The following is a 72,089-nucleotide window of genomic DNA, read 5'->3' as shown; positions in this document are numbered from 1 at the left end:
ATTTGAGACTCTTCGCCAAAGATTATGCAAGGCACCGGTGCTAGCCCTTCCGGAGGGAATGGAGGATTTTGTGATATATTGTGATGCGTCTATATCGGGATTGGATGCGATGCTTATATAGAGAGGGCATGTGATATATGCATCGAGGTAGCTAAAGCCTCATGAGACAAGGTATCCCACCCACGATTTGGAGTTGGGAGTAGTGGTGTTCGCCCTCAAGATATGGCGAAATTATTTGTATGGGGTGCAGTGCATCGTATACACGGACCACAAGAGCTTAAAGTATCTAATGGATCAGCCCAACTTGAATATGCGCTAGAGGAGATGATTGGATGTGGTAAAGGATTAAGACTGCGAGATCCTGTACCACCCGGGCAAGGCTAACGTGGAAACCGATGCTTTGAGCCGCAGGGCGGAGAGTACCCCGATTCGAGATATATGTATGACGATGACGATAATGATTCCAGTGTTGGATAACATTCGAGAATCCTAGGCGGAGCCTGTGAGACTGGAAAACCACAAGAGAGAGTGGGTGATTGGGCAGGTATCTGAGTTTGTTACTGATGGTCGAGGGATTATGACCTTTCATAGTCGGATCTGGGTGCCATTTATGGGCGGGACACGTAGCATACTGATGGAGGAGGCGCACAGGTCGAGATTCTCGATCCATCTCGGGGCCACTAAGATGTATTTGGACCTGAAGATAGATTATTGGTGGCCCTGTATGAAGAGGGATGTTGAGTGGGTAGTAGAGAGGTGCTTGACCTGTCGCCGGGTTTAGGCCGAGCACCAACATCCGTATGGCAAGTTGCAGCCACTAGAGGTTCCCCAGTGGAAGCGGGAACATATTTCTATGGACTTCATCACCAAATTGCCAAGGACCACGACGGGTGTTGATGCAATTTGGGTGATTGTGGATCGGTTGACGAAGAGCGCCCACTTCCTTGCTATCAGTGAGAGATCTTCTGCGGAGAGGCTGGCAGAGATATATCTTAGAGAGATGGTGTCGCGGCATGGAGTGTCGATCTCAATTGTGTCAGACCGAGAAGTACGTTTCACTTCCAAGTTCTGGAAGAAATTCCATGAGGAGTTGGGTACGAGATTGCACTTCAGTACTGCTTACTACCCACAAACGGATGGCCAGAGTGAGAGAACGATACAGATGTTTGAGGACATGCTTCGAGCATGTGTTTTGAACTTCGGGGGAAGTTGGAACACATACCTACCTCTGGCTGAGTTTTCTTACAACAATAGCCACCATTCGAGTATTGGTATGCCTCCCTTTGAGATTTTGTATGGGAAGAGATGTCGGACTCCCATCTATTGGGGAGAGGTAAGGAAACGAGTGATGGATATGTTGGATAAGGTGTCTAAGTCCATAACTATTTCTGGTATGTACTTGACCCGACCCGGCATGGTCCATTTGGGTTGCATGGCACCATGCAATTGGATAGACTAATTGAGAGTAATAACACTTGGAGATTATTAATATATTATAAGTTCTAATATATTAATAATATTATTTGATTAGTTTGATCAAGAATTAATTTAGAATTAATTAAGTGATCAAAAGATAACTAATTAAATATATGGGTTGATTATGTAAATCATCCATATCTTGTATAGTGGGCTAAAAGGCTCCATGGACTATCAAGTTGGGTTCCACCCATAGGATGCTCCATGGGAGTTACAAACCCATGGGTCATGGAAATGAAGAGTCATGACACATTAGGGTTTAACCCTAGATGTGTCAACACTATATAAGTAACATGTTCTCCACCTAAAATCGGCTACACTAAGAAACAAGAGGGCTTGGCCGATTTTGAAGAAGTGTGTGTTCTCTCATAAGTTCTTCCAAGAGCATTTGGTGTTGTGTGAAGCATTTGAGGCATCACACTTGGGGTGCTAGGCTCACAAGGTTTCAAGGAACACAAACAACAACAAGGTAAGTTATTCTATCTATACTTTATGTTAAAATTGTTCCCCATGTATGCTAGATAGGAATATAACCTTGGAATTCAACTTTGCATGACAATTAGACAAACATAGATCCAAGGTTATTAGGGTTGCATGTACACTTAGGAAGTGTTAGAATGCTCAAAACCCATCAGTGGTATCAGAGCCTAGGCTTGTTTGCTCTTATTTGTGCTTAAAAGTTGAAAACAGAATCGGAAATCTTGCTGTCTGCGAATGGACTCGTCGAGTCTATAGGGGGGACTCGTCGAGTTCATGAGTATCTTCACCCAACTCGGCGAGTCAGTTCATGCACTCGGCGAGTAGAGTCGACTGAGTGCAGAATTTCGATTCAGTTGCTGGAAATGAATTAGAAACATTACCCTAAACTGTTTTGGTAATTGAAAACTTATTTTTGGTGGTGTAATGTCTTTGCTGATTCATTTACAACAACTAGTTATCAAAATTACAAAGTTTTAAATGTAATTTTTGATTGTGTTCATATTCATGTTCTTGTTCTTATGATGTTTTAGATGATCATAGGAATTATTTGTAACCTATTTGGTAGATTAATTCTTGATCATAATGTGTTTTAATGGAGTCCATAACTTATCCTTAAGTTATGGAAAACCAAGAGTCACACTTGAGTTAAAACCATTAAAAGAACACAAGAGTTAGAAAAATGAAGAGTCTTCATTTTATTACTCTATTAAACTCATAAGTTACAAGAAATGAAAAGTTTTGAAAGTTACAAAACTTGCCCTCAAGTTTTGGAACAAGTAAAGTTAAGTTAAAACTTTAAGTTCCAACCCCTAGAATTTTAAAAGTTAAAATTCAACCCTTATACTTATATTATGATGATTTAATAATTATATATATATATATATATATATATATATATATATATATATATATATATATATATATGTATAAGAATAAAGTCGTCTTACCGCTAGTACGCCTCATTCACGAAGCCGGTCTATAAGGTGGGTATAAGGTTGTTGCCTATAAAATGGTGACTTAATGGGTGTCTATTCTCACCCACCGCTTGCTTGACTGGTGGAGGGTCGTTAGCCGAACGGGTAAGACAAGGACTTATAAATTCTCATTCAAAGTATGATGAATATAATAAAGTAACTAAATGTTTATTAAATTCCCAATCTTAGTTACTTTAGGAAAAATGTGAATAAGGTGCTAATCCATGAAATTACACTTTACACTTTGTCTAAGTCGTTGGTGGAGCGTGTGTGGTTAACCGGCACACTAACTTGGACTTAACAAGGTAGGTGAAGGGTGACTTAAGGTTTATTATAGTATCGGTGGAGCGTGTGTGGTTTACCGGCACATCGATTGAGTGATAAACTTTAAGGGTACCAAGTGATTTGCATGGTTACTTCACACCTCGTTTTGTGATCCTCGGCATCCCAGTCACAAAACTTGGAGGGCACTCTCGAGATTGAAACATGCCTTTGAAAAGTTCATTGAATCTCAAAGAATCTAGGAATTTCTAAAACCAATAAAAACTAAATATCTAATATTTCGGTTTTCATGGTGGAAATTGGTGAATCGTCATTCACCTACCTTTCAAATATGGTATAGCTTAGATTACGGCATACCTCTTCTAAGTTATATTATATTGTGATTGGATCCTAGCCTTAATATTACATTTGGGTGTTTTATTAAGGACTCTCTTAAATCTAAACTAAACTTGTTCTTCTCTTTCAGATGTCTTCAAATAATGCTTCTGGCTCGAATCCTAATGGCTCCTTTACTCTTATGAGTTTGTGTGGGAAAGTCACCTTTGATGGATCCAACTTCAATAAATGGATCAGAAACATCAGGATGATTACCCGCTACGAGGACAAAGAATATGTCCTTGACAAGGAGCTTAAGGAAATTGATGAGTCCACTGCAACTCCCCAGGAGATCGCTGACTTTCATACTCATGAAAGAGATGCAACCAAGGTGGCTTGCATCATGTTGGCCACCATGACAGCTGAACTCCAAAAGTCTTATGAAGATTTCTACCCTTATGAAATGCACCAAGATCTGATGGAAAGATACCATCAAAGTGCACGACAAGAGAGGTACGAAGTCATCTGCTCCATGATAACAACCATGATGAAGGACGGAGAGTCCGTCACGAGCCACATGCAGAAAATGCAAAGGTATGTGGATCGTTTGCTGAAGCTCAATGTGAACTTCCCTGAGGAGCTTGCAATAGATATCATTTTGCACTCCTTACCATCGTGCTATGATCAATTCCGCATGACATATCACATGAACAAGGAAGAGGTCACCCTCAGCAAACTTCAGGGACTTCTCAAGACCGTAGAAACAGGTCTTAAGGGGAAGTCGGTTGCTATCACTCCTACTCCAGACTCAACTCCGGTCTTGGCAATCGGGAAAAGTCGAGGGAGGAAGAGAAAGAGATCTTCGAAGGGTACCAAGGCTCGGACCCTTGATGGCTCTTCTTCAAGTGGAACCAAGAAAGGTTTCATTACTCCTTCTTTTGACCCAAAAGAGGCTGAATGCTCCTATTGCCATGAAAAAGCTCATTGGAAGCGGAACTGCCCAAAGTACCAGCAGGATGTGAAGGATGGGAAAGTCAAACCCAACCATGCAGGTATTTACACTATCATTTCCAATAACTCACCCCATTCGAAATCTTGGGTCCTTGATACCGGTTGCGGTATTCATATTTGTTGTGACTTGCAGGGACTAGGAAGAAGTGAGAATGTGGAGCAAGGAAGAATAAACTTAATCATGGGGAATAGGAAAGTTACACCTGTCACCAAGATTGGAGTTTATACTTTATCGCTAAGTAGTGGGTTAAATTTAGATTTGAATAAATGTTGTTATTCGCCAGAAATGGCAAGAAATATTATTTCCTTTCGTGCATTGTACAAACAAGGTTTCACCTTTTCGTTTGATAATGAAGTTGGTTCGATTAATGCTTTCTTTAATAATGTACTTTATTTTAAAGCATTACCTTGTGATGGTGTGTATGAAGCTGTATCTATTGTAGATAAGTTAGGAAATAATGTTTTGTGTATTGATTCTACTAATAATAATAACTTGGATAAAGCATCATTATGGCATTGTCGTCTTGGACATATAAGCAAGAAACGCATAGGCCAACTCCAAAAGGATGGAGTCTTGGAGTCGTTTGACCTAAAGTCAAATGATAGTTGCGAATCATGCTTACTTGGAAAAATGACAAAGTCACCCTTCACAGGCTCGTGTGAAAGGGGTGAAGGTTTGTTGGACCTTATACACACGGATGTGTGTGGGCCATTCAAACATGCCACAAGGGATGCTAATCGTTATTATTTGACTTTTACTGATGATTACAGTAGATATGGATATGTCTACTTAATCAAGCATAAGTTAGAGACTTTCGAGAAGTTTAAGGAATTTAAACAGGAAGTCGAGAATCAATTGGGCAGGAACATTAAGATGCTTCGATCCGATCGGGGTGGTGAGTATCTTAGTTCAGAGTTCCTCGACTATCTAAAGGAATGTGGGATTGTCTCACAATTGACACCTCCCAGGACACCGCAGTTGAATGGTGTGGCTGAGAGGCGTAATCGAACCTTGTTGGACATGGTTCGTTCCATGATGAGTCGAGCTTCGCTACCAATCTCATTCTGGGGGTATGCCTTAGAGACTACCGCCCATATCCTTAATCTAGTCCCTACAAAGAAAGTTGCCAAAACTCCTCACGAGATGTGGACTGGTAAAGTACCTAAACTAGACCACATCAAGATTTGGGGTTGCGAGGCTCTCGTGAGACGCGAGACTCATGATAAGCTCGAACCTCGAAGCGAGAGGTGTATTTTCATCGGCTACCCAGAGCAATCCTTTGGTTACCTCTTCTACAGACCTAGTGACAATGTGGTTTTTGTAGCAAGAAGAGGAGTCTTTCGAGAAAGAGAGTTTATAAGCCAAGGAGACAGTGGGAGGCAAGTTGATCTTGAAGAAATTCAAGAGTCAAGTGGTGAAGGAACTTCAAACTCTAGCCCTCAACTTGAGGAGGAAACTCCTGTTGAGCCAATTGACGAATCTGTACCTCTGAGGCGTTCCACGAGAGTTAGGAGTGCACCTGAGCATCATTATGGATTCCATATTACTGCAGAAGGTGAGACACTTATTAGTGATGAGACACTAGTAAGTCAAGATGACCCTAACAGCTACGAGGAAGCCATGGCAGGCCACGAGTCTGCTAAATGGAAAGAGGCTATGGATAGCGAGATACAATCCATGTATGACAATCAAGTTTGGAACTTGGTTGAGAATGTACTAGGTCGAAAGACTGTAGGGTGCAAATGGGTCTTCAAAAAGAAGACCGACATGGATGGTAAAGTACACACTTATAAGGCTAGATTGGTTGCAAAGGGCTTCTCTCAAATTCCAGGAGTGGATTATGATGAGACCTTTTCTCCGGTAGCCAAGATTAAGTCTATTCGGGTTCTGTTAGCCATAGCCGCATTTCATGACTATGAAATTTGGCAAATGGATGTCAAAACCGCTTTCCTTAATGGAAAGTTGGCTGAAGATGTTTACATGAGTCAGCCAGAGGGTTTTGTCAGCAACAAGTACCCTAATAGAGTGTGTAAGCTTGAGAAATCCATTTATGGATTAAAGCAAGCACCTCGCAGATGGAATCTTTGCTTTGATGAAAAGGTAAAGGAATTTGGCTTTTCTAGGAGTGAAGATGAATCTTGTGTATATGTCAAGGCTAGTGGGAGTATAGTTAGCTTTTTGGTATTGTATGTGGATGACATACTACTCATAGGAAATGACATTCCAACCCTGCAGGAAGTAAAGTCCTGGCTTGGAAAGTGTTTCGCTATGAAGGACCTTGGTGAAGCTGCCTATATTTTGGGGATAAGGATCTTGAGAGATCGGAGTAAAAGACTAATTGGACTTAGTCAAAGTACCTACTTGGAGAAGGTTCTGAAGAGATTCAGAATGCAAGACTCCAAGAAAGGAGAGTTACCCATCCAGAGTAACGCCAAATTGAGTAAGACACAAAGCCCTAGCACTGAGGCTGAGATAGCAGAAGTGAGTCGAGTACCTTATGCTTCGGCTGTAGGTTCGATCATGTATGCTATGACGTGTACTCGACCTGATGTAGCCTTTGCCTTGAGCATGGTTAGCAGGTTTCAGGGGAACCCTGGCAAGGCACACTGGACTGCGGTAAAGAATATTCTCAAGTACCTACGAAGGACTAAGGACTGGGTCCTTACCCTCGGTAGGAGTGATGACTTGAGAGTTGTAGGGTATAGTGATGCTAGCTTCCAGACTGATAGGGATAACTTCCGCTCTCAGTCGGGCTGGGTCTTTACCCTAAATGGAGGAGCAATTTCTTGGAAGAGTTCCAAGCAAGAGACAGTGGCAGATTCTACTTGTGAATCAGAGTATATTGCAGCTAGCGAGGCGGAAAAGGAGGCTTTATGGCTGAGGAACTTCATTGGAGACCTTGGAGTTGTACCAGCTATTAAAGAGCCAATGGAAATTTTCTGTGATAGTGAAAGTGTTGTTGCCTTAGCCAAGGAACCAAGGGATCATGGGAGATCCAGACACATCGACAGAAAATACCATTTCATCAGACATCGGATCGAAGAAGGACTCCTCGTGGCAAAGAGGGTATCATCAGATGAGAATCCGGCAGATCCCCTCACGAAGGGACTGACTCGGGTTAAGCATCTCCAGCATGCTCGGAGCATAGAGCTGAAGGATGATATTAGATTTAGTAGTTAGATAACCTCGAAATTTGTAAAGTGTAATTGACATTAGATGATGAATAAAAGTGTTTTATTTATGAGTAAAGTGTTACTATATCTTGTCGATCGTTTACTATATTTCTTTTGCATGTTTTGACTTCCAGAATAATTTTGTTTGGTATAACATATTATTCAAACCTCCACAGTCGGTCATATGTCGGAAGTAGGTATGAATCAAGACTGTCATGTTTGGTTGTAGAGGTCTGGGACAAGGCTACAACAATCATGAGTGCTCATAAGTTCTGAGCATTGGACTCAACCCACGCTCACTGGAATCACTTCATGGAATTCTATCTCGAGTGATCGTGAGACGGTAATATCATATAAGTCTTTAAACCTAGAGATATGATTTGTTACTTACAAGTTGGTTATGCATTGATTGTACGAAAAACGCATTGGTAACTCGATGTTATAAATCGCGCTCTTGTGTGTAATCCAATGAGTAGTAGAACAAACATATGAGTCGAAGTTTATCTGTTCCTTCTTGGATTAGAAGCTGATATCTGGGCCCCTCGATGATTTTGTTTTGACCTATGTACCGAGCCCGGTCAGAACTAAATTGATGTGTTCAATGAAGTTCTTTGTCAAACAAATCGGAAATCGGGAAACAAATTGTTGGACAATAAGTAAGACATTGTTCCATGTATTTGTCCGACTGATATCTAGAATAGAGGATTATATGATCACTTATCTTAAATGGCGTACCATCATTTTCTCAGTTTCGAGAAACCTTGAAAAGAGCTACGATTGCTGATCGGTTCCTGAAGTCATACTTGCAGTAATAGTTATTAGACTTATCCAAGTGGGAGACTGTTGGATAAGGTGTCTAAGTCCATAACTATTTCTGGTATGTACTTGACCCGACCCGGCATGGTCCATTTGGGTTGCATGGCACCATGCAATTGGATAGACTAATTGAGAGTAATAACACTTGGAGATTATTAATATATTATAAGTTCTAATATATTAATAATATTATTTGATTAGTTTGATCAAGAATTAATTTAGAATTAATTAAGTGATCAAAAGATAACTAATTAAATATATGGGTTGATTATGTAAATCATCCATATCTTGTATAGTGGGCTAAAAGGCTCCATGGACTATCAAGTTGGGTTCCACCCATAGGATGCTCCATGGGAGTTACAAACCCATGGGTCATGGAAATGAAGAGTCATGACACATTAGGGTTTAACCCTAGATGTGTCAACACTATATAAGTAACATGTTCTCCACCTAAAATCGGCTACACTAAGAAACAAGAGGGCTTGGCCGATTTTGAAGAAGTGTGTGTTCTCTCATAAGTTCTTCCAAGAGCATTTGGTGTTGTGTGAAGCATTTGAGGCATCACACTTGGGGTTCTAGGCTCACAAGGTTTCAAGGAACACAAACAACAACAAGGTAAGTTATTCTATCTATACTTTATGTTAAAATTGTTCCCCATGTATGCTAGATAGGAATATAACCTTGGAATTCAACTTTGCATGACAATTAGACAAACATAGATCCAAGGTTATTAGGGTTGCATGTACACTTAGGAAGTGTTAGAATGCTCAAAACCCATCAGGATAGCACTAAGAAAGTGCTTAAGAAGACTGAGCAGATACAACAGGTCAGACAGAGATTGCGGACAACCTAGAGCCGCTAGAAGAGTTATGCGGATAGGCGGCGATCCGAGCTCGAGTTCCAGATTGGATATTTCATACTCCTGATGGTATCTCCTTGGAAAGGAGTGATCCGATTCATGAAGAGGGGTAAGTTGAGGCCCCGATACATTGGTCTGTTCAGGGTGACCGCGAGAGTGGGTAAGGTAGCATACCATTTAGAGCTACCTGCGGAGTTGAGACAGATTCATGATACCTTCCATGTATCCCAGTTGAGGAAGTGTATAGCCGATGAGACGATAGTAGTGCCACTAGAGGATATTCAGGTGGATGCGAGCCTGAACTACATTGAGAGGCTGATCTCGATCTTGAATCAAAAGATCAAGGTTCTGAGGAACAAGGAGGTGCCCCTGGTTCAGGTCCAATGGCAACATCGGAGAGGGTCCAAGCTGACTTGGGAGCCGGAGGCAGGGATGCGGGAGCAGCATCCAGAGTTGTTTGCAGAATGAGACTTCAAGGGCGAAGTTTGATTCTAGTGGGGGAGAATTGTAACATCCAGATTTCCAGGTATCGTAATTTCAATATTTGTTTTGAGATGAGAAGAGGGACTCGACGAGTTGGCACCTAAACTCATCGAGTTGGATCGCGACAGATGACTCGAATTAATGAGTAAACTCAACGAGTCTGCGCTGTTAACAGAAACCCTAAATATGCGGGCATGAGCCCTATTTAAAGGAATTTATGGCCTTCATTTGTAGCCATACACACAATTGAGAAACCCTAACGAACCAGAGAGCATAAAGAGTGAGGGAAGGAGCTAATTCTTCACCATTTGTGCATTCTTACAAGAAGGAAGGACAGGATTCAAAGCTGGACTGATTGAGGAGCTCAGATCTACTATCACTTCATCAAAGGGTGTTGTTTGAGGTATGAATCCATGCCTATTTTTGTGTATATAGTAGATCCCATGAATTTAGGGTTTCTTTACCCCTTCTTTAGTTGGGATATTGAGCATATGGAGTCCCAGTGAGGAATAGACTTTGGATTTGGACCTTGAGAGGTCCAAAGAGTCCCAATCATATAGCTTTATGCAGTCCCATGAGAGCTTTGAGTCTAGGTTACCATTTTAAGAGTTATTTCATCAAATAGAGCTATATGTGCGATGCATGAACGTAAAGATGGGACCTTTACGTGACTTTTGGGTGTTAGAAGGTCAGATCTATAACATCAAACTCACCGTGAAATATTCGATTGATAAAATGTTAATTTGGGCAGTACTTCGTGTCTACAAATTACTTTCTTTGACGAAACTGGGGATTTTTGTTGAAAACCAGACCTTGCGCGGGCAGAGTTTCAACTTGAAAATATTATTTTTCAAGTCTTCGGTGCGTCGAGACTTCCTTCAGGGGTCGGGGTGATTTCCTAGGCTTCCGGGGGGGGGGGGTGTTATGGAAATTTAAGAGATGAAATAGGGTGTAAAAATGTTAATTTTGTAAACCTAAGTCAGCAGCCTTACACCCCTATTTATACTATGCGAACCCCCTGATTACGTTGGGCGTAAATTTGGAGTACGTGGGGCGTACTGTTTTGAGTGACTTCTATGTTGGGCGTACTAAAGGATCATCCCGGACACGTCAAGGCTACGAACACATGTGAGCCATGCGAAGGAGTAGCCGACGTGGCAAATCTTGGACCGTGTACACAAAACTACACATACATACCTCGTACGTTGGGCGTATATATATATATATATATATATATGCTAAGCGTACAACTTGGTACGCTGGACGTTCTTCCAACTTCGAAGTTTGTGCCTAAAACCTCAAAAATTCATATCTTTCGGATACGAGCTCCGTTTTGAGGTTGTTTATATCCACGCGTAGGAGAAATTATACTCTACAACTTTCGTTTAGACTCTGTCGGCTAATTTTGATTTTATATTTGAAGTTATATTTTAACAGGCCGGGACAGGAAAAGTCCGTTAAAAATTCATAACTTCTTCATCTGATGTCCGTTTTCTTCTGTCTTTTTACCGTTGAACTTGATGGGTTTTGGTCATAAGACATCCTATGTGCTCATACAAACCCTAATGCTTGGATCTAGGTTTCTCTATTGTACATGCTTTGAATCCAAGACTATAAACCCTAATTCTAGCATTCAAGTAATCATATTAATATGTAATTAGGTTTAAGATCATAACTTGATTGTTATGTAGCAATAACAATCCCAAATCTCCTTGTAATGACTTTGGAAGGCTTAGAGTCACAAGTGTCACTCCTCTAATGGTTTACAAACACCATAAGCAAATGGAGAAGGTATAAAGAGAGAGGTGAGAGGTTAGAATTCGTATCTAGGACCTCTTGGGAAGGGATACACGAATTCATGACCCTAGGGGTGTTTATATAGGTGTAGGGATAGGGTTTCAGTCATTATCCTTATCTAGTTGATTATCCATTAAGCAACCAATAAGATAATCCTTGAATCCTTATCATACTCGAATTCTAAGGCTTTCCAACCTTAAATTCGTCCACCATATAAATAAGATAATCCTTACCTTATTTTGTAACTATCACATAATTACAAATCAGCCCCTCTAGTTTAATTAATTACATTTGATCACAAAACTAATTCTTAATTAATTATTGACCAATATTAATTAAACAAATATGATTTCTCCTTTAATATATTATTCTTATAACATATTAATAAATCATATTATCCTCTCTCTCTTTATTCATTTCTCCAATCAAGTTGCTTTGGTGAAGGCAACCCAAAAGGACCATGCACCATCGGGTCAAGTACATACCAAAATAGTTATGGACTTAGACACTAATCCAACAGTCTCCCACTTGGATAAGTCTAACAACTATTCTGCGTATGACTTCAGATCCTGATCTGCAATCGTAGCTTTCCAAAGCCGCTGTCAACTCTGATCCTACAGATACGCGTGTCCTTAGATAAGGGATCATATATTCCTCCATTCTAGATATCGTATGAGATATGATTTCTAATCATTCTCTTTGTACTACTTCTCGATTTCTGATTTATGACGACAGACTAATTGAACAAATCAAATTAGCCCTAGCCCGGCCGAGCATTTACGTATGTCATCATTAAACCATCGAGGGGCCCAAAGATATCGCTTTTATCCTACTTTGGATAAAAGGAATGGATAAACTTTGATACAATGCTCGCTTGCACTCACTCACCGAATTACACACAACAATATGTTTTATAACACCAAGTTACTGGTGCGTTTACATATTATCAATGTGCAACCGATTCGCAAGATACAACTCACACATCTCGGTTTCAAGAATATAAGATGTTATCGTCTCACTAATCACTCGTAATACAATTCATGAAGTGATCCAAGTGAGCGTGGGTTTAATCCAATGCTCAAATCATATTCATAAGCACTCATGAACGTTGCAGCAAACATTTGCTTATGTCTAATACTCTTCTAGACAATCCACACACCAATTCACGACAGTCTTCATTCATATCTACTTCCAACATATGAACGACTGTGGCCCGTTTGAATAATTCGATTATTCTTAATAAACTCAATTATTCTGGAAGTCAAAACATGCAAAGTGAAACACAAGAATAATACTAATCCCATATGGCCTCAAACCTTTGAGTATAAACAAAACACGTTTTATTTATCACCATATCGATTACTCATTATTTGTCATTTCGGGTAATCAACTTCTTACTCGAATTATTACACTTGTCCCATGCTCCTAGCATGCACACAATGTTTACCTATGGTTCTTACCTTTGTGAAATAGACAAATTGAACACATTTCCAATCATTCTCATTTTACAACTCCAAATCCATTTTCTTAAGTGTAAGAATACCAAATTCTTGTTACTTATAGAATATACTAGATTCTAACACTTTATGCAACGATCCTTTTGTAATGTCACTGCACCAAAGTCTCAAAGACTATTGCCAATGATATTACAAATTCCTCTATCGGAGATTGTTACAAGACAATTTCTTAGATATGATGTCTCTCACTCAAAGTACATTCCTTTGAACATCCTTTTGCATAAAAGTTTCTAATCTAGACATAGATTTTCAATATTTACTTCCCAATATGGACACGCTTCCAAATTTTCCATATGACAACTAATTTCTTAATAGAATCTTATCTATTCGTAATGATGTCGATATTGTCCATCCAATATGGAAACATTTCCATAATTTCCAATACTATACTACCAACTACTCACAAGCGACCAATCCTCGTAGAACTTTGGATTGTCCTTTGATAGTTGTTTAATTATTTTAGTCAAAACCGATTCTAGTCCCTTTTCCCTCTAAATGCGCTAGACATTTGGAAAATTTTAGAATGCTTAAACATTAAAGCATTTGCAATCCATCCTATACCCGAAGCGTATGGGACACGATGCACAATGTTTTATTTGCTATGTTCTCAAAATTCGAATTGTGAAGAGGAATGCCGTAATCATAATCGAAATTTTAAGAACACACTATGTACCCTTGACTAAATTTATTAACATTCCACAACCTAATCCTTTAGATTTGAAATGAAGCATAATATTCTCTCCCTTAATTATAGCAAAACAACCTTTCAACTCTTACAACTTTGCAAAGTATGACTCTTGTTTTCTATAATTAATATTGCCAACTATGCAATACTTGCCTTAATAATCATACAATCATAACATTTATGCTCCCACTATCATGATGATTATTATAAAACATAACACTTATGCTCCCACTAGTTTCGACATGTATTCATAAACATCTTAACTTTCAGAAAAACAATACTTATTGAATTTCTTAAGTTCATGTTTCTAATACTTAGTGCTTTGATAATCTTTTATCAAGGCTTCTTGAACTTATAAACTTTTGCCTTAGATAGTTCATATGTGTGTCTTAACAATTAAGACTAATTGCCAAACCTCACAATTCAAATTATGGAAAGGGATGCCGTAACCATGATCGAATTTGAGAATGCAATTTTACAATCACTATCTTTTAAAATCTTTCTTAGTGAAAGCATTTTTCTCACAATCATTTTCATGAAGGAGGAAATCTTATGACACTTAGATTTAAACGGTGTATGTGTTCCTATCCATGTGAATTTGTTAAAACCAAAGTTTACGACAAATTCAAACTCATATGGATCGAACTTCCTTAATCTTGATTTCTTGCCTTATGGTAGCACAGCTGCACACCACGTCTTCCAAGTAGTTAAGCAGCTCACCTTTTCCTATCAATGTACTTTCCATTGATCAAGGTCCTTGCCTTTTATGCATTCAAATGAGAACTCATAGGACTCACATGCATAATTAACTCGATTGGATTGGCACAGAAACAAAATAATGTCTTCACGATAGGTTGTAAACCTCAACTCGTGTGCTAGTGATGATCAATAAGGTTTATTTGATTTGTTCTTGAAACCTTTCAAGACCATTAAAACTCCCACTGACTCCTTGACATATAAGATTCTCTTGTCAATAAACATTTGTTGACAACCAAATATTCAAGAGTTAGTGTAGCTTTTATCAAAACACTTCATAAATTGGTCTTAGTTGGTCTCTGTCTTATCCACGACATCACAACTTTCCACAATTGATGAATGTTATAAACCTTCTTAATACTATTCACTCAATGTCACAATCTTGACTTTAAGACTTGTTTTGGAACGAAGTAGGATTGACTTATTTCTTCAATCTTTGATTCCTCTTCTTGGACATACAATTGTACCAAGACTCACTTAGAGGATCAATTGAGATATGGTTCTCAATCATTAAGACCTATCATAAAGCATAAAAGCTACTCTCCCTTCTTCTTAGAATGGAGAAACTCTTATCTTTCTGCCTACTTGATTCTTCTTATTCGTTTTGCTATTGATCTAAACCCTTTAATCAATTCAAAATTACACTTAATCTTGTAATCATATTTACTAAGCCTTTAGTAAATCATGACGAATATCTTTGTTACTCTTATGGTGAACTTGATCAACACACAACTTTGTGTACTCGATCTCCTAGTCCTTCACTTGACACTTTGTCAATGAATTAGTCCAATTTCCAAATACGAAACTTCTCATTCATCGTGCATCCACGTTGCATGATTCCAAGTTTCTGTCCAATTGAAACTTGGGCGATGAGAAACTCTCCCTATTTGGTAAATTCTTGACATTTCCATAAATAACATAACTAAGAATCATATCCATTCGTTGTAGAAATATTCAAACATCAATTTACATAACGATTTCATTGCAAGGAAACAAATAAATAAGTGAGTCAAAATTTATTTTATTTATAAAAGCAGCGGAAAAACATTTTTCCTTACAATGCAAAATCCATTGAAAACTATGTAAAAAAATGAAAAATTTTTAACAACTCTATCATAACTATCTAAGCTCAAAATCCAATCTTCAAGTCCATGCGATCAAGATCCATCTCTTGTGATTAGATTCATCTTGCTCTCTTATCAAGCTTCCTTTCTTTTCACCGATCCTACAAAACATTCAAATGTAATCTTATCACATCATGTATTAAGAATCAATGAATAGGAACTTAATGGAGTTAGATAGTGGATTCTTACCTAAAGCGTAGTCATACTTTTGACTCTCCCATCTCTTAGATCTCTTAGGTAAATAGGGCAACTTCGTCTCCAATGCCCCTTATCTTGGCAATAAAAGCAAATTGACTCCTTTGGAACAACACATGGAACTACTTCAGACATCGCCTTTCTCTTATGATCAAACTTTTTCGATCATTGCATGTCTTTCATTGCCATTGTCTATATCCATAGAGGTCTTGAAGGCAGATTCACCAATCAACTTTGCTTTTCTATTGCGCCAAACCATTGTTGATTCAGCAGCAATAAGCATATAGGTGAGATCTATAAGGGTCACGTCGTAGCTCATCATATAGTACTCTCTTACGAACTTACTATATAAGTTGGGAAGTAACTGAAGAACCCAATCAACAACCATCGCTTCACCGACAACGGATCCCATTATTCTTAATCTATCAATGTGTGACTTCATCCCTAAGACGTGTGCACACACCGACTTGCCCTCTTTATGTTTACTTGCCAAAAGGGCTTGAGTGATATTGAACCTTTCAATTTTACAATCTTGTGGGTTAGGGAGAATAATTGGAGGAGGAGGAGGAAGTGAAGCATGATTTCTTGTTCCTCGATCGAATCGTGGAATATCATCTTCATGTGGAATGCTTGTTCCATGGGATTTGAGAAGACCATAGTTGTCGAACTTTGACATCGGGAGAAAAACGAATTCAAGTTAGTTGATTGATTGAGTCCTTGGTAAATCACCCAAATGAAATTCCAAGGCTAGGACCCAACACAATATCCTACAACTCGGGAGAGGGATGCCGTAACCCAAATTGCAGAACATTTGAAGGTAAGTGAATGACGATTCACTAATTTCCACCATGAAAAACGAAAAAGAAATTTAAGTTTTAAATCTATGAAAACTCCTAGATCCTTTGAGATTCATTGAACATTTCAATGGCATGTTTAAATCTCGATATGCCCCTCTTGTTTGTGACTAGGATGCCGAGGATCACAAAGCGGGTGTGGATAACCATGCAAACTACATGGTGCCCTCACATGTTACAATCACCTATTCGATGTGCCGGTAAACCACACACGCTCCACCGAACTATGACAAACATTGAGTCACCCTTTGCTACCTTTGCTTAGAACCATTTAGTGTGCCGGTAAACCACACACGCTCCACTAACGTCTTCGCAAGGGCACAAAGTGTAATTTCATGGAATTGCATCAATTCACTTTTGCCTAAGTAACTAAGATTGGGAATTTGAAAAACATTTAGTTACTTTGTATTTCATTATACTTATAATGGAAGGTTTCGTCCTATCCTACCCGTTCGGCTAACGACCCTCCACTAGTCAAGAGTGCGGTGGGTAAGAGTGGATACCCATTCAATCGCCATTTTATAGGCAATTTCCTTAAACACCCCTTATAGAACAGCTTCGTGAATGAGGCCTACTAACGGTAAGACTGACTTTTACTCATACATATATATAATGTTAGACCTTTAATGTTATATATATAGTATAGGGTGTATTTCACACTTTTAAAATACTATATGGTTAACTTTAACAATTACACTTTTAATTCAATTAAATAGTTAACCTAAACTTTTATGGATTTATTAAACCTCTTTTAATTATACTCCTTAATTAATTAATAAAACCATAAGGGTGTGATTTGAACTTTTCAAAATATTACTAGAGTTTTAGAATTTAACATTTCTAATTAAACCTTTAATCAACTTTTAAATTCCAAAACTTGAGGGCAAGTTTTGAAACCTTTTTCAAAACATTAGGGTTTTAACTATTTAAATTTCAAAACTTCAAAAATTTTGGGTTCAAATTTAAACTATAAAACCTAAAGGGGAAAATATGAAACCTTTCATAACAACAAGGATCAAATAATTTTAAATTAACATTTAATCACATAATTATCCATATTTGATTTATTTAATGATTTCTTGCAAAACAATTTATCAATTTACTCAAAATAATTAATCAATTATCTTATAAGGAAACAATTATCTTGTTAATTGATAATTATCTTTAATTAGATCAAGAATATAGTCATATATATCATAAAATCGGATTTATATTGATCTAACATGATAAGGTAACTATCCAAATGCAAAAACAGCAAGAAATCCCGAGATAAGCATTATCTGACGCTCGAACTCGCCGAGTACCACACTGTACTCGCCGAGTTGAGGTCTACTCGCCGAGTACACTGTGGTACTCGCCGAGTTCCTCAGCCATAAAGCCCAAAAAATGATTTTCCAGTTATACAATGCATCAATACAATTGAAACCAAGTTAGGCTCTGATACCACTGATGGGTTTTGGTCATAAGACATCCTATGTGCTCATACAAACCCTAATGCTTGGATCTAGGTTTCTCTATTGTACATGCTTTGAATCCAAGACTATAAACCCTAATTCTAGCATTCAAGTAATCATATTAATATGTAATTAGGTTTAAGATCATACCTTGATTGTTATGTAGCAATAACAATCCCAAAACTCCTTGTAATGACTTTGGAAGGCTTAGAGTCACAAGTGTCACTCCTCTAATGGTTTACAAACACCATAAGCAAATGGAGAAGGTATAAAGAGAGAGGTGAGAGGTTAGAATTCGTATCTAGGACCTCTTGGGAAGGGATACACGAATTCATGACCCTAGGGGTGTTTATATAGGTGTAGAGATAGGGTTGCAGTCATTATCCTTATCTAGTTGATTATCCATTAAGCAACCAATAAGATAATCCTTGAATCCTTATCATACTCGAATTCTAAGGCTTTCCAACCTTAAATTCGTCCACCATATAAATAAGATAATCCTTACCTTATTTTGTAACTATCACATAATTACAAATCAGCCCCTCTAGTTTAATTAATTACATTTGATCACAAAACTAATTCTTAATTAATTATTGACCAATATTAATTAAACAAATATGATTTCTCCTTTAATATATTATTCTTATAACATATTAATAAATCATATTATCCTCTCTCTCTTTATTCATTTCTCCAATCAAGTTGCTTTGGTGAAGGCAACCCAAAAGGACCATGCACCATCGGGTCAAGTACATACCAAAATAGTTATGGACTTAGACACTAATCCAACAGAACTACTATTAATAAGATATTCGGTTCTCGTTTAGGTTGTATCAGCTAAAAATTGCTCGATCTATAATTCTAATTTCGAGCTGAATACTACTATTTCGATTCTTAGAAAAATCATAACTTCCGCATACTAAGTCAGATTTGAACGTTCTTTTTATGAAAGTTATTGGTTTCACGAATACTATGACTTTCATTTAGATCACGAAGTCTAAAAAGTAGTTTATCAAAAACTCATTTTTTACGTCATACGGCGCCATGTCGGGTATGTCGTGAACTTCAATAAGTCATAACTTCTTCGTTATAACTCGGATTTCGATGAGGTTTCTCGCCTAAATGTTTCTAACGAGATAATTTAAAATTTTCAGTAACATTATTTTTACTTATTTCCAACTTAAATTTTACATTTTCGTTTATTTTAATATTTGACTTTTTGATCGGAATCTCATAAAACTTCCCATCACATTCTGAATGATTCTAAGCATAGTTATACTTCAATTCTAGTAAAAACTAGCTAGTTAGAATGCAACGCTCAAAATCATATATTATATATTAATATTCACTTTTAAGCTATCAAGCTTACAAAACACAATAATCATACATGGTCATTAACGTGTATGTTACACATAATCACAAGACAATGTTTGCGACAAATCCAAACTCATATGGACTGAACCTGTTCAATCTTAATTTCTTGCCACCTGGAAGCATAAGGGCCTACCATTGCTTCCAGGTTGTTATGCACACAATTTAGAACTCATAGAACTCATGTGCATAGTCAACTTTAACTGGAATGACACAGACATATGTCAAAACAATTGGTTATAAACCTCAAGTTGTGTGCTAGTGATTAACAATAGGTTTATTCTTGATTAGTTCTTGAAACTTGTCAAGATCTTTAAGACTTCCATTAACCTCTTGACATATAGGATTCTATTTGTCAAGAAACATTCATTGACAACCAAATATTGAGGGGTTAGTGCGGTTTTTATCAAGACAACACTTTTGACAATCGGTATTAGTTGATCTTTGTTTTATCCAAAACATTAGAACTTACCAATTTCAAATGTACAAAGTAGAAAACATTTTACTCTATAGTTGTTGATATGTCACTCAATATACAATCTTGGAGTAAGACTCTAAGATTTGATTTTGGAACGAAGTATGATTCATTTTAATTGATTTAACCATTTCAACAATTCCCGATTCCTCTTCTTAGCCAAACAAATGCACTACATTGTCCTTAGAGGATCAATTTGTGATATGGTTTTCATAATCATTAAGATGATCATAAAACACGATACTCAAGTACTCTCCCATCTTTTCAGATTGAATGAACTTTTATTTTTCTATTGACTTTGATTCTTCTTATTCGTTCTGCTATACATTGAGACTTTTCAATGACCCATAATTATACTTAATCTTATAAGCATAACCATATTTACTAACTTTAGTAAACCATAACGAATAGTCTTATCGTTCTTTGTGGTGGACTTGACCAGGGCACAAGAATGTGTACTCAATCCCTTAGTCCTTCACTTGACTCACATATACATGTGAACAAGGAATTAGTCCTAATTTCCCAAAGATGAAGGTTCTCATACATCACACAATATAAGTTGCATGATTCCAAGTTTCTATCCAATTGAAACTTGGGTGATGAGAATCTTTCCTTATTTGGTAAATATTGACACTGCCATAAATAAAATAATCAAATCCATATTGCTAAAAATACAAACATCAATTTTTCACATATGCCATTGCTGAAACGACCCAAAAACACGACCCAAAAATTTTCGTTTTTCCATGTAATCAAAACCATAATATAAGTACCATAACATAAAACATACGCGATGTATCCCCAAAACATAATAAAATATTGTGCGGAAAACTGTATCATACTACATCAATCCAAAACATCAAGAGACATCCCCAGGATAAAAGCTATGCTGTGGTGTGTGCGATGCTGTCACCCCGAGCTCTTCCCTTTGCTTGCGGAAGTACCTGAAGCCAAACTGAAACTGTAAGCACGAAGCTTAGTGAGCTCCCCCAAACTACCACATACCATACAATAACACATAAACACATATTGGGCCTTGCCCACTGCATCGGGCCGAAGCCCGGAACTGCATCGGACCGAAGTCCGGAACTGTCTGGGACCTTGTCCCCTGCATCGGACCGAGGTCCGGAACTAACTGCATCGGACCGAAGTCCGGAACTGACTGGGACCTTGTCCCCTGCATCGGACCGAAGTCCGGAACTAACTGCATCGGACCGAAGTCCGGAACTGACTGGGACCTTGTCCCCTGCATCGGACCGAAGTCCGGAACTAACTGCATCGGACCGAAGTCCGGAACTGACTGACTGAACATGGCATGGCATAACACATCAACTAGCATAACACATATACGACATGCTACATCGGGCCGCGGCCCGTAACACAATACTTAACACATAAAACATAGCACACAAATCCTGTTCGAACCACGAAGGCATCGAACATACTAACTACTGCATCGGACCTAAATCCGGAAACTACTGCTAACTGAACGGGCCGGCATTGTGGCCTTAGACCCGTTCCTACTGGAAGGAAACTCACCTCGTAAGCTGGCTGCTGAGTGTGTGGCTCGGAAAGCTAACGGCGGCTGCTCCTGAATCTCCTCGGCTACAAATCCATAAACACACTCAATCAAATACTAAACACTGCGCTTGGGGTAAAATGACTCTTTTACCCTCGGTCAAAGTCAACTCTCCTTTGGGCTGACTCGCCGAGTTGGGCCACCCAACTCGCCGAGTCCTACTCTCACTTTTCACTTTTACTCACTGCTACTCGTCGAGTCTGGCATCGACTCGACGAGTACCCTCTTGATCCAAGAACTCAGACAATCTTCATCCGACTCGCCGAGTCGTATGAACAGACTCGACGAGTTGTTCTTGATCCCAAGAAGATTGCCTTGGACTCGCCGAGTTGATGAACAACTCGCTGAGTCCCTCCATCACTGAGTTCACCCTCAACTCGCTGAGTCCACTCTCTGACTCACCTCGTCCACTCGACACTGATAAAACTGAAGAACTCGGGACTCGCGACCCAACTCGTCGATTCGTTCTTCCGACTCGCCGAGTTGCCGCCATGCAACTGATTTTTACTCGATTTTGTTTGAATCCAATGCATACAATTGATAGATCTGAGTCCAATAAGCTGATTTACCACGTAAAGTTTCCAACTTTACGTGCACAACCTCATGAATAGGGGAAATAAGGCTAAAAGATGCATAAAATGGGTAGATCTATGGTTATCATGTAATATAACTCCAAAAAGACAGTAGATCTGGGCTCTACAACACCCCAACATTCAGATCCATAGCTATTTCGACTTAATAAGACGTTCATGCAAGTGTAAGGCTTGGAACAAGCATCAACTAGCTCTTAGGAGAGCTCTAATGGAAGTTTAAAGCATATAACAAGATGGAACTCCGAAAATACCTCAATTAACTCTGATTTGGCCTTGGATCTTTGCACTACAACACTTCTCCTTGCTTCTTCCTTCTTCTCCTTCTTCACACCTTCACAAAATGGCACCAAAACACCTATAAGCTCTTCAAGGGAGGTTTAGGGTTCTAACACTGCGTTCTCAGGGTGAGGGAGGCGAGGATGGGGGCTATAAGGTGGTATAAATAGTGGGCAACCCGGGGATTTTAGGGTTTCACCCAGACAGATGGACTCGCCAAGTCAGGGATATGGACTTGCCGAGTCCCCGGCTCACGCGTGCCCTCAGGCGCGACCCTACTCGGCGAGTCAGGCTAGAACTCGCCGAGTCCCTCTTGAAAAACTCACTATAATTACCAATAAATCAACATACCGGGAACGGGTCGTTACAATTGCAAGGAAATATAAAATAAGATAAAATTCAAAATTTATTTATTTATTTATAAAAATGTGCGGAAAAACTTTTCCTTACAATGAAATTACAAACGAAAACTATGCTATTACAAATTTCTAAGCAATCTATCACAACTCCTAGCATCAGCTCAAATATCCAATCATCGAACCATGCGATCGAAATCCATCTCTTCGCAATCAGACTCTGCATGCCTTTCCTTTAAGCTTCCTTTGAATCTACAAAATATCAAAATGTAATCTTATCACATCATGTATTAAAAATCTACCAATGGGAACTTAATAGAGTTAGATAGTTGGCTTACCTGAAGCAGAGTCAAACTTTTTGATTCTACCTTCTCTTAGATCTTTCAGGTAGTTTGGGCAGCTTCGCTTCCAGTGTCCCTTCAAATGGCAGTAGAAACAAGTGGCTTCTTTTGCATTGGCACAAGAGACAATCCCAGAACCGGCCTTTCTCTTGTGATCAAAGCTTTTGAGCATGCCCAATTCCTTTCCTTTAGGAGAAGGAATCATTTCTGAACTATCGATGTCATTGCCTATGCTCATGTCAACTTGGTAAGTAGATCTTCCAATCATTTTTGCTTGATTATTGCGCCAAATCATTGCTGATTCAGCAACAATTAGCAAATATGCAAGATCAATAAGGGTCATGTCGTGATCTGTCACATAGTAGTCTTTAATGAGCTCACTATATGACTTGGTAAGTGACTGAAGAACGAAATCAATAGCCAACTTCCTCGGGAACACGACACCCAACATTCCCAGCCCATCAATACGCAGCTTCATGTCAAGGACATGAGCACATATACACTTTCCATCTTGATGTTTCATTGAAAGTAGGGCTTGAGTTACCTTGAACTTTTCAAATCTTCAAGCTTGTGGGTCAGGGAGAATAATTTGAGGAGGTGGAGGAAGCGAAGTATGATATTGTGGAATATCATCTTCATGTGGAAAGTCTTTTCCAATAGATTCGGGAAGACCATAGTTTTCTGACCTAGACATCTATAAAGGGAGAAATTCAAGTTAGTTGATTTAAGTCATTAATATAACACCCAAAACAAAATATTAAGGCTAGGACCCAACACAATATTTTACAATTGTGAAGAGGGATGTCGTAATCCAATTGTAAAATATTTGAAGGTGGGTAAATGACGATTTACCCATTTCCACCATGAAAAACGAAGTAGATTATTAAGTTTCAATTGGATTTGAAATTCCTAGATCCTTTGAGATTCATTGAACTTTTTAATGGCATGTTTAAATCTCGATTGTGACCTTCAAGTTTGTGACTAGGATGCTGAGGATCACTAACAAGGTGTGAATAACCATACAAATTAGTTTGGTACACCTAATGTTACAAATCACGTAAGCAATGTTCCGGTTAACCACACACGCTCTATTGATCTATGATTAACATCAAAGTTACTCTTTGCCACACATCGTCAGTCCCAAATTAGTGTGCCGATTAACCACACACGCTCCACTTACGACTTAACAAGGTGCAAAGTGCAATTTTATGGATTAGCACCATTTTCACATTTTTCCTAAAGTAACTAAGATTGAGAATTTAATAAAAGGTTTAGTTACTTTATATTTTTATCATTATACTTTTAATGAGGGATAATTAATGTCTTGTCCTATCCGTTCGGCTAACGACCATCCACCAGTCAAGAAAGTGGTGGGTGAGAGTGGACACCCATTAAACCGCCATTTTATAGGGAGTAACCTTATACCCCCCTTATAGACCGACTTCGTGAATTAGGTCTACTAACGGTAAGACTGACTTGTTCTTATATATATATATATATATATATGTGTGTGTGTGTGTGTGTGTGTATATATATATATGTGTGTATATATATATATATATATATATATATATATATATATATATATATATATAAGTATTAACTTTTAAAATTATAATAGTATAAACGGTTGAATTTTAACTTTTAAAACTCTAAGGTATGGAATTGAAATTTCATTAATGTAACTTTTCATGTTCCAAAAGTTGAGGGAAAGTTTTGTAACTTGTAAACACTTTTGAATTTCGTAACTTATGGATTTTAAAGTTGCATAAATGACATCTTTCCAATTCCATAACTTGAAGACAAGTTATGAACTTTTCATGACTCTTGGTATTTCATAACTTATGAAAATTAATGTTCCATGAATGGTGTGACTTTTTACATTCCATAAATTGAGGACAAGTAATGGAAATATTCAAGAAACAATCATAGATCAAATTAACTAATCCAATGATGATAGGATGATCATTTACCAATTTGACCTAACTTGATTCATATCTTCAAATTATACAAATAACTAGTATTACGTAAAACTAGTAGTTATCTTAGAATTTGACAAATATCATGTTATTGGATGGGTATTAACATTACCTTATCATTAAAAAAACAATTTTATGAACCAAAACAGTTTGTGGTAATGTTCCTAATCCAAAACAGGCCAAAAACCCCGAAAAACTGCCCACTGCATGGCCAACTCGTCGAGCCAGATACTGGACTCGACAAGTTCAACACATTTGAGCATGAACTCGATGATTTCATATATGGACTCCTCGAGTCTCCCTGTCAGAGTGTAGTTTTTTCGATTTTTTCAACTTTGAATAATTAGCTAGTATCAAATATAATAGAAAACAATCCTAGGCTCTGATACCAATGTTGGGTTTTGAGCACTATAACACTTCCATGGGTTAAACCTCCATGAAATATCCATTGATTAATGGTTTAGCCCATCCTAAATAACTATGGACCATTAGCCCACATTATAAGAATGATTGATTTGCACAATCAATCCCCATATCTTTAATTAGTCTCTTTTGACCACAAAATTAATTCTTGATCAATACTAATTAAATAATAATATGATTTCATATTAATATATTATACTTGTAATATATTAATAAATCATAAATAACCTTATTTGCAAAAGTCCATCCTATCAAACTGCACTGGTGAAGGCATCCCACAAGGACCATGCTACAATTAGGTTAAGTATATCCTAATTATAGTTATGGGCTTAGACACCAAATCCAACAGTTGTATGATCAGAGTTGAAAGGTTTATAATTGGTTTGTTAATCGGTAATAAATGGCATGGGTTGTTTCAACATGAACGGTCTGTCGGGAATTCAGGTCATTGTAGACTTCAGGTCTCAGAAGGTAGTGGTGGTTTACAAAGGTTGAAGGTTTGGGTGTTATTTTCAGTATAAAAGTTTCAGGTTGGGTTTCGGTTGCCTTAAAAAGGTTGTTTTTATGCGCAGAAGCTCCAATCATGATCATCAGATTGATTGTCTTGATATGAGTGTTAATAAGGAACGATTTCGAGGATGAAATCTAATTTAAGTGGGGGAGAGTTGTAACATCCACAATCTAGAAGGTTAATTATGGAGATAAAACCTCATTTCTAAATATCAACTCGTCGAGTTTAAGGAAAAAACTCGACGTGTTGGAAGTATTAATCACACGCGTTTTCGAGGACCAACTCGATGAGTTGGGAGTGGTTTGGGAAACCCTAATTTTGGGGTTTTGCACCGTATTTAAACAACTTAAACCCCATAAGTTGTCCTCATTTCCAGCTTCCATTGTCCTAAACCCTAACCATGAAACCCTAAGGCATCTTTGAGTGATTGTGAGCCATTTTGAGTGTTTTTTTGTGTGTTTGAAGCCATTGGAAGAAAGGAAAGCTTAGTGACACAACAAGGAGCTGCTAGATCCCGAGTCCTTGCTTCATTTTCTTCATCTCTCTAGTAAAAAGTTTCAACCTTGCCTAGTTATTTCTTAGATCTTCTTCTTGGGGTTCTTTTGCTTGTTTTGGTCCAAATGATGTGGTTTTGGGAGTTGGACATTCCATTTGGACAAACCCTTTCAGATCTAGGGTTCTAGGGAGCTTTTATGGCATAAAGGGGCCAACTTTATGGCCCTAAGAGCTCCATGCATCCATTAGGCCCTTGTTATGGCTTTTTAAGGTACAGATCTGTGTTTATGAGCTTTGCAGGACCTTTTAGCCTTTAAGGTACATATCTGTGTTTATGAGCTCTATCTTGAAGACATGGTGTTTTTTGATTAAGGAATAAGATTCTTAAGTCTACGGGTTTGAGTTTAAGCCCATTTTGATGGTTCTTACTGGGTAAAGGCATAAACTTTACCTTTCTAGACATCTTTTCAGTCAAGGTTTGGAAGATAGGGCTTTGGTTTGAAGAATAGTGGCTTAATGCGTTAAGTGGGTTGGCTGGTTGAAGAACTCGACGAGTTCATAGGGGAACTTGGCGAGTTGGTTTGAGATTGTCCCAATTTTGTCGAAAAAGGAGCAACTCAACGAGTTAAAGGGGAACTCGGCGAGTTGGATCGATTCTTCGCAATTCTGTAGTGTGATGAGAACTCGACGAGTTATGTCACCTGGACCGTTGACTTTGGCGTTGACTTTGACCTTTGACTTATGATTTTGTCCAAGTTTATCCCAAGGGGTGTTTGAGGTAATCTGAATTGTATTCGAGGAAGATATAGGATAAGTCCTATACGGGATTGGGCCCAATTAGCAAAATTGGGCCATTAGTAGGCTTTTATGGATCTTATAGGTTTTGGGCTTGGGCCTTGGTTGTGAGTCTTGATGGTTCAGGGGTAAAATGGTCGTTTTACCCCCAAAGTTTATATTATGGATCATGGTTTGGATTTTAGCTGTTACGGGATGTTTTTTTTTGGATATTGCTAATTTGGGAAGTCATGAGGTCAATACCTAGGGTTTCGTGCAGCAAGCTTTAACATTGCAAGGTGAGTCTCCTCACTATTCTATGGGTCGAAGGTACCAATGCCGGCCCATGTGGTTTGTGTATTATAGGAAGACCAAGGGGTGGCCCTTAGCAATCTGCATGCAAGACCAGAGTTTGAACTCTGGCAATTAATCGGTACAAATGGTAGAATTGTATGCTAGTTGTGTTTGTGATGCTTTCATGGAAGACCAGGAGGTGGCTCCTGGCACTTGTCTGTAAGACCTAGGGTTGTGGCCCCCGGCCTAGTAAGAAAGACCATGAGGTGGCTCGTGGCATAACGACAAGACTATGTGCGACACATAACACCTTTATTGATTATGATATATATGAATGATATGTATGACTCGCGGTTATGTATGGCACATATATATTGTTTGATATGTATGGTATGTGGTATTTGGGGAACTCACTAAACTTTATGCTTATGGGTTTTAGTTTTTGTTTCAGGTGCTCCAGTTTTAAAACGAAAGAGCTTGGGATGATCGCAACGCATACACCCGTGTTTTCTGTAATATATGATCTTTGGGATTAGACTCTGATAATTGTTTTATTTGAAATTCTTTTTAATGTCTTAGACAAAGCTACTAAAGTGTTTTAATTGAACTGAAAATGAAATTTGTACCTTGGATTTTTGCGGCGTTACAAACCTATAGCTTCGATTTCCATGAAGGATATCAAAATACTTCGTTGGATGCAAAGAAAATGATAGCAATTTTTTTTTTAAATTTACTTAGGGGAAATATGAAAATACTATGGTAGAGATCGAAACTAGGAGCAAAGTGAGAAGAACCAACATGGTGATTAAGGGATGTAAAATGAGATCTAAGACGAACACTAGAGATATCATATTGTATAAAACGATAGCCATCGCCCCTCTGTTGCATTCCTAGGATTCGCCATTGATGAAATCAAGGAGAGAGAAGATGCGTCTGGATGTGTATGGTACTAAGATTTTCCATCTGAGGCGTTCAAAGGTAATACTTTCTTCGGCGAATCTATACACCTTTCAAATCAAGCTAGTTTTTAAGAGATAGAAGGGTGGGGGTAAAGGTGGAGTGGGATGTCTTAAATCGAGCAACAATGGAGAAATTGGGCATCAATATTGAAATCAAGTGATAATCTGGAACATTCCCTTTTCATTTTGGTCTGAGCCCTAATAAAACAGGGAGGATTCTCGCCTATTCATCATCTTCATTACATAAACCTGTAAATCTCTTATTTTTTGGGGTCCTTTGTGTCAATCGTCAATCAACACTTACAACAAAAAGAATCCAACCATTGTTCTTGGTATTGGCTAATAACCGATTTGAGAAGTAATACCTCTATTCTTTATCTTTTTACCCATCCTTGGTGGGTTAATTGGCGGTGGAACACCCATTGTCAACTCGTGTTCTTCGAGAGTCCATATAGACACACACATATCAGACATCTTCTTGTTCTTCAATTTTGTTTTATACATCCATAGTAATTAAATGGGATAGTAGTGATCGATTGTTGATGTGAATGATGATAATAGATTGATGCATGCAAGTTGATGTAGGGATGGTGCTAGCGAGCCTCGATTATAACAATAGACTGAAAAAAACTATCACCTTTGTTCCATGGGTGGATTTGTGAGTCATTATGGGTGGGACTCAGTGCTTGAGGCGGTAACAACTGGGTGAAACTCTCGAATTGGGTGGTATGTTAAAGAAAAAATGGTGCATATGAGAGGGAAGCTAGGTGGGTTGGGGGGAAAAGAAGATGGGGTAGGGTAGTGTTTTGACTTTTTTTCTTAACTCATATATATATATATATATATATATATATATATATATATATATATATATAGAGAGAGAGAGAGAGAGAGAGAGATGTGGGCCCTTGAGGGTTATTTATTTGGTTTTACTTTAAATTAGGAGAATGTCCGCGCGTTGCGTGTGATATAAAAAAATATTTTATATTAAAAATAACTAAATCATTGTTATTAACAATTAAATAATAATTTCATAGAAACTATAAAAAATGATTTTTAGTATTGTTATTATGTTGAACTGTATTATAAGAGATAAGGTTGGAACTTGAAGTTGTTTTGCATATACAAAGTTATATGATTAAAATAGAAAAAAAAAATTTAAAAATAAATCGTTATTGTTATCTATTAAATAATAATTTCATATTAAACTAAAACGTTTATATTAAATATTATCATTATGTAGAAAATACGATAATAGAGACATCTTTTTATATATCTTAAATTTTATCATTGTGTATAACATATGATAATGGAGACAACTTTTAATATTAAATAGCAAAAAAAATATTTTGTATCATAAATATTACCATAATTATGTAGAACATATGATAATAATGACATCTTTTATAAGGTTAAAACTTTAAATTGTATTACATACATGGTTGTAAAACTTTGGTAACACAACCAAATACTCGACATGTTACTTAAACTCGGCCTCCAATGGAAGCGAGTTTTCCTAACTCAACCATAAGACACTCGGATCCTTATTAAAATCGATCCAAATCTAAAAGATACGGTCAAAAATCATTTTCGAAATTCTGAAATTTAATTGGTCACTTGTCGACAAAGACAATCTTACCAAAGAATACATTCAACGTCCTACAAAGTTAGATGCAAGGAAGATTTCATGACTTAGTCATTTGAAAGTTTGTTTATATGTATTTTCATGATTTAAAATGTCATTATAAAATGAATTCATTTATAAAATATAATCGAGTATATATTTCGTACTTTTGAATCAAAGTTATTTTTCAAACAATTATAATTTTATGTTTAGGTAGATTTTTTTATATTTATATAACATTATGTAACTTATAATATTATTATAAAAAATTTGAATAATCATATGAGTTTCAAATGTAGTGAAAGGAAAATGTTTCATTTATCGGTCAAAATTGATCAAACTCAGACCGGTTCAGCTAAATATGTCAAACTACATAATGTTTTTTCTATTGAATCCCGGTGTGTATATATTTTGTGTTTTTGAATCAAATTTATTTTTCAAACAATTATAATTTTATGTTTAGGTAACTTATTTATAATATTATTAGAAACAATTTGAAAAATCATGGGAGTTTCAAATGTATGTGCTGAAAGGAAAATGCTTCCTTTATCGATCCAAATTGATCAAACTCATACCGATTTAACTCAATATACAAAACTACATAACGTTTTTTCAACTAAAACTCTGTTTGAACCTAAAAAAAATCTTCTTCAAAACCATTTTCGGGATTCTAAAACTTAAATGGACAGTTGCCTATAAAGACAATCTCACCAAAAAATACCCTTAACATTCTAAAAAGGTAGACATAAGAAAGTTCTCATGGTTTGGTCCCTTTGAAACATTTCACAACCTTTCTTATTTATAGAAGAGGAAACGGTCTCTTGTTTACTCTTACCATTGATGTGGGATGAAGAGATTGTAATAAAACAAGCTTTCTTGTTAATAAAACATTATTCAACTTATTTAGTAAAACATCCTTTCTCTTGTTTACTCTTTCTTTATTGTTCAATAGATCCATTTTTCTATAATCTCATAAGTTGCTATCCAAAAAAGTAAGTTTTTATTGAATAACTTTTTGTTCAATTCTAAAATCATAAATTCAGTTAGGTACTTAATGTAGAAAGTTTGTTTATATGTATTTTCAAGATTCAAAAGTTCATTATAAAAAGAATTCGTTTATAAAATATAATCTGCGTATATATTTCGTGCTTATGATCAAATCGAATTTTCAAACAATTATAATTTTATGCTTAGGTAGATGTTTTTTTATATTTATATAACATTGTGTAACCTTTTTAAAATGTCATTTGAAACAATTTGAAAAATCATGGGAGTTTCAAATGTATGTAGTGAAAGGAAAAAGTTTCTTTTATGGTCCAAATAGATCAAAACTCGGATAGAATCAACTAAATATATCAAACTACATAATTTTTTTTTTCTAGTGAAACCCGGTTTGTATATATTTCGTGCTTTTGAATCAAAGTGATTTTTCAAACAGTTATAATTTTAGGTTTAGGTAGATGCTTTTTTATATTTATATAAAATTATGTAACTTATTTATAATATTATTAAAAATACTTTGAAAAATCATGGGAGTTTCAGTGTTTGTTGTGAAAGGAAATTGATTCCTTTATTGATCCAGCTCCGGTTCAACTCAATATACCCAACTACATAATTTTTTTCTAACCGAAACACGGTTTAAACCTGAAAAAATTCGGTTCAAAACCATTTTTAGAATTCTAAAAGTTAACTGGACACTTACCAATATAGACAATCTCACCAACCTTTAAAATCCTACAAAGGTAGGCATGAGGAAGTTCTTATGGTTTGGTCTCTTTGAAACATTTCACAACCTTTCCTATTTATAGAAGAGGAAACCTTTTCTTATTTACTCTCACCATCGATGTGGGATGAAGACATTGTTATAAAACACCCTTTCTTGTTTATAAAACAGTATTTAAATTATTTATAATATTATTGTAAAAAATTTGAAAAGTTATGGGAGTTTCAAATGAATGTGGTAAAAGGAAGTTAAAAAAAAAGGATTTCAAATGCATGAGATTCAAGAAAAAATACTAGCTTTATAAGTATGTATGATAGGTTTAGTTCAAATTAATTATAAATAAAATGAAAATGGAATAAAAATCTTTTTATGTTGGTGAGGAATCAAGAACGAAAGAAATTCAAAACACATGGATCTTTTCATAAAGTTTTTTAAAGCTAGGGACTAAAGCCTAAATTCTAAAAACTATAAGGATCATTTATGAAGTTTTATCTTAATAAAGACTTTGTATGCTTAAAATATAACAATTTAGATAACGGACATTATCATTTTTTTTTTGTAAAAGTAAATAATTAGTTTATTTCAATACAATTTAAAAAATAATTAATGGTTGAAAAAATTAAATTAACAATATTTTATTTGATAAAAATTAAAATGATTAGTTGCTCCATAAAAGTAAATTTAATCGGAATATAACTTATTTTTTTAGGAAATAAGATAGAAAGTTAAAACTATAAGGCTACGTTTGACGTGTTAGCTAATTAGTTTTAAATTATATTTGGTAAAACTAATTAAAAAGCTACCTGAAAAATATAAAATAACATAAAAAAACATTTAAAAGAATGTGTTTCTATAATTTATTAAGGATTGTATTTGAAACATTTTTAAAAAGCTAATCTAAGATTATGTTTGACATACTAGGTGAAAAGTTAGTTGTTAGCTGAAAAATTAACTGATAGCTGAAAAATTAGTTGTTAGCTTAATAACTAGCTGCTAGGTTATAAGTAAGTTGATAAAAAATAACGTTTGATAAAAACTAAATGATAAACTAGCTAAAATATATAAAATAACTTAAAAATCATTAACAAAAATATGACATTTATAATTAATTATAAATATATTAGAAATTTTTTAGAAAAACTTATAAAAAACTAATCTAAATAAATTTCTTAAAAAGTTAGCTTATAAGCTACCTGACTTATTAAACGTGACACTTCAAAAGAACTTGAATAAATAATCTAGCTTATAAGCTAGTTGTATAACGTACTAGCTGAAAAACTAGTTGATAACTTAAAAGTTGGTTGTTAAATAAAAAATTAGTTGGTATTGATTTGTTCACATTTGGTCCATTTTTTTTTGCTTGTCGAAAATGACAATATATAAAAACTCAAAAAATAAATTAGCTACGTAAGGGAAAATAACTCATGAGGTAGTGAATTGTTGAATTTATTCACATTTGGTCCATTTTTTTTCTATACGAATATATGTATGTGTTCACTATAACCTTGGCCGAATATCTTGCAAAGTGTATGTTACAATGTAGGTCTATGGATTTAAAAAAAAAAAAAAAAAAAAGAAATCACATCGTTAACTATTTTACCGGAACCAAATAATAAACCATTTAGTCATTTACCAAATATCGACCCGACCCGAACTTCTATTGGGTTGTAAGTCTCTAAGACTCTAACACCAACTGATAGTCAAATATTGTCTATATAAGGTAAGGTCCAAAAAACAAATAATAACAACACAACTCTCGCTCGCACTAACGAAAATGGACAGTTTATGGCAGGAGCAGAATTCTGGCGGTGGGTTTCAGTTGCCGGAGAGTCCACGGAAGCCGATGGAGTTTTTATCAAGGTCATGGAGTGAAGCTCCTCTTCAAGTCTCCAAAACTCTGCATTCTATTTCTCCGCCGTCTCCGTTGATTCCTAAGGCCGGAATAACCGCTAGTAGAAACACCACAAATTCGAATACTGCGTCGGAGAACAACGGTGGTGTTTTCGGCGTCGATGTAGCAGAGGAGTCGGCGGTTATGGCGACGGCGGCTTCGCTTTCAGGCAACACATTTTCGTTTGCTTCCTCCGCCACTTCGCAGCTCGTGCTTGAACGAATCATGTCTCAGTCGGTGAGTTCCATGTCTTCATTCACATTGAAATACTTTTAATAGATTAATTTATCCTTCGTAAAATAGATCATATTTATGTGATATGAACAGATGATGTAAATGTAATGGTAGTTATTGGATTTAATGTTTTGTATGATTATTTAAACAAACAAATTACGAATTGAATGAATGGGGCAGGATATATCGCCATTAGCGTCAGGGAGGCTGTCACACAGTAGTGGACCACTGAATCCATCGCACATGGAAGAAATCGACAGTCCACATATATCACCGTCCGATGAGTATGACGACGTCGTTAAGGTACTCACTTCCGCTTTGATGTTTCTATTTCCACAATTATCAAATATATGTTCATGATCAGATCTTTAATTTTGATCTTTTTAGTTTTTGATAAATCGTCAATCTCATTTTTGTCCTATCTGGATTGGAAGTTAAAAAAATATTTACACAATTGAATTTGATAACTGTTCAAGTACTATTTGAAAGCATATCTTCCATCATTACAAATATGAAGTCGAAATCGAAAGTGTACCATGTACGTGTTAAAACTTAAAAAGGGCGTGTCATATATTTTATTGGACATATTTTTATTTATATTCTTTTAGCTATTTGAGTTTTCAAATCAAAGTTGCCGTATAAAGATGGTTTTGTTTGCAAACCACCTCAGAGGTTTCTGTATAAAGACGACGTCGTTAGTGGTATGCTTTGCTTTTTCTAATACGAACAGTAACATTGAAGACAGATAAAATCATTGCACCAGTGATGATCTGTTTTTTGTTCTTTTAAATCTGGAGGGAAAGATAAAAGTGAGACCTTCGATGCCCCCTATAACTTTAACTTTATTATCCCTTCAGGGGACAAATATTTCTTTTTTGTATTTGTGCAACAGCTTTTCTTTTTGGTTTTATTTTGACCGTCAAACCTCTATAGTCCTTGTCAAATTATTCACAATTTTTTTATTCATAAAATACAGTTTTTGCGGGCCAACAACACCCTGCAACCCTTGTTTGCCAATGGCCGAAGCGGATATGGATGTAGCACCACCCCCGCCGGAAAAACAGTAGGAAGATGGTTAAAGGAAAGGAGAGAGAAAAAGAAAGAAGAGACACGAGCTCACAACGCACAGCTCCATGCAGCTGTGTCGGTTGCTGGAGTGGCAGCAGCAGTAGCTACTATTGCTGCTGCCACCGCAGCAGCATCGTCTTCTTGTAAAGACGAGCACATAGCCAAGACCAATATGGCCGTGGCCTCCGCCGCAACTTTGGTTGCTGCACAGTGTGTCGAGGCTGCGGAGGCCATGGGAGCTGAACGCGAGCACCTTGTTGCCGCTGTCAGCTCTGCGGTTAATGTAAAATCCCACGGAGATATTTTAACTCTCACCGCTGCCGCTGCAACCGGTAAACCTCAAACCCTAGCATTGCAGAATCTAAAGGGACCAATATTGACATGTTTTGTTAAAAATGGGTCCATTTTGAAACATTTCATTTAATAATTGGTTGTTTTTGTAGCTTTACGTGGTGCAGCAACGTTGAAGGCGAGGGCGTTGAAGGAAGTATGGAATATTGCAGCAGTAATACCAGTGGAGCGAGGGGGTCTTAAAGAAAGCAAAAGTCAAGGAAAGAATAATGGCTACTGTGAGCAGCCTCCCCTTCCTCCTGAAGAGAATTTTCTTGGGATCTGTAACCAAGAACTCTTAGCCAGGGGGAGTGAGCTACTCAAACGCACTCGTAATGGTAAAAACTAACAACCAACGTGTCTTTTTTTCTTAATAAAATTACCCATTTAATTAATTAAATTTGAAAATGAAATGGCAGGTGATCTTCATTGGAAAGTTGTGTCTGTTTACATTCATCGAACCGGTCAAGTGATGCTAAAGATGAAGAGCAAACATGTCGGTTCTACCATTACCAAAAAGAAGAAAAGTAAGTAGTTCTACTAAATCGTGTTTTTGGATCTGTGTTTTGAAACTGATTATCTGATTCTGTAATTATTTGCAGACGTGGTGTTGGAGGTTGTCAAGAACATGGCGGCATGGCCGGGGAGGCATTTGTTTGATGGCGGAGAGGAGCGGCGGTATTTTGGGCTGAGGACAGTTGGGCGTGGATTGGTGGAGTTTGAATGCAGGACACAACGAGAATACGATATGTGGACTCAAGGTGTTTCAAGACTTCTTTCCATGGTAGATGAAAGGAAGTTCAACAAATAACCATAAGAGGAACAAATAACAAATGTGTAGGTAAATTGTATTGTAATAACCAATGTGTGTGCTTAGTAAAACTTATAAGCTCCTTTTTCAATGTTCCTAGTTCTTGTTATATAACCTTAGTTGGATCTGTTTTAGTTTGAAAATATCAACTTAAAATAACATCATTCCCACATTAAAACAAACACATGATAACGATGACATGAGATATAACATAAAGCACAAAACCCTTCCTTTATTTCATTTCACTTAACCAAAATTCGAAAAAATAAAAAAGGTACAGTACTACATACTAGTTACTACATACAACATACATGACCATGACCAGTATGGATTATGAAAGTCACTTCCTACACATATTTTTTTTTTGTTGTTCCTACCAACAACAGAATTAAATATAATAATCAAGAAAAGAATCTATTCAAAGATGAACACATGGGTACCTTTAGAGGAGTATGAACATATGGTGAACGCCATGCTTGATCTAGGTGTCTGCAGCTCGTAAAATGGTAAGCAGTGAAATGAAAAGATTGATGATATCAAGGTATAGAGCCACAGCAGCCCATATATACTCATCGTAAGTGTATCGTTTTATTAGATTGTCAGTGTCATACACAATGTAACCACAGAACACGATCGCTGATAAACCCCCATATATCATCACTGAAATTTTCCCCAGAGGAAAGAAAATCTGCAAAAATATTATTACCAAATCAGCTTCAAATCAAAGGTTGAAAATTTTCACTATCTATGATGAGTAAAAAAAGGGGTTAAATGAAAGAATAACCTGAATGAAGGAAAATACGATAAGCACCATAACAGCACCAAACAAAAATGGCCCCAAGAAATTGAAGTCGTAACCTCTCTTTGCTGCCCAGAATGTGAATCCGGTGAGACTCACCACCACCACAGCAGTCAAAATAACTGCTTCCAAGATAACTTTCCCTGTAGAAATTCATTCGATCAAGACACTGAAAAAGTAAATTCGTGAACTAATTATTCACCATGGACATACCACTAGTGAAGGAACATGTCAACCCAACGGCAAAAGCAAGAGTGATGGTGAAGATCCCAAGAAGAAGATAATTGATGGGATGACGCTGATAATAGTACGACAATGGGCACAAAGCTGTACGACAAAAATCATTAAATGGAAACTGCTCAATAAATTAAAGCAAAATTAATAAGAAATTGTTTGAAATTTATACTGATGAATGGCGCAATAATGAGAAGAAGGTAACAAGCTAATCCGGCGTTAGTGGTGGTGAAAAAAATGACGATCGGATGATACGTGACCACGAGGGCGCCGACGGCAGCGGTGAGGAGTAATTGTATGGCGACGATTGAGTATATCTTACGAATAAACGACCACCGTAGCTCCGGTGACTCCAACATCATCGGGTACAGCGGCTGACTTGATCCCGACTCGATGTCGTTTTTTAGAAGCGGTTGTTGATCCCACATCTTGAACAGATCTGTGAAAACTTCGGAAGTTTAAGCACGAAATGAAGCCAAATTGGGGAAACTAGGGTTCTGGATTATGATATGATCAATGAATTCCAGACTTGACGAAGAAGAAATGGATGGGGGATTAGATTGTGTTTAAATGCAAGATGTGATTATGAGATTGACTGTGGAGATTGAAACGAGGAATTCGTGTCGTACGTGCAACGTTAAATGCATCTAAAAAAAATAAAAAAAAATAAAATAAAATACAAAATTTAAGGAGCTAATCTAATATATTCTTAAAGTACTCTTTAATCCATCTATTTAATTAGTCTACTTCTTAAATCCATATATGTACACGATAAGATTTTAACATTCAATCTTAAGGAGAGAGGACAACATCAGATACCACTGGACTAGATCCAAACATATACATGTACAAGAGAGTCCCCTTAAAACACACTCCACCTGGTAGACGTCTGGAGTATTTCTCACAGACCACGAACCACAACACAAGCACGACTCGCCACATATGTGTTGGGATGGTGTGTACGAGAGAGAAGACAAAAAAATGCTTGCAGTGAGAAAGAACATTGTGGTCAAATACTTAAATGTGGTGGTGACCAGAACTCTCCACGACAATAACGAAGAATGCAGGTACACTGTACAACGGAGCCCTACGTTGAGCGTATATTAGAAGGCCTTATACAAAGTTTTTTAACGAGTAACAAATGAACCTTCAAACTCGACCATGGTGTTATAAATATGAAGGCAAAAACCAATCCATATCCCTCTACTACATTTTTTTCATGAAGTTTTTTAGTTGCTTATAATTTCATCTTAGAATATCAATGTGGTCACCATGCCAAGTGCATGAAACTAATGTGGCAATACCATCTTATTGTGAACACCATCCTTATTGAGGATGGAGTCATGGTAAAATGGAGAGGAGGTATCATTAGTACCTCCAAGACACCACTCCCTCTTGAGTATGTTCAAAGAGTCAGGAGTTGTGGGTTGCTTATTTGAGTTCAGTAACACATTTCATCATCTTTCTCTCTCTACTCTCTTTCTCTTTTTGTCTTGTATCATGTCTTTTAAAACTTGTATCTTAGGTGTTTTATATATTTTTTTTAATTGAGTGGGTTGCGTTGATGAGAAAGATAGGGTTTTCATGTATTGGGGGTTGGAAAAAACTGAAGAAAAAGAAGAGAGGAAAATCGATGTGGAGCTGATGTGACAGTGGTTTGAATGAGTTGGTACAGAAGGACTCCCTCATCCCTTAGGATGGACTGCCATGTTAATCTCACATCAGCTTTTTTGTTTCTTCTTTCTTTTCCATCTTTTCCAACCCATAACACATGAAACCATATTTTTCCTAATTCATTCAATTTTTAATTTTAAAAATAAACCCAAACTATAAAAATTATACAAAATTAATTTACAAAATATTAAAAATATACGCCCCGATTCTCAGGTATTGATTTAAATAAGAATTCTTTTGTTTTTAAGGTCTACTCGACGAGTTGGTTGCACTACTCATCGAGTAGCAGCGGGTTGGTTCGTGAATTTAGTGGCCTACTCGCCGAGTCCAAGAAAGGACTCGACGAGTAGGAGCTGGCAAATGAAACCCTAAATCCCGGGGTTTTGCACCCTATTTAAGGAAGCACAAGTTTCCTTTGGCCTTTTTACAGTCCATTGAGAGTCCAGAAAGGCCCAAACTCGAGTGTGTCTGTATTATTTGGAGGTTTAAGCTTGGAGGGAAGTTTTGGAGAAGGAACCACTTGAGAAGCAAGCTAGTTGAAGCAATAGTTTGTGGGTTTCAAGTTCTGCATCAGAAAGGGCTCTCTTGAAGGTATTAGATCGTTTTTTCTTTGGCTCATTTTCTCCTAAACCCTTTGTGCATGAGTTTAGGAATGGGTTCTTGTGTTTAACCCAAGATTTCAAGTTGTAACTTCAGATCTGGACTCCCCTTGGCTTCTAGATTCATAAAGCCATCATCCTTGTCAAGTATGAGCCTTCTCTCCAGGATGTGACTTCATTGCAAGCTTAGTTGTGCCATTTTAGGGTCTTAAAGCCTTGCATGCACGTAAAATTTGCAACTTCACATGATAAGCATGCCTAAGGAAGTTGGATTTGCAATTTAGGGCCTTGGCAAGGCTTGAAAAGTGTCTGCATGGTTAAAGGGCTGAAGGGACTTAGCGAGTCGCATAGTCGACTCGGCGAGTTATATGAAGATAGGCATTGAACTCGACGAGTTGGATGGACAACTCGGCGAGTCCGATGAAGATTGTCGTAGACTCGACGAGTTGGATGAACAACTCGGCGAGTCGGTTAAGGTTTCCCCAAATTGATGAATGTGTGTGAACCTGTCGAGTTGCAAAAAGGAAAACTCGACGAATGGCCTTAGGCTTCGATCGCAAACCTTAGGAACTCGACGAGTGACTCCGGGGACTCGGCGAGTGGATCAGTATCTCGAGGAACTCGGCGAGTAGCCGAGGGTACTCGACGAGTAAGGGTCAACATGTACTGTTGACCTTGACTGTTGACTGTTGACTTTGACCAGGGGTTGACTAGTTGACTTATGGGGTACCTTGAAAGGTTGAGAACTTACAAGTATGGTTCTATTATGATAATATGTGGTGGAGTTTGTGGCCGTGATCTAAGAGTTGGAGTTTAGTTACCGAGCCGACATTTGCAAAGTGAGTTATCCTAACTATACTAAGAGGTCTAAGGCACCAAGGTCGGCCCATTGAATATGTTATCCTAGCAGTGTAAGTATATTGAGTATGAAGTCAATGTTGCATGCTCAGTGATTATGCCAGTTAGGTAGATCTGTAGGACTACGTGTGTTATATGATTATCTGCATGCTCAGTGGTTATGTTATATGTTATGTGGGATGGGTTGAGGTGGGATTGCTTCGTGCGGTAACCAACAAACTCGGGAGCATTCCAATTACGGGCTAAGGGAGACTCGTACTGTGGGCTCGATGGCAAGCTAGATGTGAACTGTGGGCCCGCAAGGCAATCCAGACTCACATTGTGGGCCCAGGGGGTAATCCAGTCTGTAAAGTTGTGGACCCGTTGCATTCTGTTTAGTTTATTATGTTATGATGTTGACATGGTTATGTGGACTGTATGTGTATCAGTATTTTGGGGGAACTTACTAAGCTTTCGGGATTACAGTTTCAGTTTATTGTTTTAGGTACTTCAGGGGATCAGGGCAAGGCAAAGGTGTGATCGTACAACTCCTCACTTTTTATGAATTTGTTTCTAGGATGCTCTGATATGATAAATTTTGAAAACAAGTTTGTAAAGTTTAATGGATTTGAAATGTTTTAAAAGTTTAAATCGGCTTGAATTTTTATGGGTGTTACAAGTTGGTATCAGAGCCTTGGTTTGAGTGAATTGGAGGAACATTCATGTGAATCCAGTCTCAAATCAGGGAAAGGTTTTCAAATGATGTCTAAAACGGTTTTCAAAATAAGTGAAGGAGGATACAAGGTGTACGATCAGCCGAAGCCAGTAAGTAGATCCCAAAATACCATACAACTATCTTATTATGCGATATGTTAGAACAACATGCTAGTACTAGGCTAGGGATCTTCAGGAGTTGCATGTAGTTACTTGTGTATGTATCATGGCTGTATGTAATCAAGATCTTATAACCTAAGAATGTTTAATTCGACCTTAGGGTAGGATCAAATATTCGAAAGTCTATAGGGTCCAATGTTATGTATGGCTAGCCTACACTTGTATTGCAGGGTTGATGAAAGTTTCAGGGATGGGTTGGTCGTGAGAAGCCGTGAGGATAGTTGTGAGATAGTTTAGCATTCCTCTAGGAATGAGGGTGGGCACTAGCTATGTTATGTATATTGTTAGGGTGTTGTGGTGATACTTGAGACAAATATGGGTAGGTGTGGAAGGTAGTATGGGCCCGTACTATTGAAAGCACAGGACCCATACGCGTATCAAGGAAGTCACAACCCCTAGGGCTTTGTAGGGAGTTGGTCCCCTATTGTTATGTGATTATATGATATCTGTTGGTGTGTTTTCAGTATGGTGATGACGAGACGTTTTGTGACTGCATCCGGGTCAGGATCAAGATCGGGGGATGGAGGCCAGGAGGTGTTGGTCTCACCTAGGCCTGTGGTACAAATGGGGACGGATGAGCTAGATACCAGGATTCGAGAGGTCCTGCATGATGAGGTTGCCGCTTTGTTCCGGGCGCAGCTACCGGAGATGTTTGGGTCTATTAAGACTACTATGATTGAGTACTTTGACGAGCGTTACACAGCCCTTGCAGAGATGGCTGTCGTCGCAGCTGCATCAGCTGTAACAACGGCATGAGGAGGTGGAGTTGGACGGGATTTCCAGTACTGGGACTTCGATAACACGAATCCCCCAACGTTTGATGGTACACAGGATGCGATTAGATCTATGAGGTGGTTGTCTGGCGTGGAGGGATGTTTCTTCACGTGTTCATGCCCTACTTGACCAGAAGGTTAGATGTGCCCTGAACCTGCTGAGGCTAGGGGCTAAGGATTGGTGGAGACTTACGACCGGATTGTACACAGATGATCAGAGAGCTGATGTTACTTGGGAGCAGTTCAGGGAGATGTTCTGCGCCCGCTATGTTCCACGGGTGGAGCGGGAGCGATTGGTTCAACATTTTTGAGTTTGAGACAGGATGGAGAGTCAAAGATGGAGATCACTCGTATGTTCACAGAGAGGATGATTTTCTGCCCAAATTTTACTTCCGAGCAGGCTCAGATGAATCGTTATCTAAGCATGCTCAAGACTGACATTCGTCAGTTTGTGTCTACCTAGCGATGTGATACTCTGTTGGAGTTGCAGGAGGCCGCTAGGCGGCGTGAGTTGGAGATGGAGCTACAGTTGAGGGAGCAGCGTCCGGCCCCGACACAGTCTCAGTCGGCTCTGAAGCGGTCAGCAGAGCCGCACATGGGGGAAGTGTAGTAGGAGTCATTCTGGAGTGTGTCGAGCGGGTAGCGGGTGCCACAGGTGTGGCAAGGAGAGGCGTTATGCGAAGGACTGCCGCCAAGGCGCCCCGGTTTCGAGTATATGGTTATGATACCACTGTGATCAATGTGAAGACCAACTGCCTATTGCTAGCTGCCAAGTCGGCGCAGGTTCCAGCGCCATCTACTTTGAGGATCGCTGGTGGGAGGCCTGTTAAGGTCGAGCCTCCAAAATCTCAGGGGCGTGCTTTCTAGCTTACGACAGAGGAGGCCAGAGCTGCACCAGATGTGGTTGTTGGTATGTCTCTCTCCTTTACCTCGTTAATTATATCCCTGTTATGCTTATATGTGATACCTGTGCTTAGGTACATTTTTAGTAAACTCCTTTCCTGCTTTAGTTTTATTTGACTCGGGGCGATTCAGTCTTTCGTTTCTCAGACGTTTAGTAGGGGATTTGGTGTACCAAGTTGATGAGCTAGAGTGTCCGTTGCGAGTTTCCATCGCCAACGAACACGGAGTTTCTACTTCTTCGGTCTACCGAGGATGTCAGTTGGAGATCTTCGGAGTGGTCTTTCCGATAGATTCGAATCCGATTCCCATGGGGGAAGTATGTGTGATTGTGGGTATGGAGTGACTTAGTCGTTTTGGTGCCATGATAGATTTTGAGGGCCAGAGAGTGGTAATTCGAACCCCAAGTGGAGGAAAACTGATTGTATATAGAGAGGGTACCAGAGTGGGGTTAGGGTTCTGTTCAGTCGCCAGAGCTCGAAAGTATATTCAGCACGCATGTGCGGGTTACTTAGCGTACGTGGTGGATACGCAAGTTGGAGACCAGACTTCAGTTTCAGAGGTTCCAGTGGTCAGGGATTTTGCCGACGTGTTTCCGGAGGAGTTGCCAGGGATACCTCCGGAGAGGCAGGTCGAGTTTCGGATTGACCTGGTGATATGGGCATATTTAGTTATAAAATTCATGCATTATCTTAATACTTTATGTTGTTTTTGTCTCTTTTTATGAACAAAAGGTGCTTAATTAGATTAAATATTTCATTTTCAGCAACAAAGACATGCTCGAAAGGAAAATGAAGCGGAACTAGCTATTGGAAGCTTGGATCTTGGATTTTGAAGAAAGAAGGATGTTGCTGGACAGCTTGACCCCTCGTCAGTGTTTTGGCTATATCTCATGAACCGTAACTCCGATTGACGAGATTCAAAATGTTCTGAAAAGTAGACACAATTTCGGACGACTTTTATGTTTTGAGAAAATTCTGATTCGAAACGTACTCGGCGAGTAGGGTCGATTACTCGCCGAGTTGATCAGAAGTTTCACATGGACTCGCCGAGTAGGTCAATGGACTCGCCGAGTAGCCCCTGTTTTGTGAAAATCTATATAAAGGGACCTTCAGATCGATACCCTAGGATGGAGATGAACCCTTGGAGGCCAATTGTCGACTAAAGGTGCTGCTAGAGCGTGGGAAGCAAGGGAATCAACCCTACATTCAATTTTAAGAAGAATCAAGTCAAAATCAAGTTTACTCTTACCTAATCTCTTGTTTGAACTATGTTTTTACCAATTGATTTTGTTTTTATGCTTGTTTCTGCTGTAATCATGAGCTAAAAACTCATAACTTCTGTTTAGGTAGATGAATTTGTGAACATGGATTGATTATTTGATTAGGATTAATTTTAATTGGTGATTATGTTTTATTAAGCTTGTTAAAGAACCTTATGTGTTGAAAATAACTATTCTTCTGTTAATAAATCAGTAATTAAGTTATATGAACATCTCTTAGTTGCTAATTTCATATGATTTACGTGACCACATAGTTGTATGTCTAGGAATAACGAATGTGAAACTAGAATTAACTTGAAGATAGGTAAGTTAATGTGTAAGCTTGTGTGATACACCATCAACAAGAGGTTAATTGAATCACCAATTTGATTAACTATTACAAGTCTTATTTAACCCGAATCAATAACTAGGAAATCCGTTGATTTAGACAATTGGCCACTGCTTGAGTTAATTTGTTTCCTAAGGATTAGTAATAGCGAACGTGAAACTAATCATCTTAGTCGGTAGCCAATGAAGAATTAATCCGATACATTGAAATCATCCACGGGAACAAATGAGTCGAACCTAAACAGAAGTCCTCTTTATTATTGAATTTAGTTGATTTTTATTTGCTTAGCTCTTAGTTTCTTAGTTTAAGTTTTAATTAATTGTTTAAGTTTTTAGTCTTGCAAAACTAGAGAAAACCCCCTTTCTATTACTTGTTTTATTTAGATAATATTAGCATTTATTTTAATTGTTTACCGTTCCCTGTGTTCGATACCCTACTTACCTGAACTAAACTGCTAATCGATTAGTACACTGCCTTTCGTGTGTTTGTCTTTGTGTTTAAGTTAGTAGGATTAAAACTAGTTGGTTTTACACACATCAAGTTTTTGTGTAAAACTCACTTAGTTTTAAACCTACTTTAATTATCAAATAACACACAAAAGGCAGTGAACCTATCAATTGTGGTATAGCTAAATAAGGAGGGTATCGAACACAGGGAACGGAAAATTAAATTAAAAACTAATTCTATCTAAGTTGATTAAGAAATAGGGGTTTTTCTCTAGTTTTACAAGACTAGAAACTTACTAACTATAACTAATTTAAGACTAGAAAATAACAATTTAACTAGATTCAATAATTGGAAATGAACTTCTGTTTAGTTCAACTCGGTTAACTTTATGGTTGATTTCAAGGTAATAGTGCAATGGATTAATTCTTTCGTTGGTTACCGATTCAAGTGATTAGGTTCATGTTCACTACCCTAATCCTTAGCAAATAAACTAACTCAAACAGTGGCCAATTGCTTAATTTAATTATATTTACTAGATTAATTATTCGGGTTAAGTTAGACTTGCAATAGCTAATTAATTTATTATTCTTAATTAACCTCTTGTTTGATGGTCATCTTACAAGCTTGCACATGAATTTACTCAATTTCCTTATTAATTCTAGTTTCATATTCATTAATCCTAGACATATGGTATAGTGGTCACATATCATATGAGGTTGATAATCAATAGATGTTCATGCTAATCAATTATCTTCCTATTAACAGAAAATTAATTATTATTCATACACAAGGTTCTTTAGCAAGCTAAAATAACAAAAATTCACCAACTTGGAATTAATCCTACCAATCAATCAAACCATATTGTCAACTTTGTATCCCCAAACAGAAGTCTAAAGATTTTAGTTCATAATTAAAGTAAATAACAGCAAACAAACAAGTTCAAGTTGCTTAATCATATTGACAAAACAAAAGAATAAGTAGAATGATGAAATTGTGCCTTAATTACTTCCGGAATTGAATTCTAGATTTCTTTGTCGACTTCTAGGGTTCTTCTGGCTTCTTAATCGCAGCAAAGCACTTCTGAAACTTCCCAGAATTCTCTTCTCTCGATCTGTGGAGTTATCTTTAAATAAGTGATCCGACTCGTCGAGTCCCTCTCACATTCTCTGTATTACGATAACTATCTGGAATTCCGAGTCATTATCCTTCTGATTCCTCGACCGGACTCGTCGAGTAGGCTATATGACTCGACGAGTAGAAGCCTTTTTTAGGTGTTTTTCTTCTTCATTCCACTCTCAAGCTCCTAACTGCTTCTCTTGCTTCCTTTTGCTTCCGAGCTTCATCTTTGGACTGAAAAACATAATTTAACACTTTTAAGTACCTTTTGTCCATAATATGCGATAATTTAGCTAATATATGAATAAAAACTATACTAAATACACACTAAATATGCACATATCACCTGGTGTCGGGTGCAGCTCCTATTGCCAAGGTGTCGTACCCTTTGGCACCACCCGAGATGCAGGAGTTGTCTTCATAGTTGCAGGAACTGTTGGGCAAGCAGTTCATTCAACCTAGCAGTTCTCCATGGGGAGCACCGATTGTCAGGAAGAAGGATGGATCGCACCGGATGTGCATTGACTATAGGTATTTGAACAAGTTGACGAAGAAGAACCGTTATCCACTCCCGAGGATAGACGATCTATTCGACTAGATGCAGGGTGCATCTTGGTTCTCCAAGATTGACTTAAGATCAGGGTATCACCAGGTCTGGGTTAGAGAGGAGGACGTGGAGAAGACCGCGTTTTGGATGCATTATGGGCACTACGAGTTCGTGGTGATGCCGTTTGGGCTCACCAACGCGCTGACAGTATTCATGGACCTGATGAATTGGGTCTGCAGACAGATGCTTGATCGCTCGGTCATTGTGTTCATAAATGATATCTTGGTGTATTCCAAGACCAAAGAGATGGACGAGGAGAACCTCAGGGAGCTGTTGGAGGTTCTGAGACGAGAACGGCTATATGCCAAGTTCTCGAAGTGTGAGTTTTGGTTATGAGAGGTCTATTTCCTTGGGCACCTCATTAACCAGGATGGGATTTTGGTCGATCTGGCCAAGATCAAGGCAGTTATGCAGTGGGAGGTGTCGATGTCTCCTTCGTACATTAGGAGTTTTCTGGGACTGGTGGGGTATTACCGGAGATTTATTCGAGACTTCTCCAAGATTTCAGTACCCCTCACTCGTCTAATGAGGAAGGGGTGGATTTCTGGTGGGGCCCCGAGTAGCAGAGGGCATTTAAGACCCTCCGTCAGCAGCTGTGTGAGGCTCCAATTTTGACACTCCTGGAGGGAGTTGAGGATTTTGTGGTTTTATGTGATGCATCCATCACAGGCTTAGGGGAGATCTCATGTAGAGAGGATGAATGATAGCCTACACATCACGGCAGCTGAAACCGCATGAGACGAAATACCCTACACATGATCTGGAGTTAGGAGCAATGGTATTCTATTCACTCTCAAGATTGGGAGGCATTACCTTTATTGGGTCCTTTGTACCATTTATATGGATCACAAGAGCTTGAGGCATATCATGGACCAGCCGGACCTGAACATGAGGTAGCGCAGGTGGCTGGATGCAGTCAAGGATTACGATTGTGAGATCCTTTACCACCCTGGTAAAGCGAATATGGTTGCGGATGCATTAAGCCGCAAGTCAGCTGGGTCTTCCACCCTAGCAAGGTGTATGAGGATAGGGTGGACTCCATGCTGGTGAGTTTGATCAGAGATACCCAGGACGAGGGCATACGACCAGAGAACTAGAAGCTGGAAAGGATCAAGGGCGAAAGCGATCAGTTTGTTCAGGATAGCCGGGGGTTATTGACCCGAGGTGGTTGCGTTTGGGTTCCGATTATTGGTGGAGTCAAGCAGGCAGTGATGGAGGAAGCTCATAAGTCTCATTTTTCCATACACCCGGGGACCACCAAGATGTATCGGGACTTGAGTTTGAGTTACTGGTGGCCATGTATGAAGCGAGAAATCGCTTGGTATGTCGAGAGGTGCTTGACCTGTAGGATGGTCAAGCCCGAGCATCAGAGGCTGCATGGTATGCTGCAGCCTCTGGAGATCCCCATGTGGAAGTGGGAACAGATCACGATGGACTTCATCACGAAGCTGCCAAGGACGGCGAAAGGGTTCGATGCTATATGGGTCATCGTGGATCGATTGACCAAGAGTGCTAATTTCTTGGTGATACGGGAGAGTTCTTCGGCCAAGAGGTTGGCCGACATATATGTCCGCGAGATCGTTGCTCGCCCTGGGATTCCAGTCTCCATTGTCTCAGACCGAGATGTCAGATTTACCTCCCGTTTATGGCAGAAGTTCCACGAGGAACTGGGCATACGCTTTCACTTTAGCACAGCGTTTCATCTGCAGACAGACGGTCAGAGTGAGCGGACCATTCAGACCCTCGAGGATATGTTGAGGGCGTGTGTCATTGATTTCGTTAGGGGTTGGGATTCCCATCTACCTCTTGCAGATTTTTCTTACAACAACAGCTACTATTCCAGTATTGGCGCCCCGCCGTTTGAGTTACTGTCTGGGCGCAGATGTCACACCCCGGTTTGTTGGGGTTAGGTTGGACACCGAGTGATGGGGAGGACAGAGCTAGTCCTGTAGACTACCGAGAAGATTCAGCAGATTAGGCTGCGACTGCATACCGCTCAGAGTCGGCAGAAGAGTTACACTGATAGACGCCAATCCGAGTTAGAGTTTCAGGTGGATGATATGGTGCTCCTGAAGGTCTCACCCTGGTAGGGTGTGAAGCGGGGTAAATTGGGACCCGATACATTGGGTCGTTCAAGGTCCTTGCCAAGGTTAGCAATGTGGTGTACAGGTCCTTGCAGATTTTTCTTACAACAACAACTACCATTCCAGTATTGGCGCCTCGCCGTTTGAGTTACTGTTTGGGCACAGATGTCGCACCCCGGTTTGTTAGGGTGAGGTTGGACACCGAGTGATGGGGCGGACAGAGCTAGTCTTGCAGACTACAGAGAAGATTCAGCAGATTAGGCAGCGACTGCATATCGCTCAGAGTCGGCAGAAGAGTTACGCCAATAGAGGCCGATCCGAGTTAGAGTTTCAGGTGGATGATATGGTGCTCCTGAAGGTCTCGCCTTGGAAGGCTGTGATTCGCTTCAAGAAGCGGGGGAAATTAGGTCCCCGATACATTGGGTCGTTCAAGGTCCTTGCCAGGGTTGGCAATGTGGCATACAAGTTAAAGATTCCAGATGAGCTTAGTCGGATCCACAACACTTTCCATGTTTCGCAGCTGCGTAAGTGCATTATAGATCAGGAGGTAGTGGTTTCATTGTATGATATTCAGGTAGATGAGCGCCTGAATTATGTGGAAAGGCCTGTGGCCATACTTGAGAGGAATCCGAAAGTTTTTTGGAATAAGGAGATACCTTTGGTGAAGGTACAGTGGGAGCATTGGAAGGGATCTGAGTGGACGTGGGAGCCGGAGTGTGTGTGTATTATTTGGAGGTTTAAGCTTGGAGGGAAGTTTTGGAGAAGGAACCACTTAAGAAGCAAGCTAGATGAAACAAGAGTTTGTGAATATATCGTTTTTCCTTTGGCTCTCTTGAAGGTATTATATCGTTTTTCCTTTGGCTCATTTTCTCCTAAACCCTGTTGTGCATAAGTTTAGGAATGGGTTCTTGTGTTTAAGCCAAGATTTGAAGTTGTAACTTCAGATCTAGACTCCCCTTGGCTTCTAGATTCATAAAGCTACCAGCCTTGTCATGTATGATCCTTCTCTCAAGGATGTGACTTCATTGTAAGCTTAGTTGTGCCATTTTAGGGTCTTAAAGCCTTGCGTGCATGTAAAGTTTGCAACTTTACGTGCTAAGCATGCCTAAGGAAGTTGGATCTGCAATTTAGGGCCTTGGCATGGCTTGAAAAGTGTCTGCATGGTTAAAGGGATGAAGGGACTCGGCGAGTCGCATAGTTGACTCGACGAGCCATATGAAGATAGATATTGAACTCGACGATTCCGATGAAGATTGTCGTAGACTCGACGAGTTGGATGAACAACTCGGTGAGTCAGTTAAGGTTTCCCCAAATTGATGAATGTGTGTGAACCTGTCGAGTTGCAAAAAGGAAAACTCGACGAGTGGCCTTAGGCTTCGATCGCGAACCTTAGGAACTCGACGAGTCACTCCAGGGACTCGGCGAGTGGACGAGTATCTCGAGGAACTCGCCAAGGGTACTCGACGAGTAAGGGTCAACATGGATTGGTTACCTTGACTGTTGACTTTGACTTTGACCAGGGGTTGACTAGTTGACTTATGGGGTACCTTGAAAGGTTGAGAACTTTTGATTATGGTTCTATTATAATAATAGGTGGTGGAGTTTATGGTCGTGATCTGAGAGTTGGAGTTTAGTTACCGAGCCGACATTTGCAAGGTGAGTTATCCTCACTATACTAAGAGGTCTAAGGCACCAAGGCCGACCCATTGAATAAGTTATCCTAGCAGTGTTAGTATGTTGAGTATGAAGTCAATGTTGCATGCTCAGTGGTTATGCCAGTTAGGTAGATCTGTAGGATTACCTGTGTTGAGTATGAAGTCAATGTTGCATGCTCAGTGGTTATGCCAGTTAGGTAGATCTGTAGGATTACCTGTGTTGATATATTATTATCTGCATGCTTAGTGGTTATGCCAGTTAGGTAGATATGTAGGACTACCTATGTTATATGATTATCTGCATGCTCAGTGGTTATGTTATATGTTGATATGTTATGTGGGATGGGTTGAGGTGGGACTGCTTCGTGCGGTAACCAACAAACTCGGGAGCATTCTAGTTACGGGCTAAGGGAGACTCGTACTATGGGCTCGATGGAAAGCCAGATGTGATCTGTGGACCCGCAAGGAAATCCAGACTCACACCGTGGGCCCAGGGGGTAATCCAGTTTGTAAAGCTGTGGACCCATTGCATTCTGTTCACTTTGTTATGTTATGATGTTGCTGACATGGTTATGTGGATTGTATGTGTATCGGTATTTTGGGGGAACTCACTATGATTTCGGGCTTACAGTTTCAGTTTATTGTTTCAGGTACTTCAGGGGATCAGGGCAAGGCAAAGGCGTGATCGTACAACTCCTCACTTTTTATGAATTTGCTTATGGGATGCTAATATATGATACATTTTGAAAACAAGTTTGTAAAGTTTAATGGATTTGAAAAGTTTGTAAAGTTTAAATCGGCTTGAATTTTTATAGGTGTTACATCATGTTGCATTTTGGTCCTTAGGTTCAAGAAAGTGTGAAAAGGAGCCCTAATGGCATTTTTGTAATTTTGGCCTTGGAGTATGCCATGTGTATGTGGTGTACGCTAAGCATATTAGGCCGTGCCCTAGTACTTTGGGCGTACATTAGTGTACGCTAGACGTACTTTCTAGATAAGGAAACCCTAATTTTTAGGGTATGACTCGTATTTAAGCACTATTATGGCCTCATTTCATTCACCTTATTTGCCTCCATGCCTCTCATATGTTTGTGCAACCCTGGTTTCACCTTGAGTAGCCTTTTCAAGCTTATAAGTGTGTCTTTAGTGCCTTGAAAGAAGAAGGAAGGAAGTCAAGCTCATCTTGAAGGAGTGGAACACTTGGATCTCAGATTTCTACATCATTTGCAACCATTCTTAGGTAAAAAGCTTGCAATTTTATTCCTCTAGCATATAGATCTATTTTTGGATGTTTTTAAGGAGCTTTTCGGTCCCAAAATGTTAGATCTTGAATATGGCATGTTCTTGAACTTGAGTTGTCCTTTCAGACCCTTGGAGGAGTCTTAAGTCATAAAAGGGGTTCCAAATGGTTAGTTTTTCTTCATGCATCACTTAGAAGATCTTAATGGAATAAGAACTTGTGTTAAGCACTTATTGGACATGTTAGGTTATAAAGTTGGAGACTTTATGACTCCTAGGAGGAATGAGCCATGTATATGAATTATGGACGTAAGAACTTAAGCCATTAAGCTCTTAATGGAGTTTGGAACTTGTGAGGGTACGCCCCACATACTCTGAGTACGCACCACCCACGAGGTTAACCACCCCATTGGAGGTCAACTGTGAGGTTGCGAACATACCTCCAGAGTACATCCCACATACACAAGTTGACTCTGTTGGGTTGACTCAGTTGACCTAGTTGGTTTGACAACTTGACTTTGACCAAGTTTGACCTTAAGGATATTTTGGTATTTTGATGGAAATTGGTCATTTATGGGAATATGTGTTGGGTTGAGAGTAGAGATTCAGAGTCGAGACCTCATCAGCTTTTGTTCAGTTTGTGAGGTGAGTTTTCCTCACTGTACTTTCGGGTCTATGGCACCAAGGCTGGCTCATTGGATTGTTATCTTGGTTATCATATGTTGGTATGATTTAGTGATTTGTTAGATCTGTATCTTAGTACATAGGATGATGCTATGTTTAGTGATCTGTAAGATATGTCTGATTGTCTGTTGATTGTTCATATGTATGCTTATCTGTTATGTATATGTCGACATGGTTTATGTATGGTTGGGATGAGAGGAACCAGTGTAGACTGAAGGCCAAGAGTCCTAGGGTGTCCCAAATACAATGCAGGTCTGAGAGGCATACCAATTAGGTCGAAAGCCTGGAGAACGTTTCAGATAGGCTGAAGGCCCGATGAGACGTACCGGTCATATTGAAGGTTCTATGAGTGTACCGGATAGTTTGTAGGCCCGTGGGGCGTACCAGTCATATTGAAGGCTCTATATGCATGCTGTTTGTTATTATGATTATTTGTTGTGTTGGCATTTTGGGGGATATTGCTAAGCGTTGGCTTACAGTTTTGGGTTATGTTTTAGGTACTTCAGATGACCGCGGGAAGCAGAATGTGTGACCGTACACATCCTCATGTTTTTTCTTATGATTTTGTGAATTTAGTTTGGTTTTAAAAAGGTTAAATTTCTTGTGATTTTATGGGTGTTACACCCCTAGTGTTCGACAGTGAGAGTCCCAAGAGGTAGGATTTGAATTAACGATTTTCTTTAGTTTGGTTGGATGTCGTATTCGTTGGTGTCATTAGAATCTACTCTATTTTATTTTATTTGGTATTTCATTTGTAATCTTGGATGATCTATTGAAAAATATTTACATTACTCAACTTTGGTTCTATTTTGAAGGTTATGTATGTTTGGATTATTGTTGTTGTGAGGTTGTAAATGTGTGTTGGAACTCTTTGGATTTTTTTCGTTATGGGTTGTAGTTATTTTGTAGCTCTTCAATTTTGTTGAAGAATTTGGATTCCTTTATGCTTGATAATGTTAGGTGTGGTTGTTAGGAACAATGTGGTGGAATTATTGGATTGACTTGGAAATTCAATTGGTTATGAGGTTGTTAGAGTTTAGACAACTCCAAGTGGTGGATAATCGTTTCGTTAGATGGAAATATTTCCATGTGCAAGTCATCACGGAGTTTCATATTCAAGGATACTAGTACAACTGGTTCTGGTTGTTGTTCAAATTGAAGTGTATGTAAGGAATGATGTTTAGCAGTCAGATCAGATCAAGGAAGCAATGTTCAGGATTCCAGGTTATCTCGTCTGAAGGTTTGAAGCATCAACAATGACACACATTTTGGGTTAGTGTCTAGGTTTAGGTTGAGGGTTGTGTGAGGGTCCCTTTTATTATTTCTCTTCTGATGAAGGCTTTAGGATTCAAAGCACAACCCGAAGACCTGATAGGATCTAGTATACTAGGGATCCGTCTCGTATTAGCTTTGCTTTCTATCCTTGTAGATTTGCATGAAAGACTATGGGGGTATGCCTGAAACAACCTTCAATATAATTCTTCAAAGCCTAGGAACGATGGAAGTTGAATCTGTTCCGAAACCACTTTCATTCATAAAGTTACCGCTGCGAATAAGTGTGAACGCTCGCAGTAATTCGCAGTCTACTTTGACACTGCGAATCAGTGCGAACGCTCGTAGTGACTCGCAGTCCATTGTTCATTCGTGGTTCGGATCTTCCTATACCCTTTTGTATATTATGTATGTTATCGATTGTCATTGTTTCATTCTTGAATTACTTCTGTTTTTAATTCCTTTTCAGAAAATCCCAAAATTCAAAGATAGTTTATTTCTTTTTGTTTTATTTTTTCTAAACAAAAATATAAAAATATTTTCTTTGTGTTTATTTTTTATTTCTTTTATTTTTACAAAAATATAAAGTATCAAAAATATTAGATAATTGAGAAGCTCTTGAAGGAATACATTCATAATCACTCTCAGTTCATATGATGGGGGAGGTATGAATCTCTTTATATATGTACTAGCTAAGTGTCCCTAGAAGGATATTGTTGCATGTTGTCTGAAGCCTCGACGACTCTATGTTGAAGCCTTAATGAATAGATTTTGCCAATCGTTTCTTCCCAATGAGGTTGCAAATTCACATAAGTCATGAGCTACCTTACTCTTCTCACTTTGAGTTAAGAGTTGGTCACTTTCGCATAGCAGAGGTACATTCATTTCTTTGGAACCATCCCCACGTTTCTCCATCACTTTCGCATTCATGATCATAACTCTTGAGACTCTCAGAAATTACTGTTGAGGTTTATGGTTACACAACATCTGTGTTAATGATCTTTGTTTCGTTCAAACACGAACCAAGTGAAACCCAAAATTCAACACACTTTTATGAATTGACGATGAACAATTATATGTTCTAGATTTTTCACCAAGGAATTAACGAAAATCCACTTTCGTGGTTTGTACCTAGAAATCTCTTTTTCTTTTTTGAGATCTTAATGAAATGCTCTAGACCTAAGACATTTCTTCTCAATAGATCCAATTTTATTTTTCTTGAGATTTTTTGTAACACCCGCATATTCGAGTTAGTCAATTTAGAGACAATAGGTGTCAAAAATAATTTTTTTTTGATATAATATTATTTAGAATAAATAATCTTGACCACGTTATAGTATATGTCACAAGGTTTTCGTACATATAAAGAACGTTGAAATCCGAGTTATAACAAAAAAGTTATGACCCGTCGAAGTTTTACGGCAAAACCGACACGACACCGGGATTCGTAAAAGTGAATTTACGATAAAATACTTTCTAGACTTAGCGATATAAACAAAATTCATAGTATATGTTAAAATGAGAGTGTGGATAAAAAGAACGTCCAAATCTGACTTCGTATGAGAAAGTTATGATTTTTCTAATATTTAGCATAGCCCAGTCCGAAATTCGAATTTTAGATCAGTAGGTTTTTAACCAAAACACACTAAAAGAGAATTCAATATCTCGTTAATAGCAGATCAACGATAAAAATACAGTTGAAAACAGAGCTCGTATGCGAAATATATGGACGAAACTTAGACCTTACTCTTCAAGCGCAACAAATTCAATACAAATTTGTAAATTTGAGATAGAATGAGAATTAGTCGATGGAGTCTAAATGAAAGTTGTAGTACACATAAATACCAACGCGTGGATATAGAGAATGTTGAGAATAGAGCTCGTATGTTAAAGATATGGACGAAACTTGGTCCTTAGTCTTCGAGCGTGATAAATTCGATACAGTTTTTTTAAATCTAAGATAGAATCAGAATTAGCTAACGGCGTCTAAATAAAAGTTGTAGTACTCATAAATACCAACACGTGGATATAAAGAATGTCAAAAATGGAGTTCGTATGAACGAGTTATAATTTTTAATAGCACATTTACGTATTAAAATAAAACGTAAATCATATATATGTCTACACGCACACACACACACGCACACATATATTTATATATATATATATATATATATATATATATATATATATATATATATATCATTAGAAATGTATCGACGATGTGGTCGTTATAACACTAATGCTCAGTACTTTCGACATTAGTTTAGTACAAATATCATTAAATCTATTTAAAATTGTATTATAAAGGGGTGTTTAGTCATTTAAGTAAATATAGAGGGTGGTTTTTGAAAATTCAATTACTATAAATAAGAGCCTATAGGCTCTCATATTTCTTGCGCCTTTCTCTTGATTCAAGAGTATTTCTTTTCTTATCCCCGGAGCATTTCGGTCCATCGTGATTTGACTTCTCTTTCTGTAGTTTTTAGTACAGTAAGGTGAGCGCTGAAACGTTGCAAGAATCTTTCTTAGAAAATTCAGCGACAAAGTTTTGCCCCTGCAGAGCCCGACTCCTAGCTAAGTAAGTTATGTTACCCTAATTTAAATATAGCTTATAATATCGTTATTATGAACTTATAAATAAAATTTATCAGTGATTCAAAGTCGTTATACTGATTGAACTACTTACGCAAGAGGTGTCTAGAATTGTCACGTTGAGTTTGGTTGTTGGATTTCAGAAAAGCTATATGTAAAAATGGTCTTACATCCCAACTGTCCTGCCTAACTGATCCTTATTTGATAGATCATGAAGTAGACTTTGAGTTAATGATGAATCTAGACTAGTAATTAGTCGCAATAAATATTATACTAAAATCTAGTGGTAATAGTACTAGGTTTCATCCAAGGAAATTATATTGTTAAGAAGCGAAACAGTGTCCGAGTTTGGAATCATCACTTTAACAAGTGAGTGCATAGTTACTTTCAAATTACACATAGATATGAAGTATTTTATACAAATTACGTGTTATGTGTGCATATTATCTATTTACTTGATATCTTTGCCAGATGTACAATCTTATACATTTTTTAAATGCTTTAAACTGTATATGTATTTTATATCTACAAAATATATGGGTAAAACGTGGGTAGATGAATGATAAGGGATGAAAGGTGATCTAAAGGAACATTAGTAGTTATGGACATAGTGCTCTACAACAATGGACTTAGTACCCTATAGATGAGCATTGGTAGCTATACCACAACCTGTAGATGTTTTGATCTACGATGTACTCTAAACATCCTAGCAACTATGCTCAAAGGGTAGTATCGGCAGCTGCACCTAATAGAGAACGTCATAACCCTGGCAGCTGTGCCCAAAGGACAATATTGGCAGTTGCGCCTAATAGAGAACTTCATAACCCTGGCAGCTGCGCCCAAAGGACAATATCGACAGCTGCGCCTAGTAGAAAAAGTCATAACCCTGGCAGTTGCGCCCAAAGGACAATATCGGCAGTTGTGCCTAATAGAGAATGTCATAACCCTGGCAGTTACGCCCAAAGGACAATATCGGCAGCTGCACTTAATAGAGAATGTCATAACCCTGGCAGCTACGCCGAAAGGACAATATCGGCAGCTGCGCCTAATAGATAACATTGATAGCTATGTCATTAGGCAAACGATGGAATTCATGTCTATTCCTTAGGACAACCCTTATGTAACAACCCAATTTTCACGTCCAAAAATTTCGTTTTTAAAACATTACTTTAGAAAACGTTAATAATTAAAACATTGTTTGATCAAGCCACATCACATCGTAAACCATGTCTAAAAGCCAAATCATACAACCAATCAAAATATCAGAGTATAAATCCTAGAGAAATCTAATAGATGCGGAAACCAGTGTGTGTGCATGATGTGCCGCTACCGCGCCAACTCCTTCCCCTTCGATGAAGAGGTTCCTGAAACCAAAACTGTAAATTGTAAGCACAAAGCTTAGTGAGTTCCCCCATTGTACCACATACCATATAATCACATAACATACATAAATTGTCAGGCATATCTGGGTTCCCGACCTACCCCTTCGGTCCTCTCGATCGAATACTGCCTAGCATATCTGGGTGCTGGCCTCCCCTTCGGTCCTCTCGACCGGATACTGCCTAGCATATCTGGGTGCTGGCTCCCCTTCGGTCCTCTCGACTGGGTACTGGGGACTATTTCACCCCCTACTACTACCACATAACGCATATATCACATAGTCTATCTAGCATGGTTGGGCATGACCGCCCCTTCGGCCCTATCGACCGGTGTTCTGGGGGACTATCTCCCCCTGCTGTCACTAACACATAAACATAACACAGGTAGTAGTAACCCTAGATGAATATCACAAAGAAAATCATCTAATCACACATCTCCTACCGGTGGGTCGGCATTGTGGCCTTAGACCCACCGCTACTGGAAGGTAACTCACCTCGTAGTAGCTGCTGATCTGTGTGGGAATAGTCTATCTGCTGTTGCTGCTGCTCCGGAAATCCTCCGGCTGTAATTCCCACTAAACACTTAGTCAAATACTGCTAACGGTCCTTTGGGTAAAATGACCATTTTACCCCTGATCATGCCCTAAGTCAAAGTCAGAGTCAACTTTCAGTTGACCCGACTCGCCGAGTTGGCTCACCAACTCGCCGAGTTCCTATCCAATCGATTGACCTGGATTCTGTTTCTACTCGTCGAGTTAGGCGTTGACTCGACGAGTTCTCCTTCCAAACTGATGTTCAAGTCCTTCATCCTACTCGCCGAGTTGTATGAACAACTCGCCGAGTTCATTTTCATCCGATGAACAATTTATACTGTGACTCGCCGAGTTGTATGAACAACTCGCCGAGTCTGTTCTTGATTCTAAGAAGATTGCCTTGAACTCGCCGAGTCTGGGCATCGACTTGCCGAGTTCCCTTATGGGTGAGTTTTGGCTTCCAACTCACCGAGTCCACCCTGGACTCACTACACAACTCGGCACAACGAAAAAGGGGACAACTCGGAGACTCGCGACTAGACTCGCCGAGTCAGATGAGCGACTCGGCGAGTCTGCTTCATGCAAGAGCCATAAACGCGATTTTGCTCGAATCCAGTCCATGCCATTCATAGATCTGGGTTCCTAGAGCATGAATAACACGTAAAGTTTCCAACTTTACGTGCAAATATCCATCCATGAGGGTTTTAGGGTTCAAAATGCACCAAAAGAGTAGATATAAGGTTTTCATGCAACATGGGTCCATAAAGGTAGTAGATCTGAGCTCCTGGAGCTCAACCATGCCTAGATCTAGAGGTTACTCAGCTTATTACGAACCCCCAAACATACACAAGCTTGGAAATGGTTCAAGAAAGACTTTAATGGAGCTATAAGGGACTATAAGCATGAAAACAAGGGGAAAATTAAGTCATACCTTAGGGAACACACTGAGATAGCTCAAAGATGCTTGACCTCCTCTTCTTCTTCTTGATCTACTTTTTTTCCCACTCCAAAACTTCAAGAGAGCACACCAAAAGCTTCAAACTCACAAAGAAACAACTCTTGAACAAGGTATAGAGCTCTGAGGGTGAATGGGGGCGAGATTGGGGCGAAATGAGAGTTTAAATAGGGTGCAAACCCCTGAAACTTAGGGTTCCATCCAACAGCAGTGACTTGCCGAGTCCAGGATACGGACTCGCCGAGTTGCCAACTTAAAACGTGTACCGGGTCCCGGCTCTACTCGGCGAGTCGGACCTATGACTCGCCGAGTCCAAGGCTAAAAATGGAAAATACTCAAATAAGATTTACATACCAGGAACCAGGTGCTACACCTTAGGAATAAAGATGATGAATAGATGATTATTAGGTAAGATACTAAAGACTAAAGAAGATAATGGGGATGAGTAATTAGGTTTATTGTATGATGATTAAACATAATAACTATATTATTGTGGGTTGAAAACCCTATGTACTCACCATGTTTCCTAACCTAACCCACTCAGTTTATTTGTATCACAGGTGTCAATATGAAGTTACATTACACTAAGAGATTAAGGAGATGTAAATCACTAGTGATAATGAATGTACGTTCTGTTTATGCTTATGTTTCTGTATTGACGATGACATCTCAATGTTTTAAAAATGAATACAATACATTTCTTCGGAAATGCTTGATAATATATCTATCATGTTTTTCTGGAAAAAAATTCTGCAAAACTTTTCTTTAAAAGGTTACTCTGATTTTCAAAATAAAGCATAAACAAATCGGTCTTTTCTGGCCTTGAAAATGGAGATGTCATAGTTGGTATCAGAACATTAGTTTAAGCGAACTAGGAAGTTTAGAAAAAACTCTAGACTTAAACTTAGAATGCTAAGCGATGATCGTGAAGAGTGTGTCTAATATATTTTAGGAAGTACACCTGAATATACACAAGGAGTAGCTTAATTAGGGAAGATACCTTAAATGCTTTTATGTGCTAAATGATTTGTGATGCTTTATGATATTGTTTGATCGTATATATGGTTTGTTGCCGACTAGATCTGGAAACTTTATGTGTTCAGATTTCTAAACGGTTAAATACGATATTAGAACTGGCATGCAACTTTTCAGATCAATAAAGAGGAATACGCATCTAAATCTTCCTTTATATATATTTTCGTCTCGATACACCGAACGCCTGCTTTGGTGTATAGAATGTCATGATAAGGACTCATAGCAGACTGAGCAAATGGAGGAAATGAGAAGGCTTACGATAGTGAATAATACATATCGGAAGATATTTTAAGAGTGATATCTTATCTTTAGAATGCATCTAATAAATAATATGTCTAGTACGGGAGAAGTACACTTTCGATTAGCAGAAAGAAAGATTTTTGGTATAATCCATAAAGTTATCCCATCGTCTGACATTTCATCACCAACCGAGTTGAAGCAGAATTGATGATTGAAGATACGTATAGAAGAAGTCCTAGTAGAGTCTAGGGAAAATTATATGATTGTTTTGACACATTTGTATGTGTTAAAATTGTTTTTGTGATAATGACTTAGAAAACTGCAAGACAATACTTGGGACGAGTATGAGTAGGTGTGAAACGTAGTAAAGGCCTATACTACCGGAAGCACATGACTCACACTTGGATCATGGAAAGTCACAAGGTTACCAAGGCGCGAGTAATTGATTTCGTTTTGTTCATGTATGTCATTACCATCGTTTCGGTAATGACTAAGAAGATGATTATTATTCCGACCCTAGTGGTCATATCATGTTGAGTCCGACTAAGATGAGTATGTTACATGGTTCAGAGAACCAAGATCGATGTAGCATCTGACTTAAGACAAAAGATTGATGTGAAAGATAATTGAATCGATCAATAGAAGTATCACAAATAGTCGTTAAAGTAAGAAGCTTGTAGCTAGAAGTGCTACATGTTGATCTTTGCTCGGGATCCACTTTTTCGTGTCTTGAACAAGAAATCACTAAAATCCCCCACATATGCATTGCTTTATTTCTTTATCATTGACACACTCTCGCACGAAGATCGTTGTGATTTTCAAAAATCTGGTTCGTGGCACTCACATTTATTTTCAGGTTCGAAGTCCCATCACAAATGTAAGATTGAATTCCATTGCTGACCTTGTGATTCCGTATCGATTGTATCGATATATCAGCTCGTTGAAGCGATCATAGTAGACCTTGATTGTCTCATTCTCCTTCTGTCTGAATTCCTTCAGCTCCGCCAAATATTGCTTCACAGAGATGATTTTCGTCTTTTCGCTTCCTTGATATTTATCCTTGAGAGTATTCCATCTCTCATTTGAACTCTTACAAATACGAACGTAATTGTAAACCATTGGTTGTAGTGCACCTCTTAATTCCCTCAGACAGCGTTTCTCATTTTTCTTCATTGTTTCATATTGTTCATCAACATCAGTAGTTGAATTTGAAGATCCAATGTTTTGAACATTTGACGGAAGTTGAGCAGTTCCTGTGATGCAGTTCCATAATTCTTCATCTAAACCATTTAGATAATCCTCCATTCTATCAACCCATTGGTCGTAATATTTTGGAATCAGCATTGGAATTTTAGTAGAAGATCCTAACAGATGCGAGAAAGAAGGCATCATGTTCATGTTGAAATTCGCCATTGTTGTACGACTTTGAATTTTCAAAAAAAAAAAAAAAAATTTGAAGAAATTTGTATTTGACTGAATGAATTAAACTAAAACTCAAAAACAAACACTCAATTAAGCAAATTCAATGCAGAATCAAATCAAAACGTATGATCTGTGATGATTTTCTGAATCTCACTATGAGGAAACTTTTGAACCAAATTTTACGATTCAAAAACAATAGATTCAACTGAAAATCAGATTTCAATTATGATTTCTGCTTTAATACCAATTGATGAAGTGTTAATCGAGTAAGGAGAAACAAATCAGAGTAAAAACGATATGAAATGAACACAAGATGTAAATATGATCCTATTTCAGCTCTATTATACTTTCAAAATTTTACAGAGAGTAAAAAGACAAGTTATGTAAAGACTCTTATCTAACTTTAAGTAAAATCTCTATTTATAGGAAATATGAAAGTATACAAAAAATATTAAGACATTGACATTTAAGTTTCGAACATTTAGATGCCTAAGTAAATATATTACAAAGTACACGAAGGGTATAGTCTTCGACTCATTACAAAATGTCTTCGACCCTTACAAGTTTGCACTCCAACATTTCTAGGATACAATACCACTATATTAAGAAAGTGTTTAAAAGGTTCAATTGTTTATATTTATATCCGGTTAGTATACTCATATAGATCCAAGTATGAAACTTATGCCCGATACAATCAAGTAGTTTCAAAACTTTGAATATTAAAAAATTATTGGTTGTATAATGTATACCATGACCAGCACCACGCTAGACATGGCATTCGTTGTGAAAAAAATAAGTAGACTAGTAACCCTAGGACTCATAACTAGCAAATGGACTTATAGCATTACAAAAGGCTATTGACATTTATTTATTATAAAATTTAATTTATAGATAATTAAACTTTGCATTGTTTTAATTGATTAAAAAAGATTATCAGACAAAAAATATTCACACACACATATATATATATATATATATATATATATATATATATATATATATATATATATATATATATATATATATATATATATATATATATATATATATATATATATTAAACCCCCTTAGGGAAAAGTACTCTGTTCCTATTAGTGAGTTTTTTTTTGGTTTTATTTTTTATTTGTATTTTTCCAATTATAGTGGGTCAGCATCTGCTACGTGTGATGTTCTTATCTATGTCCCTTCATCGTTCATCCACGTTTCCTTACCGCCTCCCTTGCCCAATAAAATACAGTTGCTTACACTGCTTTCAATTTCTTTCATCTACCTCCTTCCTCCTTTTGGAGACGATCACTAAAACCTCCAGTTCCTTTCCTCTAACCTTCTTCTACCCTATGCTCCATCGATCTACCCCAACCCTACTGATTCTGCCTCATTGACGACTTCATCATCCGATGTTGTATGTTCCTTCTCCCGTCCCTTCACTACCACCCCTTTAAAACCCGCTCCTATCCTCACACTGTAGACTGTGACTAATCGAAGCTCCTCGGGACCACATGTAATCTGTGGATTTTCATAGACATGGGGTTTGATAACATCTCAGGGTTGATTGGTTCGTCAATGATCTACTCCTCAAAGAAAAGCTCTTTGTTTCTCCTTCACCTCTGTGACCATCGAAATCCGCCATCGGAAAAGCTATCCGTCATCCCAGCGTGCCTCCAAGGGTAGAGTTTATATCGATGGTAATATTATTCGGCTTGAAGAGTATCGGGACTATGACTCTCCATGGCACCGGTTTTAATTAATTTGTCAATTATATTGCAAAAATAAAAGGTCCATGAGACCACTCATAGCCATTAACTATTCTCCGTAAGATACACAATCACATTGTGTGTTTCATTCCATTCTCATGTGACTTGCGAAAGTAATTTTCTTATCAAGTTGTCATGTTTTATTTATTCAATCTTCTATTATTGGATTTGAAACATTATTTTAATATATTTTTTCATGAGCCATGCCAATTTTTATAAGGAAAGTCTTATCGACAATTCGACATATGGAATAATATAATCATGTAGCCATGATGCCTATTGCCTATGACTAAAAGTCTAAAACTATACAAAAGATTTTGCAAACAATTCACGTGTTTAATGGTCCATTCTCTAGAGAAAATTCACTAAATTCCATCAATGCTGGCTTTAAGGAGTGACCAAATGGAATGAACGCCAACTATAGACGAAATGGCAATTAAACCAGAAAAAACAAACAATTGGAGAAAATGACCATACTTTTATCCTCGTTTGACGTTTGTTTTTCAATCCCTTAACAATTGCTTGATAGATCTTCCATTTCTCCATGCATTGAGCCAATTTTCCTTTAAAAAGGAAGTTTTTTAAATGGTATCGCATACCAAATCTTTTAGGCAACGTCCACATGTTTTATGAAAAAAATAATAATAATTGATCTACATTATATACTCTTTATTTTTAATGATATATGTAGCCAACGGTTCAAAACTTAGCCAAAAAAACAAAATGAACATACTGAAAGTCGTCAATATTATACTTAAAAGCTCAAATCGTTCTAATAAAAAAAAGTTAGGTCTCGCTGTAACGGTATCATTTTACAATCGTATCTAACAAATCAATTATTCATGATTTAAAATGGAATGGGCAAAGAGCATCAACCTACCAACATGTATTATGCATGTTTTAACATGTATGAGCATTTATGATATTGAGTTGTGGAGTATGATTTGTCATTTTGACTTTATTATCCAATAGTCTGCTGTGCTTGACACAGAGTTGGCGATTTCGAGACCAGGATTTTGTGGTGATTGAACATAAATTTGTGTTGCTACCGTAGAAGGTTTGTGGTGCATTAACCATAAAGTTTGTTTAGTTATGATGTTTTCGGCTTGGCCCACAAGTAGTTACTAAGGTCGATATATATATATATATATATATATATATATATATATATATATATATATATATATATATATATATATATATATATATATATATATATATATATATATATATATATATATATATATATATAAAAGTTCAATAGAAAAACATAATTATTGGTTCTTCAAGAACCAAATCTTTTTTTTTTTAATTTTTAAAACTTATTCTTTATCGAAAAAAAATATCTAAAAATATCTAAATTTATATGTTAACATTGTGAATGTGAAAAATATTTTTCAGACTCACTGTGTGAATCCGGATTCACGTTGTGAATTTTCAAAAATTCACATTGTGAATTTGACGTAAAAAAAATCGAATTTGATATCATTGGAAAAATGATAAAAAGTTATCAATTTCTGTATTTTTTTTTTTGATAAAAAATAAGTTCTAAAAGTTGAAAAAAAGATTGGTTCCTTGGTTAATTATGGTTCTTTATTGAACCTCACCTTATATATATATATATATATATATATATATATATATATATATATATATATATATATATATATATATATATATATATATATTCCTATACTAATAAAAGACTAGTCTTTTGCCATGTGTCATTATATTACACCTCTTAGTTAATGTGCTGCCACTTGTCAATCTATTAGTTTTCTATTTAAATTTATTAAACCTCCTCATTAATGTGATGTTATTTGTCAATTTATTTATTTTCTATTTTAAAATTTAAAATTTATATTATTTTTTTCATTAATTCACAAATAAAAAATATCTAATATATATTAAAAATTAATTTTACATATTTATTTGAATCAACGATTATAATTTCACATAACTAATAAAACTATCTTTTAAATTAATAATTTATTTAAAATAACTGATTAATAATTTTGAGTTTTTACTATAAAAGTTTAATTAATTTTATAAACGTGGTTCCACGGGTTATAAACTAGTATATATATATATATATATATATATATATATATATATATACATATATATATATATATATATATATATATATATATATATATATATATATATATATATATAGATATATAGAAGTAGGTTCAATGGAAAATGAACAATTATGACAACATATGCTGGAATCAATGATCAAGTGACACGTGTCCATTTCTTTATTCATAAGCAATCTACTATGGAAGTTATTTATGTAGTTATTCCAAAATGATGTGTTGTCATGCTTTCATTGGTTCCAACATATGTTGCCCTAATTGTTTATTTTCCATATAACCCTTCCCTATATATATATATATATATATATATATATATATATATATATATATATATATATATATATATATATATATATATATATATATATATAGTATCTTTGTAACCCTAAGTAGAAAGTGTATACGAACTTGATTTTCTATGTCTACTAGAAATAACTCTTTGGTTTACTCGTGGATTGCTTTCATTTTTTTTAACATGTGTGTTGTTGTATCTATCGATTCTTGGAACTCAAGATATCCAAATGACCCCTTTTGTCACATATTCCCATTGTTCTTTGAGTTGTGGCTACGTGAACACTGATTGTGATGGCTAGACCAAGCCAACTCAATGTTATTTTCTATTATGAAGAAAAGCACATGTGTATGTTGGGAAAGAGGTGCAATACATAATTGCATTCATTACACTGTTGTGGTATTTAAAAACGATTACATGTATGTGTGTAGACAATGTTGTAACTAAGCATCTAAACCAGGAAAATACTTGTTGGTCTCAGTTGATAGGAATAATTAAATAATACATTACATTAAAAGTTTAAACAATAATAAAGGAATTCAATGGAAGCTAATTCTCCTTAATGAAATAGGAAAACAAGAAAAGTTTCTGGACGAAATTGAACTATTAAATACAAACCATGAGAAAATGTCTCAAAATTTGTACAAATATCATATCTGAAATATTACACACATAGTGAAACCAATGGTCTAAAAACCGGTTTGAACCGGCTGTTCGAACCGGTTGGACCGGGAACCAGGAGAAGAAGTTGTTCAAGTATCACCGGTTTTACATTGATTTTTGAACCCGAATGAACCGGTTGGTTTTATAAAAACCCTGTTGAACCGGTCAAAATAAACTGGTTGAACCAGTTAAACCTAATAAAACCACATGAAAAAAAAAAAAAAAAAAACTATTTACATAACAAACTTTGGTGATTTTTTTCAAATCTATTTAGTTTTTTCTAAATAAAAACATATGCTAAATTTTATAAAAAAACTTTGATGTGTTTGTATTCATTTAAAACTATATTTTATTTCAGTATTATATTTTATTTTCTTTTTGACGTATATGAATTGATGTAAAACACTAAAACTTATGTTATGTGTTATTTTAATGTATTTGGATTTATTTACATCTTATTTTTATATGTATTTTAATTTTTAAACTTATAAAATCAAATTCATAATTTATATATGTATGTATGTGTAGGAAAATGGAAAAAAAATGTGAAAATTTATAGAAACTGGTTCACCCGACGGTCGAACCGGTTAAAACGGTTGAACCGGGAACCGGTCACCATACCGGTTCAACTAAAAACCGGTTTTTAAAACATTGAGTGAAACCCATAATTAAAACTCCAACGAGAAAATGTCTCAAATATATATATATATATATATATATATATATATATATATATATATATATATATATATATATATATATATATATATATATATATATATATCATACATACTTATAAAGTTAGCATTTTTCCTTGAACCCCATGCATTTGAAACCTCCATAAAAATTTGCAAACACCTCATGCATTTGAAACCTCCTATTTTAATAAATACCACTTAAAAGTCTCTTAATAATGATTAACAATTCAAAGGTTTTATAACTTATATAATAAATTTAATAAACAATTAATGGATACTCTACTATAAAGAGGTCAATATTTTTTAGTAGACACACAAATACAAATCACATAAAAATTTCACAAAGAAAACAACTTTAACGTTTTTTGTGTTGGTTTGAGGCTTTGAACAATTTTTCGAGCCATGTTATTATGTTGAAGTTTTTAATTTGTAAGTTTGTTATTTACAAATTCTTTTTTGTATTTTCTTGATTTAAGTATTCTTTTAAGAATATCATTGTATGTTGTCGTTGAAATTTTAATGTAAATTAGATTAGATTCGTGTTATCGATTATATCTTATGGAAGATGACATATATATATATATATATATATATATATATATATATATATATATATATATATATATATATATATATAATATTTAATTCACTATTGTATACATGCTTGTATGTTCATGTTGTTTCAAAACAATAATTAATTAAAAATCATGGATATATCATATTATCCATGTAAGCATTTTTTTTAAATGCAAATTGTCTATCTTATCACTTTATTTTTTAATTATGTTTAACATTTTAATTATAATAATAAGTATTTTTTAAAAGTTTCTTTCACTTATTAATAATAACAAATTGTTTTAAAATTAATAAACAATAATTATAAATAAAAAAAATCAAATTACATGGATATATCATATTATCCATGCAAGTCTCTTTTGAAATGCAAATTGTCTATCTTATTACTTTACTATTTAGTGTATGTTTCATACTTTAATAATAATATTAAGTGTTTCTTAAAAGTCTTTGTTAACTTATTATTAATAATAATTGATTTAAAACTAATGAATACCAATTTTAAATGGTAACAACATCAAATTATAAATTAAATTTAGCTATAGATAAACTATATTTTAAATAAACATCATTATTGAAATTAGAAAATGATCGCATAAGTAAAAAGATAATTAATCAATAATAATAATTGTTAAAAATAATAATAAATAGATAATTATATGTAATTCTATTAATGATGAATGTGGGTTGATATCAATGAATACTATTGTTTAAAATAATAGATATTATATATATATATATATATATATATATATATATATATATATATATATATATGTGTGTGTGTGTGTGTGTGTAAAAATATTATCTTAAATTTAATATCAATAACATAACCATTTTAAACATATATTTTTCAATATTTTAACAATATATTTTTAATGTTCACTGCGCAACGCGCGGGAATTCGTCTAGTGTGTGTATATATATATATATATATATATATATATATATATATATATATATATATATATATGGTTGGGTTAAAAAAGTAACCATTTTAAACCTTTAAACCAAGGAACCAATCTTTTTTCAACGTTTAGAGCAACTTTTTCATCAAAAAAAATTAATAATATAGATATTCATAACTTTTTATCCTCCATCCAATGATATCAAATTTGATTGAAATTTTTTTTTTTTGATCTGTTCAGATTTACACTGTTTATTTGTTCATATTCACATTGTGAATCTGTGTATATTCACCCTGTTAAATCTGTACAGATTCACCATGTTAAATCTGTGCAGATTCACAATGTGAATCTGTACAGATTCACATTGTGAGTTTGTACAGATTCATACAGTGAATTTATATAAAATTAATAATTTATAGTGCAGATTCACAATGTGAATCTGAACAGATAAAAAAAGTATATATATATATATATATATATATATATATATATATATATATATATATATATATATATATAAAATTTGATATCAATGGAAAGAAGATAAAGAGTTATGAATTTCTATATTTTTTAGAATTTTTTTCGATAAATAATAAGATCTAAAACTTGAAAAAATAATTGTTCATTGGTTTTATGGTTTAAAATGGTTCCTTGTTGAACTTTTGATATATATATATATATATATATATATATATATATATATATATGTGTGTGTGTGTGTGTGTGTGTGTGTATGTGTGTGTGTGTGTGTGCGTGTGTGTAATGCCGGTTCCTGGTAGGTATTTAAATAAGAATTCTCATTTTTTCAAAGGGACTCGACGAGTTGGAGGCCCTAAACTCGTCGAGTAGAAATGGGAATTTAGACACAGGTTAAGAAACCTACTCGACGAGTAGGGCAACTAGAGTGAAACCCTAATTTTCAGGGTTTGCACCCTATTTAAACACATTAACCTCCAAAGGTTAGCCTTATTTGCAGCCTCCATCACTGCACACCCTAGCTACGAAACCCTAATCCACCTTGGAGTGTTTGGAGCAGTTGTTGTGGGTTTTTCGTGATTTTGAAGCTTAAGAAGGAAGGAGAAGCTTGAGGATTCAAGCGGAAGTCGGTAGATCCAGGAGTTGAGCTACATTTCTGACTCATTTGAGGTATAAAGTTGATACATTGGTTTTCCATTGCTTAGATCTCCATTTAGGGTTGTATTTTACCAATTTTGGAACCATTCATGGATGCAAGCATTTTTGAGTCATGACTTTGGATCTAGAGCCTTCGAGGGACTTCATGGCATAAAGGTGCCAACTTTATGGCTATGGGAGTCCCATGCAACTTGTGAACCACCTTTTTGGGCCTTTTGAGCTAAATAACTCATGCATGGACGTAAGGTTAGTAACTTTACGTGATATATCTGTTGGGTTTTGTATACTACAACATCCTATGGTGCACACACAACCTTAAATGTTTTGGATCTATGTTTTATCTAATTATACATGCAATAATTTTTCCAAAGCATTAAGCTTACAACTAGCATACAATTGACATAAACAACATAGAATTGATTTATAGAATTGCCTCTTTATTGTACCTTGTAGTTTTGGCCTTTAAGAACTTAGCACCCCAAGTGTGATGCCTCAAACGGTTCACAACACACCTTGGACAAAGGAGCACTTGAGAGAGAGGTTCTATCACTCAAAATCGGTTATGGAACTCCAAGAACACTAGGTTTACCGATTTTAGCTACAGGGTGTTCTATATATAGTCTAAGAGTCATGGTTAAACCTTAATCCATACCCTTGGGATTATTATCTATGATCCATGATTCAAGTGGGCTGACTCTTTATGGATTCATCCATAAACTTAGTCCATCATGTATCATAAGCCCAAACCATATATATATATATATATGTAACTAGTTTACTCAGTTAGTCCACATTAATTTAATTAGTCTCTTTTGATCACTACATTAATTCTTGATCAATACTAATAAAATCATATGATTTCATATTAATATATTAGAACTTATAATATATTAATAAATCATAACTAACCTCTTCTCAAAAGTTCATCCTATCAAATTATCCCGGTGATATGCAACCCAAAATGGACCATGCTACTACCGGGTCAAGTACATACCAATTATAGTTATGGGCTTAGACACCTAATCCAACAGTCTCCCACTTGGATAAGTCTAATAATTATTATTACATGTACGACTCCAAAATCCCGACTAGCAATCGTAGCTCTTAAAAGCCACTTTCAAACTCTGACCTAGTCAATGACGTGTCCATTAGATAAGGGATCATATATTCCTCCATTCTAGATATCGTATGAACATGAGACATGGATTATAATCATTCTCTCTGTCCATCTGTTGTTTCCCGATTTCCGATTTATGACGACTGACTAATTGAACAAATCAAATCAGTCCAGGCTTGGTCAAATGCTTAGGGTGTCATCACTAAATCATCGAGGGGCCTACATATATCGCTTTTATTCCTCTAAGGGTAAAAGGAATGGATAAACTTTGACTCAAATTCTTGCTTGTACTTATAAAATCACACACAACAATATGTTTTATAACACCAAGTTACTAGTGCATTTACATATGTCAATCTGCAACCGACTTGTAAATTACAACTCACATGTCTTGGTTTCAAAAATATAAGATATTATCATCTCACAATCACTCGTGATAAAATCCATGAAGTGATTCATATGAGCGTGATTTTAATCCAATACTCAAATCTTATTCCAGAAGTACTCATGAACACTGCATCAAACTTTTGCCATGTCTAAATGCCTTTAGACAATCTACAGACCCATTCATGATAATCTAGCTTCAATACCTGCTTCCAAAGTATGATCGACTGTGGATAGTTTGAATAACCTAGTTATTCGGGAAGTCAAAACATGTAAAGTGAAACACAATAATAATCGAATCCAATATGGTCTCAAAACTTTTGAATATAAATAAAACACCTTTTACTTAATCACCATATTGATTACACATTATTCATTGTATAATGTTTCGATTGATCAACTAAATACTTGAATTAAAACAATAGTCATCCCATGCTCCAAGCATGCATACTATGTTTTATCTACGGTCCTTACTTTGTGAAATACATCAATCGTAAACATTTCCAATGACACTCATTTCAC

The 72,089-nt window shown here is 36.8% G+C and overlaps 2 protein-coding genes across 2 annotated transcripts; one reads left to right on the top strand and one right to left on the bottom strand.

Annotated features, from left to right (window-relative positions):
• The first annotated feature begins 33,756 nt into the window (after positions 1-33,756).
• Positions 33,757-36,450, top strand: LOC145048622 (VAN3-binding protein-like). Its single transcript, XM_078997164.1, has 6 exons — positions 33,757-34,153; positions 34,331-34,453; positions 35,127-35,550; positions 35,662-35,886; positions 35,968-36,075; positions 36,151-36,450. Exons 1-6 carry the CDS (start codon positions 33,800-33,802, stop codon positions 36,357-36,359), a joined length of 1,443 nt encoding a protein of 480 aa, XP_078853290.1. The 5' UTR covers positions 33,757-33,799; the 3' UTR covers positions 36,360-36,450.
• Positions 36,451-36,703: 253 nt separating this feature from the next.
• LOC145048621 (protein LIFEGUARD 2-like) lies at positions 36,704-37,997 on the bottom strand. The gene is made up of 4 exons (XM_078997163.1): positions 37,565-37,997; positions 37,372-37,485; positions 37,144-37,301; positions 36,704-37,047 (listed from the first exon to the last, which is right to left on the bottom strand). The coding sequence occupies exons 1-4, from the start codon at positions 37,818-37,820 to the stop codon at positions 36,841-36,843; spliced, it is 735 nt and encodes a 244-aa protein (XP_078853289.1). The 5' UTR covers positions 37,821-37,997; the 3' UTR covers positions 36,704-36,840.
• Positions 37,998-72,089: the final 34,092 nt, after the last annotated feature.

This window comes from Lactuca saligna, chromosome 5, assembly GCF_052625555.1.
Source record: "Lactuca saligna cultivar CGN05327 chromosome 5, ASM5262555v1, whole genome shotgun sequence".
Lineage (NCBI taxonomy): Eukaryota > Viridiplantae > Streptophyta > Magnoliopsida > Asterales > Asteraceae > Lactuca > Lactuca saligna.
This window is presented reverse-complemented; position numbering and strand designations above follow the sequence as displayed.

Coding starts and splice junctions, on each gene's coding strand:
- LOC145048622 (XM_078997164.1), top strand. CDS start 33,800: ATGGACAGTTTATGGCAGGAGCAGAATTCTGGCGGTGGGTTTCAGTTG. Junction 35,551..35,661: donor CACCGCTGCCGCTGCAACCG/GTAAACCTCAAA, acceptor TTGTTTTTGTAG/CTTTACGTGGTGCAGCAACG. Junction 36,076..36,150: donor CATTACCAAAAAGAAGAAAA/GTAAGTAGTTCT, acceptor AATTATTTGCAG/ACGTGGTGTTGGAGGTTGTC.
- LOC145048621 (XM_078997163.1), bottom strand. CDS start 37,820: ATGTGGGATCAACAACCGCTTCTAAAAAACGACATCGAGTCGGGATCA. Junction 37,302..37,371: donor GACATGTTCCTTCACTAGTG/GTATGTCCATGG, acceptor GAATTTCTACAG/GGAAAGTTATCTTGGAAGCA. Junction 37,048..37,143: donor TCGTATTTTCCTTCATTCAG/GTTATTCTTTCA, acceptor ATATTTTTGCAG/ATTTTCTTTCCTCTGGGGAA.